The 72,089-nt window shown below is 41.9% G+C and overlaps 2 pseudogenes; one reads left to right on the top strand and one right to left on the bottom strand.

Annotated features, from left to right (window-relative positions):
* Positions 1–20,846: 20,846 nt before the first annotated feature.
* On the top strand, positions 20,847–21,774 carry LOC142436736 (kelch-like protein 7 pseudogene; annotated as a pseudogene).
* Positions 21,775–42,425: 20,651 nt separating this feature from the next.
* On the bottom strand, positions 42,426–43,555 carry LOC142436735 (cytochrome c oxidase assembly protein COX11, mitochondrial-like; annotated as a pseudogene).
* Between the last annotated feature and the right edge of the window lie 28,534 nt (positions 43,556–72,089).

The raw sequence follows: 72,089 nt of genomic DNA, 5'->3' as shown, positions 1-72,089 counted from the left end.
CATATGAGGGCTGGAGAAACAGGGAATTCAGGGTGGATGATACCTTCAGGACCAAGGGTGTGAGGGGCGATGCTGGGAGAGTGGAGGGTGAGTGGGTTGGAAAGGGCGAACTGATTACAAGGATCCACATGTGACCTCTTCCCTGGGAGAGGGACAGCAGAGAAGGGGGGAGGGGAGACTCTGGATAGGGCAAGATATGATAAAATAACGATGTATAAATTACCAAGGGCACATGAGGGATGGGGTAGAGGGGAGGGAGGGGGAAAAGAGGACCTGATGCAAAGGGCTTAAGTGGAGAGCAAATGCTTTGAGAATGATTGGGGCAGGGAATGTATGGATGTGCTTTATACAATTGATGTATGTATATGTATGGATTGTGATAAGAGTTGTATGAGTCCCAAATAAAATGTAAAAAAAGAAAAGAATTATTTCAATAAAAAAACAAAAACAGAAAAACATTTACAATGTACTTTAAAAATTTACAGAATTATGAGGTATGACCAATGCTTTCAGTGCTACTATCGGTGTACCTTTCTACCAACAATTTCTTCCCCTTAACATTTCATTTTAGTAATCCCTTTTCCTGATTATCGGACTAACACCCACATCTCACCCATAGTTTTGGACTTCTAGGGAGAGATAGAAAGCTAGTATCTTGGAATGCACTTGTGAAACTTGCTCCACCAGGAGCATGGAAGGGTAGGATCACAAAACGAATGTGACGGGAAGAGGCTGTGAGAAAGTAGGGAGACATTAGCCTGAAGTGGCTAGTTGGATATGCTGGTTTGATGTCCTTGACATTGCGCTTTTCAACCCCTAGTGAGTTTCTTAGTCAGGAAGTTGTGAAGTGGCAGTTATTTGACAGGGGTGTATGTTTGTGCCCCTATAAAACTAGTATGTAAGTCAAGCTAGTAGAAAAATACACTATTTATTTTTGACTCTGTCATGCCCATTCACCATAAACATCTGGAATATAGGACTCGCCATTCCCCTAGGTCTTAAGTCCATGTTTCAATCGCAGAGCTCTGAAGCAGGCTGGTTAAAGAATAAAGTTGGACCTACTTGATCAACATTCTTTCTTTTTTAAAAAAATCACTTTATTAGGGGCTCTTTCAACTCTTATCACAATCCGTACATCCATCCATTGTGTAAAGCACATTTGTACATCCATTGCCCTCATCATTCTCAAAAAATTTGCTCTCCACCAAAGCCCCTGACATCAGGTCCTCATTTTCCCCTCCCTCACCACTACCCACTCCCTCATAAACCATTGATAATTTATAAATTATTATTTTGTCATATCTTCCTCTGTCCCACGTCTCCCTTCATACCCTTTTCTGTTGTCTGTCCCCGAGGTAGGAAGTCACATGTAGATACTTGAAATTGCTTCCCCCTTTCCAACTCACCCTCCCCGTGCCCTCCCAATATTGCCAATCACACCATTGGCCATGAGAGGATCATCCACCCTGGATTACCTGTGTTTCCAGTTCCCACCTCTACCAGTGTACATCCCCTGGTCTAGCTAGACCTGCAAGCCTTTTTGTAGGCCACTGGACATCCCCTTACAAAAGGGTCTTGGGGAGGAGACGAACCAGTCAGGGTCCGATGTAGCAACGATGAAAAAAACAATGTTCCTCTCGTTCCTAAATGCTTCCTCCTCCCGACCCCAGTCATTATCTGAATCCTTCCTTGATCAACATTCTTAATCTAAGCTTGAGTAATTTTAACTCCTTCCAGAAAAGGTTAGTTTATGAACACTGCCCCCCCCCCAAAAAAAAAGAAAACCACTCTGAATGGTGATAGTAACAGTCAAGAGATCAACAGCTGCATTGCATTGGATGTATCAGGGGATCAACACCTTTTTACAGTGCTGGAAAGATATTACCTTGAGGAAGAAAGCTAATGGTACCTTGTTATCAAAAGATATAGCATCTGGGGTCTTAAAAGCTTGAAGATAAACAAGTGGCCATCTAGCTGAGATGTATCAGCCCACATGGAAGAAGTACACTAGCCAGTCTGAATAAGAGTTGCAGAAGAGACCAGTTATCAGACATCAAAGAACTAAAAATCCTATCAGTGGGTTCACACCTTCCTGATATGATCAATGAAGACAAACGTGTGCATAAGCAAATGTGGTGAAGAAAGCTGATCTTGCCCGGCTATCAAAAGATATAGCATCTGGGGTCTTAAAGGCTCGAAGATAGACAAGTGGCCATCTAGTTCAGAAGCAACAAAGCCCACATGGAAGAAACATATCAGCCTGTGTGACCAGGAGCTGTCGAAGGGATCAGGTATCACGCATCAAGAAACAAAAAATCATATCATTGTTAATGTGGGTGAGTGCAGAGGGGACGCTCAAAGCCCATCGGTAGCCAACTGGACACCCTCTTACTGAAGGATTGTGGGGAGGAGATGAGCCAGTCAGGGTGCAGGGTAGCAACGATGAAACATATAACTTTCCTCTAGTTCTTAAATGCTTCTCCCCCCTCACTATCATGATCTACCTTACAAATCTGGAGAGGCCAATTCTACCTTACAAATCTGGCTAGACCAAAGGATGTACATTGATACAAATAGCAACTGGAAACACAGGAAATCCAGGACAAATGACTCCTTCAGGACCAGTGGTGAGAGTAGCAATGCCTGGAGGGTGGAGGGAATGTGAGGTAGAAAGGGGCAACTGATTACAAGAATCTACGTATAGCCTCCTCCCTGGGTGATAGACAGCAAAGAAGAGGGCAGTGGGATACATCAGACAGTCCCTGTGAATGCTTGGCCAACACATGCCACTTATCCCTGTGGGAGTTTTTCTGACACCTCCTTCTAAAAAGTCAAAAGGTCAGAAGAATCATGAGGCTCCACTTTTATGGTCTGTATTCATACTGAAAATCAAGATCAAGCTAGCTTTTTCCCTGACTCTCCACAAGAGTTTCTATCCCCCCTGAGCTCACCTTAGGACACCTGCGTTAACTTTTCCAGGTGTACCGTCCCAGTCAAACAACCCAGCTGACCCCGCTAAGTCCCTGCCCCATGGAGGGGCCCCAAAAGGATGCAGCTATGGCTCAGTGGAAGCACAGCAAGAAATGTCAGCGGAGGAAGGAGGCCTACTCTGTGTATGCGAACAAGGTGCTCAAGGAAGTCCACGTGGACTCCAGCACCAAGGGTCATGGGCATTGTGAACTTGTTGAACAATGACACCTTCGTGTACATCACCCACATCATCTAAACTCCATATTCCATACTACTCGACCACCACCGCCTGGGACATTCAGACGGCTGTGCACCTGCAACTACTGGAACAGCTGGACAAGCGCGCCATGGCCGAGGGCACCAAGGCCATTGCCCACTACACTAGCTCCAAGTAAATTGTCCTTCAGCCTCACAACGTTCAAAACCCAAGGGCCCGTTTCAGGGTCACTTCCGTTTGCATCTCAGAGAAAGAAGTCAAACACATTGGCACTACCTAGTGTTTGGTTTGCATGTTTTGCTTTGGTTTTTGACTCATGCATAGTTTATTTAGTTCGTTAGTTTTCATGATGGAGACCTTCTTTTTTTTTAATACCTTTTGGGGCACTTACTGCACATATCCCACAATTCAAACATCTCAAGAAGAATTGTACAATTCGAACAACAATCCATTGAACATTGTCTTTTTCCCCATGACGATTAAATCACCTTTAAATGACTTCTGTTGTCACCATTAGTTCTAGTGCTCAGTTCCCTCCTTCCTTCATTGTTTGCTCCCCAAATCGCCTCCCCTTCCCCAACTCAGACACCACCCACCCCCACCCCAACTGGACATCCCCTACAAACCCTCCTATCATTTCTTATCTGTAGTCATCCACTCCTGTGTTTCATAAACTGAGAAACCATAACAAACTGAAACAAATTTTAGTGGAAAGGAAAAAAACAGTAAAATATAGATAAAAATATAAACATGGAATAAGAAAAAAGGCCACTATCAATATTTTAAAGCCAGCGAAGACGTTTCTGTCACAGACCAGCAAGAGATCTTGCCCGTAGAACAGACTCTGGTCGGATCCAGAGGGAGGTCAGCAGAACAAGACCCCGGGGCTCACCTTTGAGCTGAGGAGGAGCAAGGAGTCTAGGGGAGGAGGCGTCCCTGTGTGGAAAGAAACAAGGGAGGGGTTCTTAGGAGACCCACAAAGAGAGAATCAGGGAACCCTGAAGCCCAAAACCCCAGGTGGGATCCCTTTTCTCCAACAGGGACTCCCACCATTGACCACAACCAACCTGAAAGCGGGGAAATAGGACCGGTCTCAGGGACACCGGCCCACCTCTCACCAAGAGAAGTGCTGGCAGGGTTCCTAGGGGGAGAGAAAGGGCGCTTGCACCCTAGTCAGCTGGACTAAAATGGCCACTGCCCACATACATTTCCCGGAGCCCAGTGCCTCCCACCTGGGAGGGTCACTAAAGGGGTGCTCAGGCTATGGGCCCTTCTCTGGCACAGCGAGCAGAGAACGGACAGCGGCTTTCTTGCTCTGAGATATAGTTCCAGCTAAGACACCTCCACTTCTGACCCTTTCTGAGTGTGACCTGGGGTGGGAGGAGCTGACGGGGACAGGGAGGAGTAGGATCTCTGCCATCACTTCCTCTCAAGGAAACTCTTCCCTGCCCATTTCTGCTGAGGCAGCAACACAGGTGCCTGGTGATGGGGTGGGTGTGGCCTGGCTGGCCTGGGATGGGGCTGAGGGAGGGGCCAAGGAGAGGTGGTCCTCACCAGAGTGCCCACAGCTGTGGCTGAGACTGCAGCTGCAAAGACTCATATAACAAAGGCCAAGGCAGCAGTACTTTCCCTCATAGCAGACACAGTGCATGGGTGACGTGGGTGAAATAAAATCATGTACGTTGGGTGTGTAAGCCTGTGATCAGATTCCCTGGATGTGCATCCTCCTAACTACATGGAAACAACCAACAATCCAATCCTGAAAGGTGTTAATGGGGGTGAAGCAATAACTAAGGCCCTTGCTAAACCTTGTGGTAACGAATTATTCTGCGACCTAAAGCACTGTAGTGTGTGACTGATTTTTAGGAAAAGAGAAGTACCTAGCATGCACATCTAGGTAAGTTATATGTCAGTTTAACAAAATTTAAAAAATAAAAATTAAGCAGGAGCACTGAAAAGGGTATGGAAGAACATAGAATAGAGAATGGTTGTTAAACTTGCCTGTCCTTAGAGTTGGAATTTGTACTATCTCCTTGTTTGATTTCATCATGAAGCTTTGGGGACAGTTAAACATGAGAGTTATGTTCTTCTATGGTGCTTATTATGATTCATGCACTCCGCTAATTTAATTTAAAATCCCTTGTGTTTCAATCGGTCCAAGAGGTCAAGTCTATGGACCGTGGGGAAGGCTTTTCCAAGTTGAGTTATTTTAAATTTAAATTTGTTTCCTGCAAGGAACTCTTGGCTGCCAGGACTCTCAGAACAAGTGTTTATGGGAAAGATCAAAGTGAAGTATTTCCCGACTAACTTGTATCCATAAGGATTGTGCTTCTTTTATGCCTGATATACTGGAATTTCTTTATGAAAGTTCAAGTCATATTCCAGAGTTGCTGGCTGAAAATGGAGATAGGAGAATTGTAACACTGTGTTACATTTCCCAATATGGTCAGATAGTTCCACAGAATGTACAGAAAACTGTCACCTGACTTTATCAGGAATCCACAAACGTCACTTATCAGCCAATATTTTCTGAATAAAACTGATTTATGTTTCAAGTTCTGATGGAGACATCTTATCAATAGATCTTGGGAAGCAGTCTAGATTTTCCAACTAAAGGGCGACTTCTCTGGAAATACCTGTTGTGTTAGACTGGGTTGACTAGAGAAACAAATCCAGGGTCATTCAAATATGTGTAAGAAAGAGATTTACAGCAATGACTAATAGGTAACAAGAAAACGTTACACCACAATCCAGATCAACCATATAAGTCTGATATTAGCCCTTATGTCTGATACTGGTCCATAATTTCCTCTTCGGATTCACACAGCACATGCAATGATGAGGAATGCAGGAGGACCATAGGCCTGTGAGTGAAAAATCTTGTGTATCAAATTGTGGTAGAAGCATTTAGGGCTGGTGTGGGTTTCCATGTGGCTCTTCCAGCTCTCCAAGTTACTCAATAGCAAGAAGGTGAAGCAGAAAGAGAGGGTAGCCCAGCTCCAGGGAAAAAGAGTGGAAGTTTGCAGATTCTACATGAGAAGGTTATGCCCCCAGGAGGCATCATCAGGTTGTGACCTTACTAACAGGCTAACCTCCACCCCTAGACTTATTTACCAAGTTGAAATGAAACTATGTAGCTACCACACCTGCTTTCATGTGAGTTTTCTGTTTCCATGGATAAATCTTTAATTTCCCTTTCCCCTACCCCCGCCATAAAAACCTTATTGTCATTGAGTTAATGCAGACTCAGATAGATACTATAGGACAGGGTAGAACTTCCCTGGTGAGTTTCCAAGAATGAAAATCTTTGCTGGAGTAGAACGCTCATTCGTTCTCCTGGGGTGTTATAGGTGATTCCTAAGTGCTAGTCTTAAGTTAGCAGACCAACTTATACCCTCTTCTCAAACAGGGGTTTGTTCATTCATTGTAGATCCACCCCACCCACTATAGCATGCAATGAGAATCCAAAACTTTCCATCGGTTATACAAGCTACTTCCCATTGGGTTGCTCACCTAAAGTTAGTGATTGATCAGCAGAAGGAGATGTGCCCAGCTACCGCTACCAAGTGCTCCAAAAGGATGCCATTAGAAAGTCCTGGAGAGAGTGCGAAAAAAATATGGACCCAAACTCAGACTCACAAAAGAGACCCTCAAGGAAATGGCCTTTGGTCACTCTCATGTCCGGAACTGAACTCACCCCCTACTAGGCTAACCCATCATGTAAGTAAGATCAAGGACAGGATTTAGCAGACAGGGAAGAAGGGAATCACGAAAGTATTGAACAAATATTGTCTGACTCGGTTTCTAATATTTACAAAAAATTTTTTTTCATGTAGCTCCATTATCAATATCGGTCTACAGTTTTTGGAAGTATCATTATCTGATACTAGTATCAGATTATTACTGGTCTCATAGAATGTGTTATTAAGTCTTCTCTCTCAACCATTGTTATGTTTTTACCCAATTAACTTGAGTTTAAATAAAATTGCAGTAAAATTGGCACGTTGTTAGAACAAAGTGTTCTTGTGTAGTTGAAATCCAAAGTCCATCCACTTCCTCAATGTATGGCCATACAAATATATGTACATAATCCAATACCTCTATTTTGTGAATTAATATATTCACACATGCACACCGATATGTTTATACCTCTATCCATAGCTTTGCTTCCTAGATCTTTTCTGTATTTCTTTTTTCATTCCCCCTGTCCTACCATCACACTCAACCCTTTTCTGTCTCTTAGTAATGCCTCTCAGCTAAATTGCTATTGCTCTAACATCCCCAGGATGTCTAAGTCCTCCTCATTATTCATTTAATTCCATAGTAGTTCCCCTATCTATGGAATTGTTTGATCACCGCTACCTCTCTCCACTCCCTTCTCCCCCAAGGCCCTCCAGAACAATTGGTCCAGTTACTTCCCATGCCTCTATGGGTAGGCAAAACAACAAAAGCGTAGACAAAACAAAAAAGAAAATATTGATTTAAAAAGGGGTGGGGGGAAGCTAGGCAAAAAAACCCCTCAAACATGAAAGCATATATAATCCTAGGTTTGACCGCTGACCTTTATGACTATCTCCCCACCAGTCCTGGGGGTTTCCGGAAACTGCTCCTTCTAGTCTGAAGTCTATTTTTGCAGCTACTCAGGGGCATTATGGCTCAGCTTGGCTCCCATTGCAGACATGCTCTGTTCCCTTATTGGTTCACACCACTGTGGAGGGAGGTGAGGGTCAGACCAGGCTCATTACACACCATGTATCACCTGTATGGTTCTCTGGCAATGTACTCTCCAGCTAGGGGACATCATGTCTCAAGCTGATGTTGGCCTTAGTCTTCTCTGTGTTTCTGAGCAGAGTTTTGCAAACAATGGTGATAAAAAATTTTACCATTCATTGTTAATCCCATTTATTTTAACATCTCCAAATAAGATACATATAATTAAAAAGACATATTTGAGCTAAAAATTCTTTTAAATTAATTAATTTGCTTTCATTGACAATTATGCCTTGCGACGATGGTGTAGTGCCCTCTTGGCATTCATAAATTAAAAATGTGAAAAAATTTAAGCAGTCCACACAGAAAGGAGAAAGAAAGAGAGTGAAAAAGAGAGACAGAGAGAGAGATAATATATAAAATTTAAGGGGTGGTTCTGGGTGAACAATGCACAATGAAGTTTGACGAGAGTTAATTTACTGATGAATAAACCTTGTTTGATAAATGAGATTAAGAGAAAAAAGTGTCATCAAATATTACATTTTATAAGGCAACAAACACACAAATCATGATGCTAAGCTCTGGGTTTTGGGTGAGCCCTTATTTTATATTAAATGTTATTCATGGTCTCTTAATTCACTTGGCTTTTGGATTCTCTGCGTACATTTGACGTTCTTATTTGCTAATATTTTCATGTGTGTGCCTGTGTGTCTATGTTTGAAAGGTGTTCCTATAGCTCCAAGTGTTCCCTAAGAACATCTCCTACAGCAACTTCACCCAATCCACCCCGGGTTTATTCTGCCTTCATCTGGAACAGTGGTTCTCAACCTGTGGGTCACAAACCCTTTAGGAGTCGAACGACCCTTTCACAGGGTTCACCTGATTGATAACAGTCGCAGAATGACAGTTATGAAGTAACAATGAAAATAATTTTATGTTTGGACTACAACACGATGAACTGTATGAAAGGGTTGTGGCCTTAGGAAGGTTGAGAACCCCTGATTTTCTGCACTCACCAAAGGATGGATATTCCAATGAGAAAGGCTCCTGGAGTATAAATTTCACTGATTTAATAATGATGTTGGTGTAATTAAAGGTGATTACCCTTTAATCAGTCTCTCACGTTGCCTCCTTAATTTCCAGCTCCTGCTAAGGATCCAGGTGAGGCTGGATGCAGATAATTGAAGGTGCTGAAATTCAGGCGGATTTGGATTTCAGATCAGGCTGTGCTGTGTTGATCATCCTTGCTTGGATATTTTGTGCTTCCTGGAAGATAAGAGTACCTGGAACCTAGGCTTGGGGACCTATTACATGCCAGGTACCCTCAGCTAGTAGGTATGTAAGACAGGCTCAGGGAGGAACATAGCCTTTTGCCTCCGGAAGCCCCTGGGTTGAGCTCAAAGATATTCAGCCTGTGCTAACACGCTGACTCTGAAACCTCCACTAATGACTTCTTAGTTGCTGGTTTGTCCACATCCGGGTCTCACTTTCATTCCAGGGTATATTTAGATATCCACACACTCGGGGTGCCTGGTCAGGATTTAACCGATTAAGTCAGCGCGGGGTTGGCCACTGTTGTTATCACGAGTGACTCTTGTAGGACTTATTTCTCCAAGAGTAGAGAGCCCAGTGTGCGCTGAGAGGTCGTTCCTGGCACTGGACCCATAGGATGTCCATGGGAATAACATCTTTACACTTAAGGGTGAAGCTGCAGCTCCTACTTGAAGTATGTCTTGTGAGGTTAAGTGGTTGGTTTTCTGGAAACTCAAGTAGTTACAAACCCAAATATTTTAGGGTTAGAAGGGTGTGTTACATGTTCCTCAAAGCCGTTAATTCTGAGGGAAAAGTCCAATGTTGTGAAAAATGGAGATCACGGTTTCAAAAAATGGAGATCATGGCACTTTTAATTTGATACCACGTTCATCTCTTTTGACATGAGGGTCCCTGGGAAAGAGGGAATGGAGGGAGTCAAAGGTAGAATATCCATTATTTTATTTGTTTCATTAAACATGGATTCACTACATCTTTGAGGGAGAAACCAGGATACATTGTGACCTACCAATTAGTGAGCAAGTACAATTTCGCTCTTGGTCACCTTGGTTATTGGGTACCACATCCCTGCATATGTCTAATAGCAGAGAAGACTCCTTGAGTGTAGGACACAGTAGAGCAGAGGACCACAAATGTTTTGGGCTAGCTCTTGGTCATATGCTTTTTGTCATATTTAAACATTTATATATTCCTTCATTTTGCCAAATTTCATGAACCATTTGTAAACGTTAACTGAAAACAGAGGATGTGTTGGTGTCTCCTAATTTTGCATGTCTACCTCTCGCAGTCTCTTACATATAGGTAAAATCTGGGAGAGGAGACAGGTCCACACACATAATTAGCAGCGTGAGTTATTTCGGTGTGTTAGGTTTGGTGCCTAGCTTAGGGTTTTAGTGTGCTAAAGACTGAGTCTGTACTTAACGATTGCAAGCCAGGTCCTGAGATTAATCAATGTTCCTGCTTCAAGAACAAGAATCAAGGGATAGAATTAGGAGTTAATTGTGATGATTTGAGTTTCAGGTGTTGGTGGACAGATTAAAGGTCATTATACTTAGAAAGTTTCTGCCTAACAGATTATCTTTTGAGTTGATTAGGAGCATATATGTTAAGTGATAATGATGTAGAAATAATGTTTAAGCATTGGAGTTTTCGGGGGTAGTTTCTGCACTTGAGATGTAGGGTCATAAGGTTAGGGTTAAGTTGATAGACTATAGTCCAGGTTGTGACTCTCATTCAAAGAAGTGGAATAACTGCTTTAGGTTAGATTTAGTGTGTATGGTCATTGGATTTGTTAAGCACATGTTAACTTTGCTGCGACATCAGGTAATGCGCAGGGTGTTTGTAGTTCTGGAGGATGCGTGACTTTTCAGCTAGTTATCAGTGTTCTGTAAGGATACTCAGCAGGTTAACGTATAAGGGTTAATGGTTTGGGAGATGGTGATTAGCAGTGAATGAGTAAGGATTGATGTACAAAGTTAATATGTGCTGAAATGTAGCCGAAAACATTTTTGAGTTTATCAACTATAGTACTTATGATATATTTAGAATCATTTATGCATAAAATCATCATTTTTCTAATTAGTTCATGGATCGTTTCTTGGCCTTTCGGAGTGTTTTCCAGTCCAGTCTGTTGGGGCACCACACAATGACTTCAAAGTCCAGCTTCAGCATTCCCTGGGGACCTTGCCACTCCATTCCCTTGCTGCCCGCTTCAAGCCCTCAGTGCTTTGCCTTGGTGTGGTGGGTTCAGATCGGGCGCAATTCCCACACTGTGTCTCTGGTGCTGACCCCATGGGCCATGTGGCCCTCTCTGTGGACTGACTGCTCTAATTGGGGTCATCGTCCTCAGGGCCTGGTGGGCCAGGATATGCTCCACTCTCTCCCACTCCCCCTTCATCTGGCCCTGTGTGCGCCTACAAGATATGTCCCTCTCCCAGAGCTGCAGACTCAATGCTGTTGCTTGACATAAATTCTTCTGGGTGGAGGGGCAGGCATCCATCCAGTATTTGGTACCGGGACCAGCCCCCCAGACCTCTCCACTGTCTCGCCACTCCATAACACAGTGTCACACCCACACTTTGGGGCACTGGGTCGAATCAGGTCCCTCTCTCCCTGTGGACACACAAACAATACCCTCCTCTTGGACGGGTCAACGCCCCATACCCCTCCACCATCTCTTCCTTATTTTCATCCTTTATTTTTTCCTTTTCCCAATTCTTCCCCTGTTGTCTACCATGTGCATCCCCGGATTTCATCTGGTCCCTGCCATATTACACAGTCCTCAACCCAAGAAGGTTTGTATACAATAGCTTTCTCACTATGCCCCTTTTTCGTTTTTCTATTTAATGCTTACCTCAGTGGGCTCATGTTGTATTTGTCCTTTTGTGCCTGACTTACTTCACTTAGCATGCTTTCCTCCACTTCTTCCCATGCCGTTATGTGCTTCATACGTTAATCACTGCTTTTTAGCAATGTGTAGTTCTCCATTACATGTATATACCACAGATTTTTTATCCAATCATCAGTTGATGGAAATTTGGGTTGCTTCCAAGTCCTTGCAATTGTGAACTGTGCCACAATGAACGTTGGAGGACAGATGTCTGGCCTTGGTCTGTTCCTTGCCTCTTCTGTGTATATGTCCAGAAGGGGGATTGCTAGGTCGTATGGTAACTCTATTTCCATCTGTTCTCCATATCACCAGATCAATTTCCATAGTGGTTGTACATACTTAAAAGTCCACCAGCAGTGGATGAGAGTTCCTGTCTTGTGCATGGAGTGAGATAAGTGTCTTGCTTCATTTTTTGCAGGTAAATATCCATATTTTTCCAGCAACACTTTTTTTTCTTTTAATTAATAAATATTTTGATTGGGGATCATACATCTCTTATCACAATCCATACATACATCAATTGAGCAAAGCACCCTTATACATTTGTTGCCCTCATCATTCTTTTTTTTTTTTTACATTTTATTATGGACTCACACAACTCTTATCACAATCCATACATATACACACATCAATTGTATAAAGCACATCCATACATTCCCCGGCCCAATCATTCTCAAAGCATTCACTCTCCACTTAAGCCCTTTGCATCAGGTCCTCTTTTTTTTTTTGTTTCCCCCGCCCTCCCCGCTCCCCCCTCCCAATGTGCCCTTGGTAATTTATACATCGTTATTTTGTTATATCTTGCCCTATCCGGAGTCTCCCTCCCCCCACTTCTCTTCCATTCCTTTCCCAGTGATGAGGTCACACGTGGACCCCTGTAATCAGTTCCCCCTTTCCAACCCACTCGCCCTCCGCTCTGCCAGCATCGCCCCTCACACCCCTGGTCCTGAAGGTATCATACACCCTGGATTCCCTGTGCCTCCAGCCCCCATATGCACCAGTGTACAACCTCTGCCCTATCCAGCCCTGCAAGGTAGAATTCGGATCATGGTAGTTGGGGGGAGGAAGCATCCAGGACCCGGGGGAAAGCTGTGTTCTTCATCGGTACTACCTCGCACCCTCATTGACCCATCTCCTCTCCTGAACCCCTCTGTGAGGGGATCTCCATTGGCCGAACTTGGGCCTTGGGTCTCCACTCTGCACTTCCCCCTTCATTCAATATGGTGTATATATATATATATATATATATACACACACACATATATACATATACACACATATATCTTTTTTTTTTGCATGATGCCTTATACCTGGTCCCTTTGGCACCTCATGATCACACTGGCCGGTGTGCTTCTTCCATGTGGGCTTTTTTGCTTCTGAGCTAGATGCCCGCTTGTTCACCTTCAAGCCTTTAAGACCCTAGTCACTATCTCTTTTGATACCCGGGCACCATCAGCTTTCTTCACCACATTTGCTTATGCACCCATTTGTCTTCAGCGATCCTATCATGGAGGCGTGCAGCCAATGATAGGATTTTTTTGTTCTTTGATGCCTGATAACTGATCCCTTTGGGACCACTCGATCACACAGGCTGGTGTGTTCTTCCATGTGGACTTTGTTGCTTCTGAGCTAGATGGCCGCTTGTTTATCTTCAAGCCTTTAAGACCCCAGTCACTATCTCTTTTGATAGTCGGGCACCATCAGCTTTCTTTACCACATTTCCTTGTTCACCCACTTTGGCTCCAGCAGTTGTGTCGGGAGAGTGAGCATCATAGAGTTCCAATTTAATTAAAGAAAGTATTCATGCATTGAGGGAGTGTTTGAGTAGAGGCCCAAGGTCCTTCCGCCACCTTAATACTTAACCTATAAATATAGACACATCGATCTACTTTCCCATCCTCCTATATATATTTGCATGTACATGTCTTTGTCTAGACCTTCATAAATGCCCTTTGACTCCTAGCTCTTTCTTCCATCTCCCTTGACTTTCCTCCTGCCCTACTACCATGCTTCGTCGCCACCTGGGCTAGAGTATACCTCTTCTCTAAGCAACCTTACCCTTGATCATTCACCACCAGACCTGCCACTCCCCTTTCTCTACCATTTGGGGTCCCATGTTGTTCCCTTGTCCCTGTGTTTGTGAACACCACTTCCTTACCCACCCTACCCACCACCTCAAGTCCTCCCAGAACTGTTGGTCCCATTGTTTTTCCTCCAGATAGTTCATCCAGCCTGTCCTATTCAGACAGACCTGTGGAGACACTAACATGCACGAAAACAAGACTGAGGAAAACAAAGCAACAGTATACAACCTGACAACAAAACAACAACAAACCACTGACAAAGAACAAAACAAAACACTTCCCAAGAGCAAAGCTTGTAGTTAGTTCAGGGATCATTTGCTGGCCCTTAGGAGCGTTTTCCAGTCTAGACTGTTAGGGCACCACGCCCTGGCCCCAAAGTCCACTTTCAGCATTCCCTGTGGACCTTGACACTCCATTCCCTTGCTGTTCTGCTGCACTCCCCCAGTGCTTTGCCTCAGTGTGGTGGGATCAGGTCAGGTGCAATTCCCACACTGTGTCTCCGGTACAGTCCCCTGTATAGCCCTTAGCCAATGAGGGGCATCATTTCTCATAGTGGGGCCAGCCATGTTGTTCTCTCTATGGACTGGCTGCTCTACTCAGGAACATCATCCTCACGGCCTTGTGGGCCAGGCTGTGTTGCACTCTCTCCTCCTGCCCCTTCATCTACTCCCGTGTGCTCTGATAAGATATGTTCATCTCCCGGAGCTGCAGAGTCAATGTCATCCTTTGGAACAAATTATTTTGGGGGGAGGGGCAGGAATCCACTTAATTTATGGTGCTGGGGCCAGCCTCCCAGACCTCTCCACTGGTTCCCTACACCACGCCGGATATTGCATTCACACCTTGCGGCACTGGGTTGAAGTCTGGTCCCACTTTCCCTGTGGAGATATAAACAATACCCTCCCTTGGGTGGATTAGTGCCCCATGCCCCCACTACTCTTTTCTTCCTTTTGTTTTCCTTTCCCCCCCTCCTCCACCATTGTCTACCATGTGCATCCCTGGTTTTGGTCTGGTCTCTGCCATACTACACAGTCTTCACCCCACAAATGTTTGTATACAGTAGCTTTTCCCCCTATGCCACTTTGGTTTTTAAAAAAATTTTTAAATTCTTACCTCAGCGGGCTCATGTTGTACTTGTCCTTTTGTGCCTGACTTACTTCGCTTAGCATGATTTCCTCCAGTTCTTCCCATGCCGCTATGTGCCTCATACGTTCATCACTGCTTTTTAGCGATACGTAGTACTCCATTGTATGTATATACCACAGTTTTTTTAATCCACTCGTCAGTTGATGGAAATTTGGGTTGCTTCCAAGTCCTTGCAATTGTGAACTGTGCCGCAATGAACATTGGAGCACAGATGTCTGGTCTTGGTTTGTTTCTTGCCTCTTCTGGGTATATGCCCAGTAGGGGGATTGCTGGGTCATATGGTAACTCTATTTCCATCTGTTTTAGGTATCGCCAGATTAATTTCCATAGTGGCTGTACGTACTTACAAGTGCAACAGCAGTGGATGAGAGTTCCTGTCTCCCCACAGCCCCTCCAACACTTGTTGCTTTCTGGTTTTTTGAATTGGGCTACCATTGAGGGTGTCAGGTAGTACCTCATTGTTATTTTAATTTGCATTTCTCTTATGGCTAAAGATCGGGAACTTTTTCTCATATGTTTGTTGGCCATTCGAATTTCTGTCCCTGTAAAATTTCTGTTCAAGTCCTTTGCCCATCTTTCAAGTGGGCTATTGGTTTTTTTTCTTTTTGGAATCTAGCAGCGTATTGTAAATTTTAGTAATAAGACCTTTGTCTGATGTGTCATTGCTAACGATGTTTTCCCAGTCTGTGGACTCTCTTATCACTCTCTTGGTGAATTCTTTAGATGTACACAAGTGTTTTATTTTCAGTATATCCCATTTTTCAATTTGTGCCTCCTCTGCCAGCACCACTTTTTAAAGAGGGAATCTGCTTCCCATTTGATATGTGTGTGACCCTTATCAAAGATCAGTTGCCTGTATGCTGATGATTTTATTTCTGGGTTTTCAGTTCTTTTCCATTGGTCTGAGTATCTGTCATTGTACCTATACCATGTGGTTTTGACAACTGTGGCTGTATAGTATATGCTGAAGTCAGGTAAATCAAGCCCTTTTTTTGAGGAGTTCTCTGCTAATTCTAGGTTTCTTCCCTCTCCATATGAAGTTCATCATTAGTTTTCCACTTCTGTGAGGAAAGATGAGGGTAATTGTATCGGGATTGCATTAAACTTATATAGTGCCATTGGCAGAACTGGTATCTTGACTATATTGAGTCTTCTAATTCATGAGCATGGCATACACTTCCATTTGTTGAGGTCACTATTGTTTTCTTGCAATAGTGTTCTGTAGTTTTCCCCATATAGATCTTTTGTTTTTTAAGTCAGGTATATCCCTAGATATTTCAATTTGTATTTGGCTATTGTGAAAGGTAACACCTTTTTTTATCTCCCCTTCTGTGGCCTTATCTGATGTGATGGACTTTTGTTGATCTTGTATCCTGCCACTTTGCCAAACTCCTCTATTGCTTCTAGTACTCCCCTTGTGGAACTTTTGGGATTTTCCATATATAAAATCATATCATCTGCAAATAACGATAGTTTCACCTCTTCCTTCCCCAGACGAATATCTTTGATGTCTCTTCTTTGCCTTATGCTGTTAGCTAATACCTCCAGCACAATATTAAATAAGAGTGGGGACAAGGACATTCTTGCCTGGTCCCCCTTTTCAGTGGGAATGTGTTAGTCTTCTCCATTGACTACCAGGTTGTCTGTTGGTTTTTCATATATAGCTTGTATTGTCTTCAGGAACTTTCCTTCCATTTCTATCTTCGCTAGTGTCTTAAACAGGAATTGGTGTTGGATGTTGTCGAATGCTTTTTCTGCATCTATGGATATTATCATGTGATTCTTATAATTTTTCATGTCAATGTGATGAATAATACTAATGGTCTTTCGTATGTTGAACCATCCCTGCATCCCTGAAAATGAATCCAACTTCGTCATGGTGAAATGTTTGTTTTATATTCTTTTGTAGTCTGTTGCCTAGTATTTTGTTAAGGATTTTTGCATCAATGTTCATTAGGGATATTGATCTGTAGTTCTCGATTCTTGTGGGATTCTTGCCCGGTTTTGGTATCAGACTTATACTAGCTTCATAGGAGGAATTTGGGAGTTTGCCATCTTTTTATATGCTCTGGAAGATTTTGTGTAGGATTGGGGTTCGTTTTTTCTATAGTTTATTTTGTATAGTTTTCTTATTTTCCCTCTCCTGAATCTCAGCCCTGATTTTTATAATTTCTTTTCTTTTTCTATTAGTAGGATTGTCCTGCTGACTCTGCTCTAGTCGTAAATTTTGTGCCAGCATATCAGTCCTGAGTCTCTCTTCCTTTCTCAGATGTGCATGTATTGCTATGAAACTTCCTCTGATGACTGCCTTTGCTGTGTCCCATAACTTTTGGAACTTAATGTGCTCATTCTCGTTGGTTTCTTGAAATTTCCCAATTTCATCTCAAATTTGCGCCAGTACACACTCCATTTGCAGTAGAGAGTTATTCATCCTCCAATTGTTTGCTCTTGTTTCTTTGTCTTCCTTTTGTTGATTTCCAGCCTTATGACACAGTGGTCAGAGCGAGAGATATGTATTATTTCAATGTGCTTAAATTTATGTAGATTTGCCTTATGCCCCAGCATGTGGTTTATCTTCGAATATGTGCCATAAGAACTTGAAAATAACATGAATTTTTTTGTTTTGTTTTTGGATGAAAAGCTCTGTAAATATCTATCAGGTCAAATTTTCTAGTTGTGGAGTTTAGCTCTCTAGCTTCCTTGTTGAGTTTCTTTCTCTGTGATCTATCTTTCTCAGGGAGTGGTGTGGTGAAGTCACCCACTATAATCGTCAAGTCTGTAATTTCATTTTTAATTTTTCGTAGTGTTTGGTTGACGTATTCAGCGGGTCTCTCATTCGGGGAATATATGTTTACAATGCTTAGTGGTTCTTTGCCTACCATTCCCTTGAGCATTATATAGTGTCCCTCCTTATCTCTTTTTTGGTTGGCACTTGGAGGTCAATTTCATCCGAGATTAGAATTGCAACCCTGCTTTTTCTGTATTGCTGATTGCTTTGTAGGACTTCTCCAGCCTTTGATTCTCAGGCGATTTTTGTCTGTAGCTTTGAGATGTGTCTCCTGTGGGCAGCAGATAGATGGGTTGTGTTTTCGAAACCATTCTGGTAGTCTCAGTCTTTTAATGCCTGAGTTCAGTCCATTGATATTCAGGTTTATTATCTCCATCTGCGGATTCTGTGATGTCATCTTATACCTTTTGTGTTGGGAGTTTTCACACGTTCCTTTCTCATTAGTGTGTTGTGCATGTGTGTGAGTATCATTCTTGACTTCTTTCCATCCTTAAGCCAATGTTATCTTGAAGTCTGTTTTCTCTTTGTTGCCCTCTGGGTGAGGTTGTTCTAGGTGTTGGTCTCTTATATATGCTTTTTCAGTGTTGCTCTTTTGCCCATACTGCGTCGGCAAGGATCTTTTGTAGGGCTGGGTTTCTTCTAACGTATTCTTTGAGTTTTTCCTTGTGTGGGAAGACTCTAACTTCTCCATCTATCTTGATCGATAATTTGGCTGGGTAGAGTATTCTTGGGTTTGCATTATTTTCCTTCAATTTTTGGAATATCTTACTCCACTCACTCCTTTTCTTCATAGTTTCTGCTGATAGGTCTGAGCATATTCTTATTTGAGAACATTTATATGTGATTGCTTCTTTTTCCCTAGCTGCTCCCCTTTCTGATTTTCTCCTTTTCCTCAAAGTTGGATAATTTACCTGTTATGTGCCTTGGTGACTTCTTTTTTGGGATCTAGTCTAGCTGGTGCTATTTCCGCCTCCAGAGTGGTTGCCTGGTTTTCACTCATTATGCTGGGGAAGCTTTCCTCCAAGAATTATCTCACTATTGTTTCAGATGACTTCTTTGTTGTGTCTTCCTCTGGTAACACAATAATTCTAATATTGTTCCGCTTCATAGCATCAGACATAACTCTTAAGTTTTCTTCATCTTCTCTGATGATCTTATTAGATTTTTGTCTGTGTTTGTTAAAGTCTTCTTGGCTGTCCTCCAAGTCATTGATGCGGATCTCTGATTCCTCCATCGCTTCTCAAAGTCCAAGAGGCTGCTACTGGTTTCTGTTGTCTCCTCCCTAAACTCCTGTATTTCCCTTTGGTTTATGACTTTTACCTCTTCCATCATTTTATCCATTTTCTGTATTGTTTCCCTCATATCCTATATGACTCCAAGTAGCATTCTGAAAATTTCTTTCTGTGGCAGCGCCATGTCTGCTTCTTCTATGCATGTCATTATGTTTAGGACATCTTCTGCCATTTTCCTTTGTTTCTCACATTTTTATGTTGAGGTCTTTGGGGCTGATGGCTGTTTGCATTGTGTTGTTTTAGAGGAGCCAGATACCATTTTCCAGGGAGTCGGAGGGCACTGGCTCTCTTTGGGAGACTTGTAGGAGTGTTTCTTCGAACTGCCTATAGCTTATTTCACTATGGAATTAACCTACCACTTTATCCTCCTGTCATTTCCCTATCATGAGAGAGTCCCAGAAGGCTGGTGGGTTGCCTTCTTTGGTGAGCAGAGGTTCTTGCAACAGCTTGGAATGTTAATGAGTGTTGGATGAGCTGCCTTATGCCCCCAGGTACACAGGCCACAGGCAGGAATTCCCCAGTGATAAGTTGGGCAGTTTCCCATGGAAGGAAAGAGGACCTTTCCCTAGCCTCGGGCAAGCTACACAGGTTGGAGCTCACCTAGCTGGGTGTGGTACAGTCTTAAATGCCCTAGGCCAAAGGGAGTGTTCTGGAGGTCAGCAGTGGAGTGTGAGAGAACAAGAAAGAGACAAAGAGGAGGGAAAAAAATTAAAAGTAAGACTGTTTCGACTGTGCAGGGAATATAAGGAAGAGAGGGAAACAAAAGCAACTATGCAGCTGAGTCCCACTCCCCACCCATGGAGCTGCAAGGCTTTAGTCCCTCTGCAGCCCTCAAAGACCATGGGGGACAGAGACAGAGATATAAACAAAAGCAACAATGTAGCTGAACCCTGATCCCTGCCAGTGGAGCTGCCAGGGTATGGGTTTAGTCCCTGCCCAGACGCAGAAGTGGCAAGCTGTGGCTGTGCTGTGAAAAAGCCCCTGAACAGCCTTCTAGGGCTGTGGAGGAACAGAGAGCAGAGATGTAAGCAGAAGCAACAGTGTAGCTGAACCCTGATCCCTACAGGTGGAGCTGCACGGGTCCTGTCCAAGCCCTGAGGCAGGTGAAAGCATACTGTGGCTGTGTTGAGACCAATCCCCACTACAGGCTCCAGATGGTCCCTGCTCCAGCAGATAGAGTGGCGGGGCCAAGGTCACGCCCCAGCAGGCTTCCACTGAGCTGTGCCAAAAGCCCTCAAAACCCCATGGGTCTGTGGCTACTTACCTTTGTGATGTTCCTCCTATGTTCCAGCAGTGGTGAATTTCCCTCTAAGCAACTCTCCTTGACTGGGTTCTACGGAGTCCCTCTGGTATGTGTCCAAGTCATCTTTTTTTTATGGATAGAAGAATTTTTATTTTTCTCTCTTTGTTAGCCTTTTTTTCTTCCCTACCAAAAAATGTCTTGTTTTCGGAATCCTAGGCTCATCCACCACCTTGCTACAGCTCTGTCCCTGACGCAGCCTAGCTTGCCCTGGAGCTGCTGCCGGAACCACACAGCCCAGCCTGGTGTTTCCGCAGAGGGTGAGCCGCCGCCGCCTCCATAGTCAGCCTGCCCTCAGCATTCGGCCCACACAGAAGGGACCCCTGCCGGAACGCAGTCTGCAGTCCACAATCTGCACCAAGCCCGGAGAACCTCAGACAAGAGTCGAGCTCAGGGAGGATGTCAGGCTCCAGGGTGTCACAGAGCAGCAAGAGAAAGACCAAGAAGAAACCTGACACTTGGGAAGAAGCGAAATTTCTGGTGGGCTCCATGGCAGTCATGAATGGCATGCGAAAGCAGAGAACTTTTTGCGATGTGATTCTCGTGGTCCAGGAAAGAGAGATCCCTGCTCATCGTGTGGTCTTGGCTGCAGCCAGCCCAGTTTTTAATGTCATGTTCACAACTGGCATGCTCGAATCAAAATCCTCTGAAGTAGAACTCAAAGACGCAGACCCTGACGTTATTGAACACCTGGTGGAATTTTCTTACACTGCAAGGGTTTCTGTGAATACCAACAATGTGCAGTCTCTGTTGGATGCCGCAAACCAGTACCAGATGGAACCTGTGAAGAACATGTGTGTTGATTTTTTGAAAGAGCAAGTGGATGCTTCAAACTGTCTCGGTCTAACCATTCTAGCAGAGCGTCTAGACTGTCCTGAGTTGAAAGCCACTGCAGATGCCTTTATTGACCATAATTTCCCTGACGTTTCCAAAACTGAGGAGTTTCTCCACCTTGATGCTGAGCTAGTAACAAGTCTGCTCAACCAGGACTCCCTGACCGTGAGCGCAGAGGAGGAGGTTTATGATGCTACCGTCAGGTGGCTGAGATATGATGCGCCGAATCGCCAGCCTTTTATGGTGGATGTCCTTGCTAACATCAGATTTCCTCTTATCTCAAAAAAATTTCTTATGTAAAACCATCCCATTTGAATCCCTCATTCAAGACAATCCTGAGTGCCTTAAGATGGTGATGAATGGAATGCGGTATCATCTACTGTCTCCTGAGGATCAGAAAGAACTGGCAGATGGAGCAAGGCCTCGAAGACCACAGTCTTGTAGATATTTTAAGCCAAAGTTGGAAAAAGGTGCATATGGCACACGATCCTGAAGTGAGAATGTAACTTCAGAATTTCATTTGATGCATGTTTTGCTCTTTAAAATTACCTGTGTTGATAACTATTTTGTATATCCAACCACATGTTTTTAGTCTTCAAGTAGAACAGTTTAAGTAACTGAAGAATTGACCCCAAATTTTCAAAAAAAGTCTCATTCAATAAAGTATGTTATTCTCAAAAGCCAGCATTATTAGAATTCCATCACAATATGTTCAGTATTTATATTAAATGTGCCCACCCTCCCTTATTTTTGTTATAAAACTTTGCCTTGGAAATATTTTGCCACTTACTAGGACCTATTTATATTTTTTCATATTAATTATTTCTAATATAATAATTGCAGAGGCAGCTTTTGTTAGAAATTATTTACCTTGCCTCATGCAAAGTGAACAGTAGTTTATACTCTGATATAAGTAGGCTACTTATTAAATAGGATTGCTTGGTAATTATTTTTAAATTCTTATACTTGGCATTGTTCAGAAATCTGGAATGATATTAGCTGTCATTCATTGAGACCCTCCCATAGCTGCCCTATACCTGCCAGGAATGGTGGCTTTTCCTTATTATTAAATTGATTTCCGTCAGAGAACATTTTCAGTGGTAGCATATAATTTTCCAGAATTAAGTCAATATATTTTTGGAGCTAATAAACTTATACACTATTATCTCTATATATTCCTTGGATTTAAATGATGACAGGAGGAATTACTGTATTAATTACTGGCTGAAAAATGATAGAAAAGGAAATCTTAATCTTTTTTCAAATATTGTCAAGAAATGACTTCTTGGCACTCTATTTTAAAGGTGAATCATACCATTCTGAGGATGCCAGGGAAGAGAGAAGAACTTTCAATCTATGAAAAGAGGATAATTGGATTTCAAATAGTTCACTGAGAAATTTAATTAAAAATAACCAGATTTCTTTTTTTTTTCACAACTTTTGGAAGATTGCTTTATGATCCTGAGGGAAAGAGAAGGGTGAGTATGTTGGGCAGAAATATATTAACCATTGTGCATTTCAAGGAAGGTTCACCATTGCCATTTCGGTGTTCTAATTGGAAAATTCTCCTTTAGAGATGACAGACTATTTCTTGTGCTCCTCATTTTAAGTGGGGGCTCCTCTTTTGGCTTGATATCTCTGCATAATTTAGGCGATGGGTTCCGTGGCCTTTTGTGTCCACTGTAGTTTGACAAAATGGCAGGCCATTCTTAGGCCTGGTACACTCTTGATAGATTCTTATATAGAAAACCTAGATTTTTATTTTATTTTCCCTCTTACCATACCTATCGATGTTTGGGATATATTTCTCCTATTGATAATGGTGAGTTGGGTATTTCTCAAACTACTGACGTTCAGATGTGAGACAACTTCCAATTCTGCTTAAGACCGATGCCTCTATCCTTTTCTGGGAATTTTATTACATACCCTGAAGTCATTCAAGGCTCTTGTCTACATTTTCTATTGATTATGTATTTTATAATGAATGTTGGATTGTGAGTGTGAACATGGCAAAGGTAGGTAATTTCTTTTTTGTCTTCAAACTAGGACCAACAACTCTTTTTTAAATAGATTGTGAACACATGTTCTCTTAATAAGCACTTTCATAAATAATAGTATAATAGAGAAAAACATTTTCATCTGTTGAAATCTACTATGTGGTTCATTTTGCATAAGCATGAATAGGAATGTAAGACAGGTGTAACAGTACTAAATAAAAAGAGGAATGAAAATAATGAAGTCATCTTTATGAACGTCACAGAAAGCATGTTCTCCCTTTATTCCGGCTCGTAGCTCAGAAACTGTTGATAGAGGTTACTGTTCTCAGCCCAGATTAGGTGGAGGATAGGATTGAGATGGAAAAACCCTTGCTTACAGTTAAATATTATACATGTCAATTAATAGTTGTTGTAAACTGTGTTTCTCTACATATTTGTAAGTGATGATGTAGCAATCCCTGGTGCCACAAAGTTCACGATCGTGGATGCTATTTGAAAGGTGAGCAGGTACCACCCACCAGCTGGCCCCTTGCACAATTAAACTCACAATCTGTGTCCAAAAAGATTACAGTTTAGAGATCCCTATGGGGGCAGTTCCAGTCTCTACAAAGGGTGACCTGTAGTCAAAATGGACGATACATATACAAAACAACATATCAGTGATGCAGTCTGGACTCTCCCTAACAGATATTAAACACATGTTTCCTCCTGGTGCTCCTAATCTGAGTTCTAGTCTAGTCAACTGTTTTGGATAATGGCAAGTTTGCTCTTTATGATACTACTTAGTGGAATCATAAATAATTTTCATTTTGCCTTTTAAACTTGGAAGATTTTCCTGAACCTTATGGCTTCATATACTACTTTCATTATATTTTGAAATTAATTAATTGTCATTTCTGTTTTCTGTATTCATTGCTACACTTCACTTACTCTCTATTAGAATGTGATCATCTCTTAAGTGTCCTCACTATTTGAAGAAAACAAAACATTTTGAAGGCTCTTATAGTTCTTGTACCCACTCATCAATTGTATCAAGATAATTTGTACGTATGTCATCATCACTATTTCCTAGACATTTCTTTTCTTCTTTTTAAAAAAATCAATTTATTGGGGGCTCGTACAACTCTTATCACAATCCATGCATCCATCATGGTCGTCTCCTCACTCTTAGTTTGCAGATTTCAATGTGCTCTGCAGATAATTTTGTCCCACGGTCTCCTCTCCTAGGAAGAAGGACTCTGTTTCAAACAGCACTCCATTTCCAGACCCGTGTGTCCTGCGCACTTCTACTGGACAAGCTACAGCGATTTAACAAAGAATATTAATAGGTTCAGAGATTGAAAAAATACTCAGTTCAGTTTTCAACATAAAATAAAATTTGAAAACCTTCAATACGAATAATGAGTTAAATTTGAGATATGGCAACACAGAAAATCAGTCTACAAATGAGATGGATGTACTCAGATAAATGACAATTTATCTTAGTGTTTCCTCGAGGTACGAACATTTTTCACCCTGTTCTCAGAACTACGTTTTATGGGGATTCATGATAACCTGGAAGAGTTAGACCATAGAAGTGTTTGCTATATGTCATTTGCTTTGTTTTGTTGTTTTTTTTTCTCCTCAGGGGAGCAGATTCTTCCCATTCTAAATTGTAATGCAGGATTGTTATGCTGGGAATCTACATGGTGATGAAGTGGGAGAACAGGGAGTTTCTGTGTGTTCTTCTGATTGAGTCTGAACCTTTTATATCAGCTGGGCAGTAAGGCTCTGACCTTCATGCCTGTGGTGTAGTTTATAGTTTGGCCTGTCCATGCGCCTTTCCTTCATTGCAAAATCTCCTGTATGTTTGAACTTTTAATATCTGTTCACGATACCTTCGCACGTAGGTCTCATGGGTAGGATAAGGGGTGTCTGGTTGATAGGGGAAATATTTTACCTCCAGCTATGAAAAGTCAATGGATTTGACCTTTCTCTGGTGAGAAATCTTTTGAGTTGATAAAAGTCTCTCCCTCCAGTGTCTGAAACACAGGGCTTATTTTGAATGTTCACTTGAAAATCTGGAGGGGTTTTATACTCAAAGCTCACAAAGTTCGGGGCTCCACTAATGACTGGCCCCAGAACTTTCTCACTGTCTCAGTAAACAGTACTCTCTCTAGCAATTTATAAAATTTTAATTTATGTTTTTGTTTTATCAAAAACATGTGTTTAGTAGCTTCTGATTCAGGTAAGCAGAACACAGTTGTTCCCATCTGAATAGACCTCCTCTAGATTTCGGATGGCATTTGATATGCCAATTCACTTCAGTTCTCTGATGGTGCATGCACGGACTCCTAGCATCTGTGCACCCACGGTTCATGTTGCAAAATAAGAAGCAGGTGCCTGACTCAGAGAGGAGGAGACAGTCCAAGAGAGACAGAGCAGGGGTCCAGAGTAGAAATGGAGTGGCAGGTATCCAGAGAAGGCCTAGAGTTTGTACGTGGGCAGAAAGTTGTGGTCATCTCCACGTGACTACACATTATAGAGGGATGAATGGACTGATAGTATAGGATGTTTCATCACCCAGAACTGGGAAACTGATCTACATTTGATCAACCCTATTCTCAGTCCCTAGGTTCTTCAAGCTGAAACCTGAGAAACCAGTTCCCTGGCCTTGAAATGAAGTGTATCCAATGGTTACTAAGTTTCCTCGAGCCCTGAGCACTTGAATTGTTTTAGGACTATTCAGCAAGGAAGGATTCCCACACCCTCCGCCCCAGAAAATAGGTACTGTATACTACAAAAATATCTGAGTTTGGAGAGATATGTCCTAATCTTATGGGCTCTCACTAATCTTTTTCACAACACTGATATCATTTTTACATTAAAATTTACAACTTATGTTAATCTTGTTAATCTGTCTTTAATACATCTTGCAAAATTATTAAATTTATTTGGGGAGTTCTATCAGACTTATCATGATAAAATAATATTTCATCATATTTTAAAGAATGTATTGCTTGGTTTTGTATGTTTTCTGAATACTTTACATATTTTATATTATTTAATTGATTGCTTTTCAATTTTTCTTATAAAATATTTTGTAGGCTGATTTTTATGTGAGGAGAGGAAATAAGAAAATTTTATGCCTATTAAAATAACATTTTGGTATACATTATTTTAAATGAGTAAAAAAATAGAAGTTCATGGAAGATATAGCTGACTATTTATGAAAACACACTCATTACATGTATAGTAATATTGAGGATGATACAGTAAAATGAGTAAGACTTACCCCACACCCACCACAGTGAATCAGTGAAAAATCGCTATACCTCATCACAGACACAGAGGAATGGCCCCCTTGAATGATCTGTATTATTCCATGAGAAGCTGATTGTGTCAGATCTCATCTATGAAGTGAGAGAAATTATAGGGGTCGTGTATAAATGGATACATCTGTACCCGTCATGACCAGCTGTCAACCCACATCATGAGATACACCCACCACTAGCCATCAGGATTCCAGACCACATTTGAGATGAGCAGCGGAGCTATCCTGGTGTGTGGCTCTGTCAAGTTCTCGAGGTTATCTCTTATTTATACCTGATGTAGACCAGAACTGCATTCATGAATGTGAATTATGAGCATGTATAAGTGCCCTATAGAGTTGAAAGCTGAAACCATCCCCCCGATACAGCAATAAGCAAGGACATTGCCCTATAGGGTGCTCTTGAACCACTGATACCGAAGTGCACTCATCAAGGAGTGACTATGGAGCTTTATTTTCCTATTGGCAGTCATCCTGGGTAAGATAAGACAGAGATGAGGCTGGAGAAAACACTGTGGCAGCTCCAGAGCCCTCACCTTCTGGTTTACCTCCTCACAGGTGTTATGCCCAGATGCAGTTCGTGCAATCTGAGGCAGAGGTGCAGAAGCCACGAGAGTAGGTGAAGGTGTCCTACAGGACTTCCGGATACACCTTCTCCAGCTATGGTACGAATTGGGTGTGACAAGTACCAGGAAAAGGCCTTTAGTGGAAGGACTGGATCAGTACCCACGCTGGGAAGTCAACATATGCCCCGGGCTTCACACAAGGCAGGAAGACATCTCCTGGGATGCGTCATTCAGCACAGTTTATCTACAGACTGGCAGCCTGAACTCGAGGACACTGCCACCTCTTCCTGTGTGAGACACACGCTGTAGAAATCCACATCCCGAGAGCGTCAGGACACCTGAGGGCAGGGCAGCTGTACTCGCTGAGGCAGTGACTCAGAATATTTAGTTGAATCTTCTCTTTATTTACCTCCTATGAACTTAGAGATGAGAAACAAAGACAATTACTTTCTGTGAAATTATCATTATAATACCGTGAAATTAAATCAGCCCCTCAAGGGGGGAGGTTAAAAATACCTTGGTATGTAGCCTTTCCTTATCTCTCTGTGTAAACACTTACATCTCGGTACTGACAACTATGCCGACTCCATGAAGGTTCGAATTACCACCTCCAGACACAATGAAAAAAACACAGTTTATTGGCAGAGAGAAGGTGAGAAAATGGAAGCCAAGACCATCTAGTACCCTGTGAGAAAAGAGGAAGAGGGAGTCAGTGTGATCCCAGACACAAACTTCCTGCTGGGAGAGACCTGGGCTGCAGGGGGGATTCAGAACCCACATATCGCAGGTCATACCCCAGGGGCAGGTGCCCATGCATGGTTTCAGGGCTGGTTTCTTCTTGTGATCTGGGGATGCTTCTCCATCGCACTGTTTCCCCCAAGGAATTTATCTATTTTTTTATGACAAAGGAATGCAAGATTATTGTATAAGAAATATTTAAAATCAGACTATTGCAGGTAGGATGTATAATAATGGAATTGAAATCTCAACGGCAGAAAGTGGGAAGGAGCAGATAAAATATAATTTTTATTTCTTAGTGTTATACCTCACTTATTTGTATATTAGTGTTTACAGCAAATGCATGTTTCAAGTACTGTTTGATAATAGTTGAATTGGTTGGATTTCCTTGAAGGCGGACATGATCTTATCACAAACAGTACTGTATTTCATGATGTGTTTAGCAAGATCCTTCCTGCCAATGAATGCCATCCCCTTCTCTTCATTGTGTTGTTCTTTGCGTAGTAAATCTTATGGTTTCCTGATCAACTTGCAATACCATTTAAGTCCTTTTAAGCTCACTAATGCCTAGAATACCAACTAACCTTCAAGTATCCCATTTCATCTTTTGCCCCTTCCAATCTTCCTAAATTTATAGTATGCAAATTATCAATTTTGATCATTAGAAGACTTTTGCGGCTCTTTCTCTTTACCTTGAGTCATGCCCCAGCAGCAAAGGAAGATCCTGACAGCTCCACTCCCAAAGCCTTTACCCAAATTACATCCTCATGGCTGAATCCCCTCCAAGAAACCAGCTCTACTTCAGTCACATTTTGAGTGCCCTCGAACATGAGGGGTCCATCCTCTAACAGTAGTTTCAACAATTTCCTAATTCCTTTTCTTATGCTGTCAGTATTTAACAATGCTTCAAAAGTATGCATAAGATTTTCAAAGCTTCTTCCACTGAAGAAGGTAGTGGGGTCCTTCTGCATTGTCTAGTCTTAGTCTGGAAGCTTTGATGAAATCTGTTCATTTTGGGTGATCCTGCTGGCATTTGATATAACAGTGACATATCTTCCAGCATCACAGCAACACACAAGCCACCACAGTATGATGAACTAACAGACAGGTGGTGAGAATATAACATTATTCCTTCAAAATACACCATACAAATTCTGGCTAATATTTTAATTACAACAAATAAATAATTGCTGAACTCCACCAAATAGTGGAGTAATTCAATTCAATATTTTCAATTTTGGTCTTAACATTTAAATAAAAAGCCATGAGGACATCAAGAATTTAAGTCATGAGAACAACAAGAATTTAATAAGTAAACAAACAAATAAATGGGTCTAGAAAACTAGAATCAATGACCAATATATAGCATACTCAACCCAAAACAAAACATATTGCTCCCGTTAGGCTGGAATATATTTCAGAAATAAAGTGAAGCATGAAACGAATAGAAACACATAGATATTTAATAGAAATACAGATAGATGAGAGATACAAGATATGGACAGGCTATATAGAGAAAATTGACAGCTAAATCAATAGTTCAGCAGATTGATGGACCAATTAATAGATTTATGATAGATAGATAAATAGATAGAAAGATAGCAGAGATAGGAATATGTATAGATGGATGACAGAGAGAAAGAGAAACTCGTTCAACAGACACCAGTGTCATTGTGCATTCAGGTTCAGGGGTTTGGGCTGAGTCCAGACAGATGGTGTTCACAGAACACTCTTGTCTATACTGAGATAAATTGAAGACTAAATGCACAAACTACTACATGCAGTGTGTCATAAGGAGGAAGGATGTTATAAAACAATGACTCACTCTTCAAGAGATTGTCTCAAGTACCTGGGTCCCCACAACAGGAACATATCAGTTATTTGATGTGTGTGGTGATGCAGATAAAAGTAGGTCAGGGAAGCTATGTGAGACCAGAGTGTAAGCACCACGAAGGGAAGGTTGGGATGTATTGCATAGGGTCTCGGGACAAACAGCACATGACCCAGTTCAAGACTCAGTGCATGGGGAGCAAGATACAGGTTTCCTTCCTGAATTTGGGGCCTCCCTATTCAATTTTCCCCTGTGTTATGGTTTTTATTCCTCTTCCTGTCTCTGAGAACCAAGATTTAGATGTTTTTAGCATAACCGTCAACTCCAGAGAACAGAGGGAGGAGAATGAAGCATGGAATTAGGACATCTTCTCTGGGTCCTTGCTCTTTTCTTGGGAGACCCCGAGTGCACAAACCTGAGGTGCTTTCTCCCCATCAGAGGAGAACTGAAGGGAAACGTTTTAATATTATTTTTTATTTTTATCTTTACACTTGCTTGTGGATTGTGGGAAGATTTACCAAGATTAATGCTCATTCAACTATTCATACACTCTTGTTTCATTTCATTGACTGTAATACACACAAACTCCTGTTACAATTACCTTTGCTTTCCAAATATTCTGAATGTTCCCCTGGATAAATGTTGCCCTTTTAATCACAGAACTTAGATTATTTTAAGGTAATTGTATCTACCCAGGATTATTGCTCCCAGGTAGGCTTGTCAATTATTTGACTGGAAGTTTTTCCAAGGGGTGAGTTCAGTCCCACACCTGAAGCGATGCTGGAAGCCATGGTCTCAGGACTTCCACAAATCGACCCAACAAGGAAGCCTAGTCTTTGTATTATTCTTTTGTGTGTGTGTATTGTTTCACTTTTTGTCCCACTCTACCCAAGACCTTCTAACGCTATCTTTTCCAAAGAAGTGGGTACTGATAGCAAGGCACCACCTATTTCTTCTGGTCATAGAGATCAGGAGACTCCTATCCATGATTCATTACAACATTGGACGAATGGTTTCGTTGTGTCTTCAAGGATCATCACTCTGGAAAGGGTGAAAGAATTAGCTGCACCTAGTGTGGTTTAAAGTCCCCAGTCACTACTCTCAAAGCCCAGATGTAGGACATTGTCTTTGTGCGCTGTTATCTCAGCGGGTCTTGTGTCCCTGAGCCCCAAGGCCTCCTCCTGAGAGAGAGAAAAGTTAACAAACTGATGGTTTTCTTTAGTTTAGATCACAGTAGGTCAGAGAAATGTTTAGACAGATTATGAAATTTATGAGATTGTGAAACTGATGAAGGTGAGATATTCTCCATGTTGGATTTTTAACTTCTCTAACAAACAGCTACCCTGTCAGAGAGACGGTGACAAGGGCCAGGTTGACCATGAGTATTCAGAGTGACACACTCATCTTTGACTTTAATCTGCACAGATTTGTCTGACACTCCGAGTAAAGCTGACATTCCCTGAGATTTGTTTCCTCTTCTCAGGCAGCAGGAAGTACAGGAGAGACCTGGGCGCTAGGACACACCTGAGAGTCTATTGAGAGTCTATTTAGAAGGGGTCATTCAGTTGATGAGATTCTTCAAAGTCTTCACTAAGGAGACAGAGGTACCTTCCATCATGGACATCATTCCCCACAGACAGTAAGGAGAGACCCAGGCTCCTTGGGCTGCAGATTCACACTGGGTTTGAAACCACTCTCGCCTGAGTGTGAATGAGAGATGCACTAAGTGGAGTCACAGTTCAAAGCTCTCTGTGTGTGAGGTTCTAGTGCTAGTGCCAGTCTTGTCTCCCCGCCCTCTCTCTCTCTCTCTCTCTCTCTCTCTCTCTCTCTCTCTCTCTCTCTCTCTCTCTCTCTCTCTGCATGTGTGTGTTGCAGGATGTTACTAGGATTAAGTGCTGTCCCTCCCAGGAGTCCCAAGACCTGGGTATCCAGGGTTATAGGGCTGGAGGAGTCTGACACGTAGGGCAGGGCAGAAATATGCAAAGTGGAAGACATCCATTTTAGACCCACAGGCCACCTCCACAGGGGAAGGTTTCTCATCACCCAGCTGGTGAACTCAGTGTGATTCCTTTGCATCCTCCTTGCAAGATGGGGTCTGCCACCCTAGATCTCCTCATTGCTCTTCTCCCAGGTCAGGATCACCACAGGTTTGAGATGAATGGAGGATGTGTGTGCAGAGGGAGTCTCTCATCTCTCAATCCTATCTCCACAAGTGTCTGTGCTCAGGTGCAGCTGGTGCAGTCTGGGGCAGAGGTGAAGAGACCTGGGGAGTCTTTGAGGATCTCCTGTAAGACATCTGGGTACAGCTTTAATAGAAACTGGATTGGCTGGATTAAGCAGACACCTGGAAAGGGCTTGGAATGGATAGGGATAATTTATCCTAGTGATGCTGATACCAGGTACAACCCATCCTTCCAAGGAAAAGTCACCATCTCCACAGAAAACTGCATCAGCACCATGTACCTGCAGTGGAGCAGCCTGAAGGACTCAGACACGGCCATGTATTACTGTGCAAGAGACACAGTGAGAGAAACTCCTTCCTGAGAGGGGCAGAAACCCTCAGCCTGATGCAGCTGCAGAGCAGGAGTCTCAGAGCATCTCTCAACTCAGCACCAGAGAACAGAGTGTCTGCTGTCTCCCAGTTCGTGAAACCAATAACACAGGCCACTGGCACGACAGGGCGACATCTCCCCACATGGGAGCACTGATGTATCATACCAGTAAGAGTTTCTCTGGAGTGGCCCACTGTGTAACTTCTGATCAACCGCAGCACTATACAGCATATGACGTAAGGTTTCTTCATGAAATTCTCAGAGTTCAGCCCTTGATGCTCTTGAAGATTGAGCAGGTGCGTTGTCATATAGGAAAAAAAAAATCAGCTCAAATGTCCTGGCCTTTTCCTCATTAAGGCCATTCCCAATGTTACTAGAATTTCTTCCTAAGAAGTAGCCATGATCTTTGCTTGCTTTCTAACTTGATTCAGTTGCCTGCATTCAACTTGATTCAAGAAACAGCTTTATAGAAACTTCCTGGGGGAGCAGTGGTGCTGTGGCATTAACAAACTGCTCATGGATCTCAGACCTGATACCAGTTAGTTACTGGTATGAAGAAGAATATGGCATCAGGCCTGGAAAAAGGCTTATGACTTATGGCTTATGAACAACCTGTGATATGAAGATAACACAATCTTGCTTGCTGAAAGTGAGGACTTGAAACACTTGCTGATGATGATCAAGGATTGCAGAGGTCATTATGTATTAGGATTCAATGTAAAGAAGACCAAACGATGCTGGCCAGATTCCAATTTTGTTGTTGTTTATGATTACTGTTTATTTTGAACTGACTTTGAAAAGTCAGCATACTTCATGAAGACTCCAGACACCCGCCTTCCTTCCAGCTCCTCTCACAACAAGCTGCCAGGAAGAGAATTCACTCTCTCTCCCAATAGCTCAAGTCAAAGCAAAACAAAAAAAGTGTTACATGACTCAGTCTTTATAAGTGGCCTTGATATTGCCTTGTCTGTTTGAACCAAGTGAAATAAAGCTCAAAGGATTGAAATTTTCTTTTATGTTGCAGGATCCTTCTGCATTTAAACTCTGAAAATTGTCTTTCATTGTGGGACTTTGTGATTCTTTACAATTATTATTGTCCATTCCTAGATTGTTTTCTTCCTTCAATAAAGTCTTTGATATTTACTGAAAGCTCTTGCTTATCTTTGAAAGGAAGAATAGAAAAGTAAATGTAATATGTACATTTCATGACCATCGATGTCTACCAATCACTATCAAGTTCCTAAAAAGAAATAAAACAAATAATAAATATTAATAAACTTACTATTTATTTGAGCAAAATATAGTACACACCAAGGGATTGAAAAAGTTATCTTCGATAACTAATTTTTGTTCCAAGATTATATTTGTTGTGATTATAATAACTAAGGAGAATCTTACTACAGTGTAAGAACAATTAAGAACATTGGACATTCTGTTTGAGGCCATACCCCAACATGCTTAACTTTGTGTGGCAATGTAAACTCCACAGCTTGACCAAGGAACCTCCCCTTAGGATATGAGATGGTGCCACAGCATGTTGGAACACCCCAGTTACTTGTTTGTTTCCTTGGCTAAATCTGTAAACCACTCCCACCTTTTTTCCCCCAGGAGCTTTCCTTCAGGAATGTTCTGGTTTAGTTCTTGCCTGATTCAAGTAAAGCAGACCCTTTCACTTTCATGCTGCTCCTGTCTTTTTTCTCAGCTAGAGTGGTGTCGCTAACTTGTTTCACACTTCGTTTGGCTGAGTGTGTTTTTCAATGTGAAAATATACTCTGTCTTATAGAGTCACTGTGATTCGAAATCACCTTAATGACAGTGAGGTTGGGATTGGTGTTATCACAAAGAAGATGATGGGGGTCAGACTTTCTCTTCTCAGTTTCTGAGAAGAATTGGATTGTCTCTACTTCATTCTTGGGGCTTCCAAAATGCAGAACATCTCATCAATTTCCAGGTAAAATCTCAAACCTAGTGGAAAACATTACATCATGGACAGGGTCCTCTAGGATCCACAAACCTTGTCCGTAGTCATGAATTACCTGTGGAGATTCTTCTGCCAAGTGGTTACTTCTTTCTGATAGTTTCCAGATTCCCAAAATGGGTTGACATAATAAGGTTTCCATTACTTGTCATCAGTAATTATTTTCCCTCTTCCTAGTTGTCCAAGATTTGGGCCTAGGATTGATGAATCCCTCAGATTCTCAACGTAAACTTTGCTATCTCTGGTGACTGCTGAATGCCAGAGCTGGAGCTGCCAAAACCTGCAGAAGAGGTTGGAGTAGTTGTGAGCAATATATTCTAGTAGCAGAAAACAGCCTCCCATCCCTATGGAACTGGTACTCGAACTCCAGAAGAATACCCACAAATCAGTTATCTTGCATCTGAGCTCAATCACACTGAGGGCACAGCTGTCCACTCATGTGGGAGAGAATCAGAGAGAGAACTCAGGTTAGCAGGGCAGGCGTAGGTGGGTAGAAACTAATAAATATTAAAAACTCACCTAACAACACAGAAGGCGCACAGCAAATAACCCAATTAAACAAAAACAGAGAAGACGAATTAAAGTGATAAATACCCAGTTTTAATGCTCATGATAAAAGAAAGGCGGCTGGAATCTCCCAGATCAGAAATCAGAGAAGAGACACCATTCCACAGATTTTATGGACAGTGAAAGGCGAAAAAGAATCTAATAATGTCCCCACATAAGAAACGGATCATAGAGCTGCTCACTGTCATCATGCCTATCCAGCGGTTGAGGGGAACGAGAGGGGATGCACTGTGACCTCTCAGATGGCAAAGGCTGTTGTGTCTGCCATATAAAGCTTATAACTTGAAAGTTACATTCTTAAAAAATATAATAATGTGCAACAAAGAAATACTTGGTACAGAACCTGTTTAAGAGCTCTATTTTCCTGAGAATGCTTGTGTTTCTCTGAGTCTGAGGGAGAAGAGTTGCCCATAATCTCTACACAATCGCTTCTAAATATCAGGGAAGATGCAAATGCAGCTCTCTGCCTGCTGATAAACCAGCCACAGCCCCTGATGTTTGAGATCTCAGAGGACATTCCAGTTTCCGGGTCTCTGCTGTTACCATTTCGTGACAGGAGCTTGTCCAGAGGACACATCATGAATTTTGCAGCAACACTGGCTTTCATTTTGGCTATTTCACATGGTAATTGTGGTGTACCGTACTGTGTGTGTGTGTGTGTGTGTGTGTGTGTGTGTGTGTGATGGTGAGTGATTTAGTTTGTATGTGGGTCTGTTTGCAGGTGGTCAGTGTGAGGTGCAGCTGGTGGAGTCTGGGGGCGATATGAGAAAGCCTGGGAGGTCTCTGAAAATCTCCTGTGTAACCTCTGGATTCAACATCAAAAAGGATGGCATGAATTGGGTCCGCCAGGCTCAAGGAAAGGGCCTGCAGTGGGTCTCGGGTATTAATAGTGGTGGAAGGGTCAATGCACCATCTCCAGAGACAACTCCAAGAACACACTCTATCTTCAAATGGACAGCCTGAATGCTGAGGACACGTCCATGTATTACTGTGCAAGAGACACCCAATGGGCGCAAATCAGTGAGAGGCCATACACAAATTTTCCCTGCACAGAGGACAGTGGTCTCCAGGGGGCGCTCAGGACCCACAGAGCACAGGGCTCAGACCCAGGAGCAGGTGCAGCTGGAGCTTCAAGGCTGGTTTCCTGTGGGGATCTGCGGATTCTGCTAAATCTGTTTCCCTAGGGAATCTCTCTCTAATTTAAGAATATTAGTTCTGTGCCTACTTCTGGTATCTGTGAATTTAAATAGTATATTGTAATGGGAGAATATAGTCTGTCTTACAGCAACAAACAGTCTGTCCCTTAAGGGCAGGAAATGACTCTGTCAGGTGTCCCTGCATCAGAGTTCTCATGACGCTCAGATAAATACTTTCCAATCAGACTCAGGGGAAATAGGAGACTGGGAAAAGGTCACTATTAAGTGCCAACATTATTGACTGAAAATTTCACAGTATATTCTTCCATCACTTTGTAAGGTTTCATGACAATCACTTATTCAAATTATAGAAACGTTGATACATGCACACAATAGAATGCTATACATGCCAAAAAAGTACCAGAGAGACCACAAAGCACATTAGGACATAGACATGAGTGTAACTAGACAATTACACACGCACACAAAACAATGAAGCAAAAACAAAACAAAAAACACCTACAAAGGAGGCTCCACTCAAATTTGGGCATGTTGTCATATAGCAGGAATTGGGAAATGGCAAGGGCTTCTGACATTCAGCAGTGTCCCAGCGTTACTTCAGTTTCATAGAGTCTCCTGTGATGGTGTTCTCAAAGGAACCAAACTACTGTGTTGAACTTAAAGCTTAAAATCTCCAACGTGGGAGGCACAGCTGATTGCTATTCTAAATTCATGAGTTTCAAGGTATGATCACATGATTTCAAATGGTAAAACCAAGATCAGAGGAGGGAATGGAATTAGAGGTTCAATTCAGGACTATCATTGTTGAGGTTCTCTACTTTCTGGACGCCAAGGTCTTCCAGCCTCTACTGATGTGCTGTTGATTTTCTTTCTCTCTTGGCATTGGTCTGACAAGGGAGAAAACAACTCTGCACTTACCTTTTTAGCACCCTCAGGTGGATTCCAGCACTCTTGTGTTTGATGAGTGTAAGTTTTGTCTGGAGCTCCGCTAAAGCTAGAGGTAATTAACTGAAGTTCTGTCATTCTTAGGGAAACATTGTGAACCTAGGTCTGAGGTGTGGCCTTACAAACATCCACGTTTCTCCCTCAGGGGCAATATGGGTCCAGGAGAAATTTCTGCTCTCTTTCCAGGATCGACCTTCTTCTGTTTTTACCTCATCTGTTTCCCCCACAGTTGCTATAGTTTACCACATGAGACCATAACTTCCTGTTTTGGAGTCTTTAACTTCTACATCTTGGTATTTGTATATTATAGATGAGAGGGCCTATATTCTGGGGGGTGGGGGGGAATCATATGGTGTCCTCTGTTTCTATTGGTTTCTTGTGTGACTTAACACTACAGTTAAATGTGATAATAATAAATCATATTTTCCCACAGATTTAGTTGCCAGCTACTTCCTCCAGGACACTATTTCTGCCGTCAGCTACTTTCATAGTAAATTACACACAAAATGACACGTTATTCTGCTGATGAAAACCAGACTAGCAAAGGTATTCAACTCTAGGAGAGAGGACACACCCCATAGGATGTCCAGTTCTCCCCATTTACTGGAAAGCTAAGATTATACATAAGTCACAGTGGAATTTTTGCTGACCTAAGATGCCCTTGTGGCAATATTAAAAGTGAACAGAAAAGGTGTTGAACAAGAGAGTGAAACCATGTGTGATGGTTTTCCTGATCAGGATGTCTTTGTGTTTGCATGGTCCAATGCAGCTGGTGGCTCTGGGAGACTTGAGGCAGACTAGGGCCCTTCTGAGATTCTGCAGTCCAACCTGTGGACCCCTCCCCAGCAGTGATGGCATGGATGTCATCAGCCAATTCCATGAAGGGCCTGAAGTAATAGTTATTCCATAGCCTACCTACACACTGTGAATTCCTGATTGACAGTCACCAGAGAAAAGCCAAGAACATTTTTTATTTTCAAATGGACAGCCTCAATCTAGTTCAGTAATGGAGACACGGAAAAGGGAATGTGTAAGAATCTGTACACAAACCTCCCTAAAGGGAGGTATGGACTTCAGGGATTGCTCAGGACTCTGATTCACAGGACTCAGTCTGGCAGACAGTGTGGAGGGGAGTTAAGAACTGGCTTCCTCTCCATCTTACAGCTTCCATTGGAGATTTTCACGATGTCAGGGTTTGTATCAACTGCTCAATTATAAATTTTGCATTGTAAGGTGAGGAAACGGGCTCCCATTTCTAAAGTGCAGAAGGACACAAATGGAGTCAGATACACACAGAGGGGACAAGGCAAAGATGAGGGATCTCTCAGCTATGATGCAAATCTGTGTCCAGTAAGGGTTTTGAGAGGAAAGGGTGGCTGGGATTTCCATAAAGTCAGCACAGTCCAGCATGAACTAGCAATCACATCACAGTGTCCTCAAGCCATAGTTGTGCATCGGAGCTGTCCTGTGTATCTCAAAACCTGGCTTGTCTTAATGCCCTGGACATCCTCAGACACTGGCTGGGAATCAGGACTAAACAAGTGATGGTTTTCGGAGGACACATTTGAGGGCCTGGAGCATTGTGCTACCTTGTGCAGAGTAAGGAGAGGTGCTTCACTTGAGCAAACATCTTGTCCACTGTTTGCCTTGCGTTTTGATTGCAAATTGTCCCCACCCCTCACAAACATTTAAAAATCCACGTGTCAGAATTTTATAGGTGCATATTAAATAGTTTTATTTAATTGTAATACAAGCATCTTTAGCCTACAGTTGTACTTTCCCAAGGGACCCACAGCCCTGTCAGAAGAGAACTGATAGCCTTCAGTGCCCAAGGCTGGGATTTTAACCTACTGCCTGAAGAATGATTTGCATAGGAGGAAGCCCTGTGCTTATAAATAGAGTCTCCTTTGTTTCTTCTGAGGCCATCATAGGGCAATTCTTCTTTTGAACTCATCTCTGTGTTAGTTTTGAATGAGAGAGCACGTTTTCTAGGAGGTGTCTGTGAATGGTCAAAGGACAGCCCAGCATTTCTGAGCCAAGTATTCTTCCCCTCCAGCCCTTCATTGCTCCTGCCCTGACTGAGGCTCCCATATATCCTGTGCATCAGAGGTTGGGCAGTATAGAGTTCTTTGAAACCATCAGGTTCACCCCACAGTGTCCTCATTACCCCACACTCTCCAAACACATTACTTTTTTATACACTGACGCCATTTAATCAACCTTCTCAATGTCCTTGGTCATTTTCATATGTGGTAAATAAATGTTTTAGAAGAATTAATACTAGATCTGTCCCAAGGAGTTGGGGATTGGTTATCCCACAAATATCCACCTCTTCCATGATGCCATCCAGTGCCTTTTTCCACCCACTCCTCCCTTGAGTAGATTTCCTCATGTTTCTGGGCTCTGTGAATTGTTGCAATGTCCAACAGATACTAAGGACAGGCAGCGGTAAGCTCGACCAGAGACTGCCCTTCACTCTTGTCCCTGTATTTCATTAATGTACATATGCCCTGAGGCCTCTGGCAGGATGTCTGCAGTTGGCATTGACTCCCTACTAATGTTCATCAGCCAGGTCTTTCCCCACCTTGGCCAAGATCATCACAAACCCCACCGCTCTTACAAGCAACACCATCACTTCATCCAGTGCCTGATTGCTAAGGAAAACCTCAGGGTAAGTCAAGTGAGTCAAGTGCCACCGTGTTTCAGGGAAGAAGTTGCCAACTAGAAAAGTTGGTCCCCAGACAAGACAAGGTTTTAACTCTGCGAGAAATGCAAGATTCTGAAGAGAGACTCTGTTTGACAGAGAACGTTCAGAAGAGTGCAGACCAGTCAGGTGTCATGACTTCACGTGTAGAGACACAGCAGAGCAAGGAGGGGGGAAGAGTTGTTTAATAGACAGGGCTTTACCTATAAATATAGACACATCGATCTATTTCCCCATCCTCCTATATATATTTGCATGTACATGTCTTTGTCTAGACCTCCATAAATGCCCTTTGACTCCTAGCTCTTTCCTCCATCTCCCTTGACTTTCCTCCTGCCCTACTACCATGCCTCGTTGCCACCTGGGCTAGAGTATACCTCTTGTCTACACAACCTTACCCTTGATCATTCCCCACCAGGCCTGCCATTCCCCCCTCTCTACCATTTGGGGTCCCATGTTGTTCCCTTCTCCCTGTGTTTGTTAACACTACTTCCTTACCCCCCTATCCCCCCACCCAAAGTCCCCCCAGAACTGTCGGTCCAGTTTTTTTCCCTACAGATAGTTCATCCAGCCTGTCCTATTCAGACAGACCTGTGGAGACACTAACATGCACGAAAACAAGACAGAGGAAAACAAAGCAACAGTATGCAACCAGACAACAAAACAACAAAAATAAACCACTGAAAATCTGATTATATGTGTTTTTGTATTCTTTCCAGGATGAGGCTTAAAAATGAAGTCCTATTTCCAATATTTTATATTTTCCTAATTATACATTCTCTTCTTGTTCCCAGTTTAGGTCAGCACCTTCAGAGTTGATTCTTCTCTCTGTGCCTGAGATAACAGATCACAGGGAAAAACTGACAAGAGCTTCCACCCTGTGTACCACGTGGTCTAGAACAGATTCAGTAAGAGATTGGCAGTATAACTAGGGGATTTACTGGGGTGGGCATCTGGAGGATCCTTGAGCAAAAGCCGGGAATGGCAGGGTTCAGACTCCATGCCGCTGTCTCTCAGCATCAATGAGGATTCACCTATGGAAGTGGACAGAGACATCATTCCTGAGCAGACGGCCCCCAAGCACTCCTCTCAGACACCACACCCAGGACTCTGCCCAGCAGGACAGTGGGGTTTGGCATTTCTGGGCCCCTGCTGCTTCACAGAAGTCTGGGAGCTGCCACTACCCTTTCAGTGGGCCACTTCCCAGTGTGTGTCTGATGGCACAGAGCGTTTTGGAGAGTGCAGTTGGATTTTTATCCATGCCTGACCCCAGAAATTCAATAAACACAAATCACAATTATAAAAGAAAAGCTAAATAGTTATCAGTAAGCAGAAAAATGTGGAACCAATAAATAATAAAGGCTTTATACAAATAAAATCATCACAATTCATCTGATACAATTAAAGCTTACTTTAGTGATTTTAAATGAGATGAGAACAGCTTTTAACAATAATACACACCAGCTTTCAATATATTAAGAAAATAAATGATAATATATCTAGGGAAAGTGAGGTAAAATAAAATTGTCACACTTCATGGTATATCATTAAAATTTAGTGATTTTGAATGAGACCTGAGCAGCTTTTAGCGTGAATACAAGTCAAGTTTCCAAGTGTTAAGGAAATACATTAATATATCTGAGGAATGAGCAATAAACCCCTCATTATCTTGATGGGATATCATTGTGTTCACAGAATAAAGAAAGGATAAAGTAGAAATAGCATTGTCCCTTTCTAGGGTCACCAGATTCAAAGGAAATAGATGATAACACTATTCTAAACTTTAGAAAGAATGGAAGATACATGTTTAAAGGCAAGATACATTTATGAGATCTACCGAGGCAATAAACCTCAGGTGATTACCCTCTGTCCATAATAGAGGGATGGGAATCACCTGGTTACTAATCAGATTGCATTGGAGAGATGATTATAGTAGAACAAAATGATAAACCTGGCTTGAATGGTTAAAACTTTTTCAGTTAACCCCCCTACTGATACATGTTGGGTCTGATCTGGTTTTTTTTCTTAACTATTAAAATAATTTAATGTGTCTTTAGAGTTTGTTTACAGGTAGACTTTCGATATCAGTATATGTATACAACCCCACACATATTTTAACATTGAAGGACTTGTAACTATCATAGTTAATCATATATATAGAGAGATTTCATGGTACCACAATTGCAACCTAATTATTTACATGGTACAATCAATATAAAGCAGTCCTAGATCTTAAAAGTAAAACAAATAAGAATTTGAAGAAAACATGCAATCTTTGAGCAAGTAACACACCTCTTTCATGTTAAGGACTAACAATAATGACTATTCACACTGAAGGCAGGTAACACCACTGGTTTGAGAGATTTAATAATCAACCTGTTCAGAGTCTGGTGCACAGCCAAAAATAAACATCAAGTGTTCAAATGATACAAGTATGAAGGGCCAAAATTTGGAAGCAATCTAATGAATTAAGCCGTACCATTAAGTCTCTCTCTCTCTTTATATATATTTATATTTATATTTAAAGCTAAACAGTTACTTACTACTATCAAGCTCTTAAGAGTTTGGTGGCAGTCACTCTTAAGTAGGCACTCTTTAAGTGGATTCCTTATGGTAAAAGCTAAACCTGTTTTCTCGATTTTAAATGTGGTTAAGATGTCCAGGCATGGAAGGAAGCAAGCTGAACCATCACCAGTACACAATAATTAAATACAACATAGTAGAAATATTTCATCTCTGAGAAGTCAGACACATGATTTCTCAAAAATCACAAATGGGACGCAGATTTAGTTGCTGACTTCAATGATAGCCTGGAACTGGCAATTTATGGCCATCTTTAGCTCCAACAAAAAGTATAAGAAAGAGTGATGAGATCAATATTCACCATTCTTGGATCTTCAGCAAATTCAGGATCAATGTAGAAAAACCCTGGCATGTCTACTTCCTCTTGTGGATTAAGCCTTTGTTCTTCAAAACAGAAGCACTGTATTCTATTGAAATACTGTCCAGCTTCAAATGGTACAAGATTGTATGTAGAAATCCCGATGACTGGCTTGTCAGTCGGGTTCTTAGCTTTGTAAAATGCCAGTGCCGTCTCTCCTGGCATTACATATATTTCCGTTTGCTGAGGTCTAAAGTTCCACTGGAGACTTGCATGCACATCCGCATTAAAGGTTACTTTAGAGGGAGGGGGGAACGGGGAGGGAGCGGGGGAAAAAAAGAGGACCTGATGCAAAGGGCTTAAGTGGAGAGCAAATGCTTTGAGAATGATTGGGGCAGGGAATGTGCAGATGTGCTTTATACAATTGATGTATGTATATGTATGGATTGTGACAAAGTTGTATGAGCCCCTAATAAAATGTAAAAAAAGAAAAGAGGAGAAAAAAAAGAAAATGATTAGGGAAAAGAATGTACAGATGTGCTTTATACAACTGATGTATGTATATGTATGGATTGTGATAAGAGTTGTATGAGCCCCTAATAAAATGTTTAAAAAAGAAAAAAAAGGTTACTTTAATAATGCGATCCTTAACAGGCACCATGTTTTCAATCTGGTTAGATCCATGACCAGCTACAGCTGACCCTCCAAGTCCAGTAGTCTGGCAATAGAGCCGATAAAGGGGCACCGCTGCGTAGGACGCCCCCAGCATGGCCATGGCGACCGAGGTCACGTATGTGAGGACAGTCTTGTTGCGGCGCCGCCAGGCCTCCTCCTGCGCGCGCATGAACGGGTTCGTGCTCTTTGGCCCCTGAGGCGGCTGCAAAAGCAGGCCCAGTGCCTGGCTCCGGAGCCCCGACGTCCCTAGCCGCCTCAGTCCCCTGTCAGGAGCTTGGGTGCCACTCCGCCATGGGCAGAGGAGGGGCTCTAGCCTCTGGTCAGCAACGCAGCGTGACCCCAGCGCCCGGCACACAGCTCCAAGTTCCTCCATGCCATGAGCCAGACCTGATCTGGTTTTCAACATTCTCTCTCTCTCCCTCTGTTTCATATTGGGTATACTCTACTCAGATGTATTTTGTCATTGGTGGTAACCCTACTGAATTTATATTATTATCTTTTCTGTTTTTCTCAGAATATGAAACCTGGGATTGATGCACCTATAGACACAGCAAGTAAAATAGGATATGGTGGGGTGGGGCTATGGGAGACAGACAGAGTAAGATGGGGTTGATATTAAAGAGTTTAGGAAGTAAGAAAATATTTTGAAACTGACTGTGGTAGCAAATGTACAATATGTCTTGATGTGATTGAGCTATGGAATTATACGATATCTGCATTATCACACCCAAAAATGGTTTTTGGAAAATAAAAAGCAAGATTATGTGCTTCATAAAATGAAAGGTATAAGAGATTATACAATATAAATATTTAAAACCCCATATAAAATTTAAAATATTATTGTAGTAAATGAAATATAACAGAAATAAATGGAGGAGCATGTCACGGTATTTATTGTAAAACTCAGTGACTCTAAATCTTGCCATTTCTAAACTGAATGATAAATCCAATGTGATAACATTCAACATCTATGTAAGGATAAGGTCACTAGAAGAACAAAACCAGAGCTGCATAGAGAGATAAAGAGAACTGCTCATGCAGTTGTAGAAGTGGGCACCTCCATTCTGACTCTAAGTCCTCGAGTCTTAGTTAGGCTTCTCCTGACTTATGTAGCTTCAGGGGCTGATAAATCTACAATAGGCTGGAGCACAACTTGATGATAGTTTCAAAGGCAGGTAAATAAAAACAAGTCATACTTGTTATTGAAGATGTATATTACTTCAAGGTCAGATCACATGTCAGATACCAGGCCACTGTGGACTCTCAGGATTGGCGGGGGTTATTTCAAGCTTTCGGTCAAATTCAAAACCTAGAGCTTGAAGAGCCCAGATGCAGGATCCAAACCCAGAAGGAAACGAACAAGTTTCCCTACCAATCTGTTTATAAAGGAAGTAGATCACATTCACACAGAATATTTGTTTTCCAGTTGCTTCAGAGCTTTGTCCTGAGTAAGGGAGGTACACTCTACCCTAATCATACAACTGCTTGGCTACGCACAGCAGACCCCATTATGGAATTGATTGAATTGTGTTCTTTCACATGATGAGGAATTACTAGGTGCCAACTACCAAACCACTAAGCACACTACCCCGCCAAGTTGACACAAGCCTAACTATAATAGTCCTCAACAGATACTTTGAAAATCATCAAACTCTTTTACCACTTATTTAAGACCACAGTGCATTAAAACACAAAACCAAAATTAAAACAGCTGACCAGATTTTAGAGAACTTTATGATTTTGTGTCTTTTATACAACTATCAAAACAATAAACAACATAAGGCATCATTAGTTTGCCCTTTATGTTTGCTTGATTCATTCATTTAAACAATATGGTATGTCACTGTTATACTTTACAATTCCCTAATGGCAAAGACATTGAACATGCCATCATATTCTCACCAATATAGCTATAGTCTTTGGTGTCTGGTTCGAGTTTGGGATTTCTGATGCTTGTGTGGGAGGAAGTGATAGGTTGTTTTTCTTTTTAAGTTTTCCTATTTAATTTGTATTGTCAAGTATATGTGCAGCAATATTATCTTATGGCTAATATCCCTCTGCAAATTCTGGGCCAAAGAATTTCAGGTGACCATAATCTTATGCTCAGATTTTCACAGTGTTGAAATATATATTTATGTAGAAATTTAAAGATATTCTAACTGACCAGAAAATTAATATGGCCAACCCTAATCTGGGGGAAATAATCTATGATATGAGGGAGAGAAATGAGGAAGGAATCTGAATGGGGAATGGCTTTGTAAACTGCATGTCTAGAGACAATCCCACAGATTCCATAGGCATTAAGGTGAATAATTTTCCTTGAGTCTAGGAAATAAACACAAGCTTTAGATCTCTGAGTAGTTTTCAGAGGGCTGTGCCCAGCGTGCAAATGAAGAGGATGATTTTGGTTGGAAATGCTCACATTTCATATAGAACAGAATCCCCTGGGAAAGGGGCATTTAAAACAGTATGTATGGTTGTCCCCTAAATTTTGAGGACTAGTTGCCTGAATAGACCTTATTTTAATCCAGGGTGCCTGTTGAGTCTCAAGCAGGTGTCTTTTTTTCAAAACCTGAAATATCATTATTCTTTTTCTGCCCCCCTGATAACTTGAATTTCCACTCACTTCTCTGCTGTATCTTTACACTTGAACTCCTGACAGGTTTTGCCCTAATTTTGGATGTGCTCTGGAAAACCAAGTGACTGACATCTCACAGTCTTGCATCAATTAGAAGTTATAGAGTTGAAACTTTTCTTTTCTGGGATCCACATTCTCCAGTTGGAAACCTCCTCCCTGAGACCCTATGACACTGGCATCTCTTTATTTACACTGAGATTGGCCTTAGTTATCAAAACCTGAGACGTGTTGTTGGTAGGAGTGCTGGAGTTGGTGATGGCAGTGGTTCAAAGAAAACCCCAGAAGACTTTGAGGAGGTTGATAAGGAAGTGTTAGTTTGGAAAGAAAAGGTGTTTGGAGAGCGTGGGTGATGAAGACACCCTGGTGTCCACCTGATGTTTTCAACAAATGATAGCCTGTCCACTCTCTGGGGCACAGGACATACAGGAGCCCAAGGCAGGGCAGAGACTTTGAGGGGCTGGAGGGAGAGAATATTGAGCTCAGAAATATTTGGTTTTCCTTTTATCTTTAATACACACTGCTTAGGTCAAGTGCTCTCTCATTATAGACTAACATGCATACGAGTTCAAACACAGTTACCCTAGCATGGGCTCAGGAGGTAGAGGGTTGTCTGGTCTCTATCACTTTCTGTTTATAAAGACAGTGCTCGCTCACATGCAAATCATTCTTCGGGCACTAGGATAAATTTCCCTTGGGCAGGAAAGCTATCAGTTCTCTTCAGACAGGCCTTCAGGTCTCTTGGGAATGCAGAGCTGTGGTCTAAAGATGCTATTGCTGTGTGTTCTCCTGTGCCTCCTGACAGTTCCCCAAGGTGGGAGATTCAGATATCTGACCGGGGTCTGTGGGGATGGTTGTGAACTCAAGTGAATAATGGGGACCATCTGTTTTTGTTTGCAGGTGTCCTGTCCCAGGTGCAGCTTCAGGAGTCGGGTCCAGGACTGGTGAAGCCCTCCCAGAAGCTGTCCCTCATCTGCACTGTCTCTGGTTTCTCCATCACAAGCAGTGGTTACTGCTGGCACTGGATCCGCCAGCCCTCAGGGAAAGGGCTGCAGTGGATGGCATGGATATGCTCTAGTGGCGGTACAAATTATAACCCATCATTCCAAAGCAGACTCTCCATCACTAGAGACACATCGAATAATCAGTTCTCCCTGCAGCTGAGCTCCGTGACTGCTGAGGATTCGGCCATGTATTACTGTGCAAGGGAAACACAGTGAGGGGAAGTCAGTGTGAGCCCAGACACAAACCTCCCCTGCAGGGAAGACACTGGGCAGCAGGGGGCACGCAGAACTCACTGAGTGCGCACATCCAGCCCTAGACAGGCACAGATAGATGATGGAGCATTTCCTTTTGGAATCAGGGTTCCTTCCGTCTTTCATCTCTCAGCATGTCGACGGACATTTTTTTCTTTTTCTTACTCTCTAAATTTTTTCCTCACTGCCGACCTGAAGGAGAAATTAGCATTCTCTGTGTGCAATACAAATAGTAAAGTGACTCTAAGAGTTCATTTTCATCCTATAGAACCCAGTTTCCTTCTTGAAAAATAGGTTATCATGATAATTCTCACCCTATCTGTTACTCAAAACCTATTGACAATAAAATACAGGCATGTCCAGATTCATGCGTGCAATGAATGATTTCAAATGTACTGAACTCAGTGACCTCCTACAGTCCAGGGTCAGGTCTATGAAGATTTCCTTCTGCATTGTTCTCTGTGCACTGTTGGCAGTGAATGACTAATGATCTCTATGTCTGAGAAAACAATGGTGGTGACTTCTGGGGCTAAATTTCTGACACGTCCTTAGTGATGCTTGCTACCCATTGTCTCCCTGTATGCAGAAACAAAGGTTCCAGGCACAGAGAGACCCCTGCCACTGGGAACAGGTGAACTGAATGACCTGTCTGTTGGGTTGAGTCATTCGAAAGATCATTCATTGGAGTCACAACGAAGGAAGCACTCATTGGAAGACATCTTTGATTCCAAAGGATAATAAATGTGTCACAAGAGGAGCAAATTGCAAACTGATTTCTCAAAATGTTCTTTAGGCCATGTTTTCAGCAGATGCCAGGGAATGTAGTCAGTGATGCTTTCCTCTCAGAAGCTGTGGTTTCCCCAACTTGTCAGTACCTCTCTAGGGACACCGTGCACAGTGGCTCTTGGGAAACTTCCTGCATTGGAATCTGCCTTCTCTTCATTGGAATGGGCTTTGTCTGTCTGTCACCATTGATCCAAAGGCAGACTTCAGAATAATAGGTATTGATGAGATCTGTTTTCACTCCAGGATACTAACTAGGCCATTTGTTGTCAAAGTTAGAAATAGTTAATGCAAAAAGAAAATATTCTCATGCTGAGTGGAAATTTTCTTCACACCCTCTGATGTATCTTGAAAGTTTTCATCCTAATGAATACTCAAAACTAGATATTTATTCAAAAAATTTCCCTTAGAATGATCCAGAAAAGATTTTCTATGCAATATTATTGTTTGGAATCATATAATTATTAACAAGATTCTCAAGTAAAATGGAAAGAATGAAGAAGAAAAAATAAAGCTAATCCAAAAGAAAAACAGCAAGAGCAAAGCATGAAGCCTTACAAAATAATAACCAAAAAAAGACAAAAATTAAGAGAAAACATAAGAAAATGAACTCAGGGCAAGAAAATTGAGGAAAAAACACAATAATTCCACAAAGGGGCGGGGGAACCATAAAGACAACCCAATGCATAATGACAGCAATAAATGCATACACATCAATAATGAAATGGAATGTTAATGGATACAATGTACCTCTCAAGAGGCAGTGAGAAGCACAATGGGTAAGGAAACTTGATCCATAAATCTATGCTTAAAACAAACACGATTGAGACATAAAGAGAAATAGAATCTAAAAATCAAAGGTCGAAGAAAATACATCAAGAAAATGGCAATAAAAAACAAGGATAGCAATATTAACCAATGACAATTTTGAAGTCTGTTACTGGCTATACAAATTAATAGTGAAATATACTTCAAGACCAAATCTTTAATGGGAGACCCATAAGGGCATCATATGATAAAAGGAACAAAAGAGCAAGAAGAAAAAAATATTAATGAATATATATGCATTCAATGGCAGACCCTCAAGATATATTAATCAAACTCTTATAGACTTAAAGAGAGAAATACATAATTTTACAGGAATAGAGTTAAATACACCTCACTCGGTTTTACAGAACAACTCAAAAGATCAACTAGATAATAAATCAATACAGTAACAGAAGAACTAAATACTATAATTACTGACCTCTTAGACATATAGGGTGCATGCTATCCGGGAAAACCTCAATGTATCTTCTTCTCATGTTCATATGTACCATTCTTCAGAATAGTCCACATGTTAGGCTACAATGAAGGCTTAATAATTTTTAATTTGTGATATTATAAATAAAAATTTTTACTTCACAACATTATGAAATTAGATATAAACTATAGGAAGATAAAAGAATAAAAAGGTAACATGGAAAATGAGAAATTGTGTGCATTAAATTGCTTGGAAATGGTAGGATTAAGGGATTAAGGTTTTAAATTCCTTACAAAAATGAAAATAAGCATACCACAAGCTTTGGTACACAGCAGAAGCAGTACTAAGAACACTTGTTGTGAACAATGTATGAAGATATCAAAAAAGAGAGCAAAGTCAGTATGGTAACACAACACCTTCAACAATTAGAACAAAAAGAGCTATGTAAAATATCAGTCATAAGAAGGCAATAAATATTAAAGAATGGAGCAGAAATAAATGAAAAGGAACAGGGAAATAATCCATAAGACAAGTTAATTCTTTAAAAATATTAACAAATTTTGACAAACTACTGGTAAACTAATTAAAGTAAAAGTAATAGGAAAAGCAAATATAAAGAATAAGAAACAAAAAATCCAATATCACAACAGAACCAAAACTATGAAGATCACAACAGTGAATTTGAAAATTTAGAATAAGTGGACATATTTCTAGAAAAACACTACCTATCTTTATTTTAAAAATCATTTGGGGGGGGGGGGGCTCATACAACATTATCACAATCTATCCATCCATCCATTGTGTCAAGCACATTTGTACATTTGTTGCCAACATCATTCTCAAAACATTTGCTTTCTACTTGAGCCCTTAGCATCATCTCCTCATTTTCCCCTCCCTCCCACTCCTGCCTCACTCATGAACCCTTGTAAATTATTACTATTTTGTCATATCTCACAATGTCTGACATCTCTCTTCACCCACTTTTCTGTTGCTCATCCCCTAGGGAGGAGGTTATATATAGATCCTTGTAATCGGTTCCCCTTTAAATTTCCACCATCCCTCAACACTCCCAGTATCACCCCTCTCTCCCATTGTCCCTGAAGGGATCATCTGACCTGGATCCCACGTGTTTCCAGTTCCTGTCTGTACCAGTGTACAGCTGGATTTGTAAGGTAGAATTGGGATCATGATAAGATGGGGGGAGGAAGCATTTAAGAACTAGAGGTGGGGGGAGGAATCATTTAAGAACTAGAGGAAAATTGTATGTTCCATCTTTGCTACATTGCACCCTGCACTCTTCTCCTCCCCAAGACCCTTCTGTAGGGGGATGTCCAGTTGCCTACAGATGGGCTTTGGCTCCCAAATCTGCACTCCGCCTCATTCACAATGATATGAATTTTTGTTCTTTGATGCCTAGTCCCTGATCCCTTTGACACCTCGTGATCGCACAGTCTGGTGGGCTTCTTCCATGTGGGCTTTGTTGCTTCTCAGCTAGATGGCTGCTTGTTTACTTTCAAGCCTTTAAGACATCACACACTATATCTTTTGATAACTGGGCACCATCAGCTTTCTTCACCACATTTAATTAAGCACCCATTTGTCTTCAGTGATAGTGTTGGAAGGTGAGCATCATGGATTGCTAGTTTAATAGAACAAAGTATTCTTGCATTGAGGGAGTACTTGAGTGGAGGTCCAATGTCAATTGGCTACCTTAATATGAAACTAATAAATATATGCACATAGATTTATTTCCCCATCATCGCATATAAATATATATATACATATATGCATGCCTGCATTGAGATCTCTATAGTTATCCTTTGCCTCCTAGCTCTGTCCTCTATTTCCTTTTACTTTCCTCTTGCCCCACTATCATGCTCAGCCTCCATTTTGGTTTTAGTAATTCCTCTCAGTTACATTGTCATTGATCAATCCCTACCAAGCATCTTAAATCCTCCTTGCCACTGATTTTGGATTCCTTGTTGTTCCCTTGTCCCTGGGTTTGTTAACACCACTTCCTTTCTTAAACATATATGAGTTCACTAGGTTTATTTCTCTAGTCACCCTGGCCTAACATACACATAGACTGAGTGAAACAGTTTTTTAAGACAGACATAAATCTTGGAATGAAAGCTACAAACTATGAAAATAATTTTGTTTTAAGTAAGCTCTTTTTTCAGAGCTTCCATTTCTAAAGCCCTAAATATCAGTGAGAAAGGCCGGGTATATAGGCGCCAGTTAATGCCAAGGAGAGAGAGAACTTTATGCACTGAGATAAGTCTTTGGCTTAGCTAGTACCCATGATAACTTGCTCCTGCACACAGTCATGGGAGAATCAGTGAGACAAGGTGGAGGGGGTTAACTTGGGGTTGGAGTTATGGAGCATTTCTTGCTAAGTTACAGGTGAACAAAGTATAACATTCTCCTAACTAATTTATATTTCTACCAAAACAACAGTAGATTGATTCTTCAAGATCCTCTCTCTCGAGTTCATGATACTTTCAACATTCTAGGTCAGAAAAAAAAAAAGCCTCAAATGGGGCTTTCAGTGAAGTTAACACTCAGCTAAGACCCAGAACAAAATTATACCCAATGAGAATGGGGGTGGGGGGCATGGAGTGGAGACCCAATGCCCATCTGTAGACAATTGGACATCCCCTCACATAGGGGTCACAGGGAAGAGATGAGCTAGTCAGGATGCAGTATAGCACCGATGAAGCACACAACTTTCCTCTAGCTCTTTGGTGTTTCTTTCACCCCACTATCATGACCTCAGTACTACCTTAGAAATTGGATTAGATCAGAGCATGCACCTGGCTCCAGATAAGAGCCTGGAAAAACACATGGAATCCAGGATAGATAAACCCCTCAGGGCCAAAAATGAGATTAGAGATACTGGGAGGATTAGGGGAGGAGAAAGGGGGAATTGATCACAAGGATCAATCTAGAAACCTCTATGAGGAGTATAAACAATGGAAAAGTGGGTGAGGGGAGATGGAGGATAATGTAAGATATGAAAATAAAAATCCATAATTTATCAAGGGTTTGTGAGGGAGGATGTACAGGGGAGGGAGGAGGAAGAAATGGGGAGCTGATATCAGGGGCTCAAGGGGGAAGACAATGCTTTGAAAATGATGATGGCAGCATATATGCAAAGGTTCTTGACACAATGGATGAATGTATGGATTGTAATAAGTGATGTAAGAGCCCCCAATGAAAGTATTTAAAATAAATACTCAGCTAAACTCAGATTCTATCTTCACATACACTCAGCCTCTACTGAGTTATTTCTGATCTCTGACTTGCAATGTAAAGCAATGTAAGGAGTGTCAGATGGAGCGAGGTTGCTGAGAGTCCCCTGGCCAACACAGGGTGAGACAATCTTTCATTTAAGAATGTACTGGACATCAGAGGGTTCTGACCCAATTTTGTAAGCTTTTCCAATTGTCAGTCTTGTGCCTCTCCCAATCAGGCCCCTTTCCTTTCCCTGCTCCTGTAGTCCCACATTTGATTGTGTTTAATTGATCTACCTATCATTATTGCTTTCTTTTGAATTCTGTAAAGGAGTTTAAAAGAACTACATGTTCGGTGTAAGGAGAGGCTTTCTGCCAAAGAAAAAGACCTGACTTCAGTTTTTGTTGTTGATGATATTTAGTGTGTTTTTTTAACAGACCTTTGAAACTAATCATAGTTCAAGAAGTCTTTAAGAAAAGTATTTCTTTCCTCTCACAACACACTACCAGGAACGATATCCATTATATATATATAATATATATACATACATATATATATATATATATAATTATATATTATATGTATATAATTGTGCAATTACTCAAATTTTATAAATAGCTAAGCAATCAGAATGTTCTTGTGAGTTCCTGGATCCTCTGTATTTATACTCTCTGAAAATTTATTTTCATGTCAGTACTTTGTGAATCCTTGGAGGTACTACTGCCAACCCCTGGATTGTTTTGTTACTCAAATAAGCTCTTTAATTTTTAACAGAAACCCCAGTATGCTCTTTGACAGGAATGATGGAAGATGAAATGGTATGAACATTTTTTCTCATGGCTGTCTATCAATCGCTGCTACATCCTGAAGGAAAGAAAGAAAGAGGAGGGGAGAAGGATGAAGGAAGGGAGGGAGAGAGAGTAATATAGAAGCAACAATACATGGAAATAGAGTTGCCATCTTAAGGAAATTTTATTTTTATTAATCTAGTAGCTAATCTTTGGTGACAAGGATGTATTTACTACCAATAAATTAGCCAAGAGGAATCAGATTTCAGAATAAGAACAATAAAGTCATTGGCCATTCTGTGTGAGACCACTGCCCAACCAGCTTAACCCTGTGTAACACTGTAAATTTCACACTTACCCAAGAAACCTCCCCTGGGATATGACGTATTGATACACGATGATGAAATACATATACCTCATGTAGTGCCAACAATTATTCTGTATTTTCCTTCCTGATACTCTTTGGATGCATTTCTTTCTAGAAAAGTATACCATTCCATCAACCTACTATCAGTTATGTCTAAATATGCTGGGCAAACATGCAGAGAAAGGACATTCCCAACTTCAGGTCACCATGGAACAGAAGGACTTTGGTCAAGGATCCAGAATGTGCTAGAAAGACATCGCCACATCAAACCAGAAGACATTTAGAAGGAAGAATTATGAAAAACTCATTTCTTGTCAAAAGTCACAACCCCACCCTGATGCACACTCAGGACTGTTGCTGTGAAATTGATGCATATCTGTTATTGCCTACATTTCCTTCGTCGTGTCCGTGCCTAAAACTCTAAACTCCCCTCCTCCACTGTGCTTTTCCTTCAGGAGCTGGCCTTGGAGAGTCTTCTGGCTCACTACATGCTTGTTCCAAGTAGAGCTCCCCCATCTCATTTGTATATAGCCCCCTGCCTTTGTTTCTCAGCAGGAGTTTGATTGGTAACTTGGGACACACTTCCTCTTGCTGTGTTTATTCAATATGACATTACATATTCATCTCCGCCTGCCCCTACCGTGTCCTCCCAGAACAGTTATTCTACTAGGTCCTGTGAGGAGTACTGTTTTATGTTTCTACATATTTTTACTTATTTAGTTATCTTTGAGTGTGTTCCAGTTTATACCAACCCTGTGTCCAACAGAACAGGACACAGTCTGATGCTGTGCCATCATCACACTGGTTATGCTTGATCTCACTGCTACATCTGTTGTATCAATTCATGCCACCGAGGAGCTTCCTCTTTTTCACTGACTGTCAACTTTACTAAGCATGGTGTCTTTTCCAGGTACTGCTCTCTCCTCATAGCATGACCAATGTGTGTAAAGTGAAGTATCACCATCCTTGCTTCTAAGAAATTCTCTGGTTGCACTTCAGTTCCAACGATGCTGAGCTTTTCATCAAGTTTAACCTGCTCCAATCCACTTGTCTTCTGGGTATTCTTTAGAATATCTACTGTATGTGAAGAAATGCCTATGGTTAGGTAGCCCATTTATGAACAGTAGAGTGTGATAACTACAGAAACATGCTATAGAGGTGGACAATGAGACAGAGGAAGACCAATAGGAAATCTGAGATGTACCTTGGCCAAGACAGAGATAGCCTGAACAAGAAAACAAGCCAGGAGAAACCTTATTTGCTCCTCTCTTAAGCTCTTGGGTTTATGGTTGTCCATTTTTAAAGCCTTTGTGAAAGACTGCAGCCTACAGTAAAGGAATGGTAATGGGTAGGTAGATGGGTGATGCCATGGGCCAAGGTGATGGCAGAAGCTTAAAAATACAAGATGCATCCAGGAAAGAGATGACTTATCAACATGTTTGTGCCTAGATTCTGGACCCCAAGCTTTCTAGGTAATGCTGACAGATGGCAAACAACACAAACTGTAGGAGAGTGGTTATTGGTTTGGGTTCAAGCATAGCCAATCCATAGTCTTGGTCTGCAAGGGAGAAGGGGAAAACTGAGTGCCTAGGCTTAATCATGTAAAACATGTTCCTCCAGGAACATAGTTTGGCAAGAAAACAAAATGAAAGTGCTGGGAAGAGGCTATGCTGTGATAAAATAGGGAGGCAGTAGCCTGAATGGGTAGTTGGACATCATTGGCACTGCCCTTTTGCAATCCCTAGGATGTCTCTGAAGGCAGGGATGTGTGAGGTTGCAGTTATAGGATAAAGGGTGTAGACTAGTGCTCCTCTGAAATTAATCAGCAAGTCAGGCTACTAGAGAAAAACACAATTTGTTTAATGCCCCGTCATCAAGCATACCTTAAATATAAGGCTCACCATACCACCAAGTCTTAAGAACAGGTTTCAACTCAGGGATCTTATTTTGGTCGGTTGCAGAGAACAGTTGCCTTCCAGACCCCTCCGTGAGCAACATTCTTAATCTAAGCTTGACTAAGTTCTAACTCCTTCCAGAAAACTGTTAGCCTATGTAAAAAATACAAAACAACAGAATGGTGATAGTCATTCTATCACCAGTCAAGAGATCAATAGATACATTGTATTGGATGAATAAACCTTATTTGGCTGTTTAGATTGTTGAAGAGCAGGGATCTTACTTTAAAGAGTAGGTTCCCCTCACCCAAACTACCGTATTATGAATGGCCTCACATGTGGAAGTTGATCACTGAATAAGGAAGACTGAAGAAGAACAGATTTGACTGAATTGTAGTGATGGCCAAGAATAGTGAAATAACATTGTTCTCCAAAAGCACAAATAAGTCTGTCTTCGAATAAATGAGCTCAGAATGTTAGTTAGAGGAGAGAGTAGGGAGGCCATATTACATACTTTGGACAATGTTGTCAGAAGGGAGGAGTCCCTTGAGAAGGACAATATGTCCGGTAAAGTAGGGGGGAAGTGAAAAATAGGAATCCCTCAACAAAATGGATTGACAGTGACGGCAGTAATGGGTTCAACCTAAATTGCGAGTCTGTTAAAGGAGAACGCAGTGTTTCTGTTGTGTATTGGGTCCCTACAATGTGGAATCAACTCAATGGCACCTAACATTGACAACCTCAGAAACCACTAATCAATACACAAGAGAGGTGCAAAATACTTGTGTGATAGTTATATTTATAAAAGTTATTTCCATGATAACAGATGCCAAACCTTTCATGTGAAGTTTTCTGCAACATAAACTCTCTTATTAAAAAGAAAGAATGGCTTGCCTTTGCTATAAAAAAATAAACAAGGTGATGATAAAATCACTGAGGAATTCCTGTCCCTCATTGATGTACACCATTCTCCTGGAGGTGAACTGAAGGAAATTCTCTATGATCCACGCAGCATGTCTTATGGCAGAGTATTTCTCATCTTGGGCTCAAGTGTGAGGGTAGCACACAGTCACTCTGGTGTGAGTGGCTATTTGTCCATCAAGGATACTGTAAATCATTTATCCCTCTATGCAAGTAGTTCTCAACCTGTTGGTCACAACCCCTTTGGGGGTTGAATGACCCTTTCACAGGGGACGCCTGAGACCATCGGAAAACACATATTTTTGATGGTCATAGGAACTGAGACCTTATCCATCTCCAGGTAGGTCTGCCAACATGCAGATACACCCACATGAGTCCCTGACGTGAAGACTGTTACCCATGCTACACCAGGCTTCAAGACAAATTTTCATTTATTTATAATTAGAAAGAAATATTTCACAATATATAATTATATGTTGTTTTTGTTATTAATCACTATGCTTTATTTATCCTCAATTTGTAACAATAGAAATATATACTGCATATGAGATATTTACATTAGGATTCATAACAGTAGCAAAATTACTGTTATGAAGTAGCAACAAAAATAATTTTATGGTTGGGGAGTCACCACAACATGAGGAACTGTATTAAAGTGTCATAGTATTAGGAATTTTGAGAAACACTGCTCTACACTGGGAGGTCAGTTGCAAGACCTGAGGATCCCTCCAGAACAAGTGATCTATGAGGTGAGTGGGTTTCAAGAAGCTCAGAGGGTCCAGAATCAACTGAATCACAATTAAATTCCATGAGAAACTTCAAGGCTAAATCTAAAGTAGATTAAAGACCAGAGGATTCACACAGTATGAATAAACACTTTTTCCCTTAAGTTCAAGTTATTGGGTGAAAACATAACAATAGTTGTGAGAGTACACTTACTAACATTTTCTTTTTTTAAAATCTATATATATTTTTTTACAAAACAATCTTATCACCTTCAAAGTACTCTCCATTACACTTAATAGAGTTGTCAAACCTGTGATTACATTTTTGCAAACATTTTTCAAACTCATCTGTTTGGATGGCTGACAGCACCACCCATGTTTTTTTTTTCCTTCACCTCTTCTTTTTTTTCCTCTTTTTTTAAACAATTTATTAGGGGCTCATACAACTCTTATCACAGTTCATAAGTTCATACATATACATACATCAATTGTATAAAGCACATCTGTACATTCTTTGCCCTAATCATTTTTTTCTCCTCTTTTCTTTTTTTACATTTTATTAGGGACTCATACAACTCTTATCACAATCCATACATATACATACATCAATTGTATAAAGCACATCCATACATTCCCTGCCCCAATCATTCTCAAAGCATTTGCTCTCCACTCAAGCCCCCTGCATCAGGCCCTCTTTTTTCTTCTTTTCTTTTTTTTGTCACTTACTAGCATTTTCTATGAGACCAGTAATAAACTGTTAACAAGGCTAGATGATGATACTTCAAGAAAACTGTAGACCAATATTTATAATGGATCTACATGAAAAAGTGCTTGAAAATATTGGGAACTGAGTCAGACAACACACTGAAATAATTATATACCATGACTAATTGGAATCTCCTCCAGAGTTGATTTAACATAAGAAAATAAGCTCTGTAATATAGCAATTAATGCAAAAAAGGATTAACTATCTAAATAGACACATGAAACATACTAAACAAAGTCAGAGGCTTTTCATGTTAAAAAAAACACCTCTGAAAATCTAACATGAAACAATATAGTTCAATATGTGAATATGATAATACACATTCCTATTTAAAAAAAATGAAAATGTCATACTTAGAGGAAAGAGAAAAACATCACCCCACCTCAGAAAAAGGACAAACATAAATGTGCACTTTCACTGCTGATATTAAAAATTGACTATGTTCTAACTAGAGCAATCAAAATATGATTTTTTTTTAAAAAGAAAAGAGGCTTCCCAAATGAAATAAAATTGCCTCTAATCATAAATTAATGTTCATATCCATAAAATATGCAAAATATGCCATAAATAGCTAATAAATATATAAACGTTGTAGGCTACATTTCAACACGCAAAAATAACTTTTGAAAGTTAACCCAATAACTATTAATTGTTAATCAACAACTCCCAAACCATTAACCCTTACACCTTAAGACGCTGAGCATCCTTACAGCACACTGATAATATCCTAAAACATTGAACCCCTAACCACCTGAAAAGCTCTTTACATCCACGATGTCTATTAGCATCCTGAGCATTCCCTGATAGCCACAGCTAAGTGGAAAAAATATAGGATTTCCTTAAGAAATCCTAACACCATACACCAGGAATCCTCAAACCAGGCCCGTGGGCCACATGCGGCCTGCCGAGGATATTTATCAGGCCCACCAGTAGTTTTTGTTGCTGCTGCCAGTCCTGCTTAGCAGCAGACCTGTCCAGTGTGCATATAAATTTGTTCATAGTTTCTTTAAAAAAAAACTATAGTCTGGACCTCCAACCGCCTGAGGGACAGTGAACTGGCCCCCTGCATAAAAAGTTTGAAGACCCCTGCCATACACGCTCAAACTAACCTAATTCAATTATCCCAATTGTTTGAGTCAGGAACACAACTTTGAATATATTCTCCAACCTTAATCTTAACTTTATGACACAATGTCTCAATATCAGAAACCACCTTCCAAAACTATACTGTTTAAACCATAACTCTCTATCTTTATGCCATAACACATAAGCCCCTAAGTAACGCCAAACATAAGCTGGTAGGCACGACACATTCTAAACATAGAGCCCTTTAATCCATCCACCAACATCTGACTCTCCACTCATGACACTGAAATTCTAGTTCTATCCATTGACTCTTGTTCTTGAACCGGGAGCATTAATCCCAGGGCCTAGATTCCAATCTCAAATACAGACTCTGACTCTAGCACTCTACAACCCTACGCAGAACCCAAATCTAACCCATCAAGAAACTCACATTGCTAATTATGTATGTGGAACTGTCTGCTCTCTCAGACTTTACCTAAATGTACAGAACTAAGGTAGGCAGACAGGCAAAACCAGGAACCACAAGCACATTTTCAGTAAACTTTTAAGGCATTTGCATCTGATTCATGGAAGGTGGCAAAATAAAGTGGTTTATACATGTTTTATATGAATATTCTATATATGAAATGAAAAGCTCATTAGCAATAAGTATGCATGGAAATTCCCACACTGGCAAAATAAATGGATCATAAAGAAACACTAGCAAAAAAGTAAAACAAAAGAGGCAATAGTTAGAAGAAATGCAAATGAGGACTCTCAGGTTTATGACCAATATGTGAAGAGCCCAAAGTCACCATTCCAATCCCCAAGAAAAAAGGTGACCAATTAAACTCAGAATACAGAGGTCACAGGTCATGGTTTCGTTTGGTTGTCCATTAAAAAAAATGAACTCTCATTGGGTCAATTCTGACTTATAAAGTCTCTACAGGGCAGAGTACAAAAGGCCCTGTGTGTTTCTGAAACGGCAACTCTTTAAGGGACTAGAAAACATCACCAGTTAATGGTTTTGAATTGCTGAATGTGTGGTTAGCAATCCAACACATAACCCACTACATCCCCATGGGTACATCATGTTCTTATAAACTGGAGAAAACTAGATTGCAGCTAACAATAAGAAAGGTATTCTTTTCAATGTCTCTAATTAATTAATCTAGTTAGGACCCAGACCAAACATCAGTCCTCAAAACAGGGGGTAGGTACACATAGGTAGGTACGCTCTCAGTTGATTTCTACTGTGAAATCATTCTATGTCCCTGCCTATGGGACCATTTTGTTTAGTGGTGGTTTCACCCTATGCCCTTAATAATCTAATTAATTGAATTCATTGAAAACTGTGATTTGAAGAATGTGATGGGATTACCTAAGAGCGACCAAAATAATTTGTTCCAGGAGAAAATACCTTCGGGAGTTATCCATTAAAAATCATACAGAGACTTCCGGGAAGATGGTGACAGAGTAACACATACCAGAGGGACTCCGCAGAATCCAGCCCAGGAGAGTTCCTCAGAGGGAAATTCAACGCCACTGGATCGCAGGAGGCACAACATAAAGATAAGTAGGCTCAGATCCACGGGGTTTTGAGGGGCTGGGGGCTTTTGGCTTACTATAGTGGAAGCCGGATGGGGCTCGACCCTAGCCTAGCCGCTGTGTCTGCCCAAGCCGGGACCATTTGGAGCCTGTAGCAGGGCTTGGCCTCCGCACATCCACAGTTTTCCCCTGCCTGCCTCAGGGCAGGGACAGGGCCCTTGAGGCTCCACCGGCAGGGATTGGTGTTCAGCTGCATTGTTGATTCTGTTTGCATCTCTGCACTATATTCCCACGCAGGCTTGGAGGGCTGCTCCGGGGCTTTTTCAGGGCACAGCCACAGCTTGCAGCGCCCCATGGGCTGAGCAGGGACTGAACCCAAACCCCCACAGCTCCATAGGCAGGGATAAAGCTTCAGCTACACTGCGGTGCCAGTTAACATCTCTGCTCTTTGCACCCCCACTTCTCTGGGGGCTGCTCAGCAGCTTTCTTGTGACTCTTCTTGGGGCTCAGCTATGGACTGCCACTGGGGCTTGGGGCAGGGAGTGGTCCCTTGCAGGTCCACAGGCAGGGAGTGGGACTCAGCTGCATAGTTGCTTTTCCTTCCCTCGCTTCCCTGTACCCCGGCACAGTCCGGTCTCACTGTTTAATTTTGCTCCCCCTCTTGTTCCTGAACTGCTCTCTCACACTCCATTGCAGACTTACGGGACACTCCCATTGCCCTGGGGCATTTGCGCCTGGGCCACACCCAGCTAGGTGAGCTCCACCCTGCATAGATAGCCCAAGGCTAGGGAAAAGGCCTGCTTGCTCTCCAGGGGATACCCCTCTGACTCCTCACCAGGGAATTCCTGCCTGTGTACCTGGGGACATAAGGCAGCTCAGCCAACACTTATCAATATTCAAACCAATAGCAGGAACTTCAGCCCAGTCCCTGCAACACTGGGGCAGGCAGCCGACCTGCCATCTGGGGCACTCCCCTGATAGGGAAGCCACAGGAAGATAAAGTGGTAGGTTAATAACCTAGCAAAATCAGCTGTAGGCAGTTCAAAGAAGCATTCCTATAAGTCTTCCAGAGAGAGACTAGAAAATGGCACCTGGTCCCTCAAAAACAATTCAATGCAAACAGCCATCAGCCCCAACGACCTCAACAAAAAAACAGGAGAAACAAAAGACAAAGGCAGTAGATGTGCTGAACATAGCAACATACATAGAAGAAGCAGACATTGAGAAGCCATACAAAGAAACTCTCAGAATGCTGCTTGGAGTCATGCAGGATATGAAGGAAACAATTCAGAAAAAGGATGAAACGATAGAGGAGATAAAAGCCGTACACCAAAGGGAAATACAGGAGCTTAGGGAGGAAATAACGAAAAACAATAGCAAAATCATGTTCCTTGAGAATCGACTGGAGGAATCAGAAAACCGCATCAGTGTCTTGGAGGACAACCAAGCAGACTTTAATAAACGTGAACAAAAATCTAATAAGAGCATCAGAGAAGCCGAAGAAAACCTAAGAGCTATGTCTGATGCTATGAAGAGGTACAACATTAGAATTATTGGCCTACCGTAGGAAGACACAACAAAGAAGTCATCTGCAACAGTAGCGAGAGAATTCCTGGAGGAAAACTTCCCCAGCCTAATGAATGAAAACCAAGCAACCATCCAGGAGGCTGAAAGAACACCAGCACGACGGGACCCCAAGAAGAAATCACTAAGGCACATAATAGTTAAACTATCCAACTTTGAGGAAAAGGAGAAAATCATGAGAGCAGCTAGGGCAAAAAAAGCAATCACATATAAAGTCACCACATAAGGATATGTTCAGACCTATCAGCAGAAACTATGAAAAAAAGGAGAGAGTGGAGTAACATATTCCAAAAGTTGAAGGAAAACAACGCAAATCCAAGAATACTCTACCCAGTCAAATTATCGATTGAGAAGTAAAAGTCTTCCCAGACAAGGAAAAACTCGAAAAATACGTTACAAAAATCATACAGAGTATAGATTTACTCTGAAACTACAGTGGTCACCATACAAAATCAAATGGTGGGCCAAATGCTTGCTATTTATCAAATTATCATCTAATTTAAATACAAGGAGCTCATTGGTAGCTAATCTTTCATGCCATGAATGCTCAAGTGGGTTTCAAAAAGATCATGGAAAAATGGAATAAAGATGAATGGAATTTATACATGATCATTTTGAAGCCTCTGCATATCTGTCCCTAATAGATAATGCTAAACAGTGTAGTATCATTATGTTAAACAGAATAATGCAATAAATCTTTTATAATTCCTCAATTATACATCTTAAAAATCTTTAAGAAACCTGTTCATCTTCCATAAAAACTCAGAAAGAATATTAAGAAATTTACATAGAGTATCTTTCTTGAAGATCTATTAAAATTGGTATTAATTTATTCTCTAGCTATGGTAAAGAGACCAGTTAGGCTACAGTGTTTCTGTACAATTCATATAGAAACTTGTGAGAGCTGAAAAATAACAAAATGGTTTAATTTTTCTGGGTCCTGCAAATTTTGCATATTCCAAAAGGTGGTTTCTCATGTTATAGATAAAAATTTAACCTCATTGTACAGTTTTGAGTTTTCTTTCTTTGAAAGAATGCCAGGTTCCATAGGTTCTGGTATGTGTGTACATGCATGCATGTGTGCCTGGCTTAGTTTTTGATATGCTTCCGCACTATAATGGTTAACACGGATAGGTGTTCATGGAGAGATTGGAAGATTGTGTCTCCTCAGAGTCTCCAGGGAAGAAAGCCTGGGTGATGCACTTTGAGAAACCAGCCACTGAAACCCCTCTGCAACATCCCTGTGCTCTGACACACATGGAGTTTGCAGGAGTTGGTGTGGGTTTGATGGCATCTGTTTGGCCGGTTTCATTTCTAGGGGTGGGGGAGAATGCTGGTTTCATTTGCTACCCTCAAGGCTGTCAGTTCAACTCCACCAGCAGTTCTGTACAAGAAAAGCGAGCTGGTGGTTCCTGTGTAGATTTTGAATCTCAGACACCTACATAGGAACACTATGAGTGAGAATTGACGTTGTGGCAGTGAGTTTGCTTTTTGGGGTTAAGGACAATGAAGGTTTGTAGGTGGTCAAACAGCTTGAACTAGACAGTTCCAATGAGGGTTGACGGGTTAAATTCAGCCTGCCATACTGTGAAGACAGGACTGGAGATCTGTTTCCACAACTTATACTCCAGAAACGCTATGGAGCTGTTCTGTTCTATAACACATGAGGTTGCCATGAGATGGAATTAACATGACTTGGCACCTAACAAAAGGGAAAACTAAACATGATGAAAGCATGTTTATGTCTATGGACACATTGGTTTTATGCTGAAAACATGGCTAAATCAGAAACACAAAAACAATTTTCATTAAGAATCGCTGTGCCCATAGTGAAAAACATGTAAGCCTACTGAGAATTTGCATATCTAAATTACTTAGTGAAGAAGTCCTACTGCTACAGTAAATATATGGCAGCTCCACGAAATGTAAGCAGTTGTATCCCACGATGTGGCAATCTGGTCACATTAATTATAGCCTAGAAACCACAAGGAAGAGTTTAAGGTCCTATGGCATCACAGAGTGCACCAAAGTGCACCTGAGAACAATAAAGCAATGAATAAAACAAGTCTTTTATCAAGAATACTTGGATAAAAGTTTAGAGCAATTAAGTATTCCCATGCAGTGGGAGATAGAAAATGGTAACTTAATCTTAAATAAGATGACATCTTACTATATATAAGAATTATATATCTGAATGTTACCTTGTATTAGGAATAATTGTGACCCAATTTTTTTACAATGAGGAGCTAACCTTAGTAGGACACAGTTCCTACACAGTCAAAGCAAACAAATTGAAGAAGAAACAAATGAAATCAATCAAAAGGATTAAATGAGTTTACATAATTAGAATTGGGTTCTATGAAACATTGTCTGTATCCACTAGGATAACTGATAAGTGAAAGCTTTAAATACATGTCACTGTGAAAATAAATCAAAACAACCAAAAAAGTGCTTACCTTGAAGGCATGTGTCACTAAAAGATAATATTAATGCACAAAACCAAAACACACTGCCATCGAGTCAATTCTGACTCATAGTGACCTTATAGGGCAGTGTAGAACTTCCCTCTGGATTTTCAAAACTGAAACTCTTTACAGTTGAAGAAAAGCTATTCTTTCTCCAGATTAATACAAAAAAGGACCTGAAAATAAATAAAATATTTGCTGAATTCTGCACATCAAAAGGATGATAAAGGAAACAAAAGTTCCCTATTAATAAAAAGGGTGGACATTAAATTTGGGCCAGCAATGCTCTATGAGTCACGAGGGAAGATAAGGGGATGATGGCACGGGTGGAAGAGCATAGTGATAAAGAGGATGAGCCATTAACAGAACCAATCTCTGAGCTGAGGTGCTCTTCACACTGCAAGTGGAAAGGTACAGCATCAGCAGAGACAAAACCCAGGAGCTGTATTAGAGATTAAAGTTTTAGCACCCCAGTTAGTAAAGGGCTGTGGAAGGCAGTACATGCCTAAAGTCCATTTAAAGGGTATCCCCATAGATTAAATCCTCCTCCGCATTATTTCTGATCATTAATAAATGTTCTCCTTAAATTTTATTTGAGATTGGAGTCCCTCTTGCTGTATAAAACAGAGCACAAGCTAGTTTCTGGTGGGCAGAAATGATTAAGGAAGCACACGCAGTCAAGATGTTTTAGAGTAAAAAGGAGACCCCGTTTTAAATATAGTTTAAAGAGAATATTTGTTAAATCTTAAGAGACAACGACAAAGTAAAGACACAAACAAAGCATCTATCTGGATGAGGGAGGCCACCAACAGGAGGTGGAAATATCTTCCCAGGTTCACAATTGAGATGTGAATTAAAGAGGTTGTGGGGAAGGCACAGGGCAAAGGAAACTGCCACAAAAGCATGATTGGTTATCAATGAATACATCACAATGACAGATTCTTCCATCCTTTGATAGCAGGCTTACAAGATGGGTCAAGGGCCTCCTGACCAATGCAGTCAGGCCAAGGCTGATAGGACATGGTTCCTGTCTAGGAGACCCCTGTACTGTCTCCAGTTTGGTGACCTCCATCAAGGACACACATGCAGGCAATCCTCCAAGAGACACTGCCCCCCCCCCCCCCGGGCTGCGTGGAGAGGTTAAAGTAATCCACTCTCCAAAGCCCTCTGCCCGAGGGTCAGATTACCTACAGCCTTAGTTCCTGGGCAGAAAGCACTCAGTGGAGGTTTACTCTATGCGAGGAATTAAACTGTGCAGGGATTAGGGCTGTGACTGCTATGGCAACCTTTTGCAAAGCAAGGTGCTGGGAAGTTAAGCTCTAATACAAACCTCAGTCCTCATGGGGTGACCTGATGACTGCAAGGCTGGCCTCTTCTTTTGGTAAGGTCACTCTGGGGTCCCTTGCTCTCATGCCTGACACCTGACATGGAGGGAATGGACACCAGACAAGAACCTACCTCCAATCGGGCCTTTCTGGCTTGAGGGGTGAGGGTGCATGAGGGGTTCTGGGCAGGATAAAGGAGGCAGAGTATTCCCATGTGTGAATGCTCTGTGGCCTGTACCCAGCTCAGAAAGGATTTAAATGGAAACGTCCCAGGGGATCCTGGAACTGGGGCCAATAGGATGCGGGAATTGTAACAAGACACCACTGGGACGTCAGGAACCAAGACACCACTGGGACGTCACCCTGCAGGGGACTCCACGCATGGGATCCACATAGAAACACAGAGACTCACCTACCCTTATGGGAAGCTCACTCTGAAGCTTCTCAGTCAGAGGAAGTAGGTTCAGCAGGAAATTACATCACCTAGGTAGGGGGTGGGTGGAGTCTGTCCTAAGGGGTGTGACCTGGAAGAGATGAGGAGGGAGTGGCCGAAGGTGAGCTTCAGCACCTGGAGTGGCAACTGATTCTTTCTTAGTTGCACAGTCTGGAAGCCCTGCTGAAACCTGTTCATTTTGGGTGACCCTGTCTGCCTTTGAAACACAACAACACACAAGCCATGACAGGAAGACAAGCTGACAGAAAGTGGTGGGTGGAGAGCAGGCTTCCCAACTGTGAATATCCCCAAGAGACACTCCCATTGCATGGACTACAGAGACATACCTGACAGCACCTGATGCCATCTGCTCCAATTGACCATGCCTCTCCTGGCACCATGTGACTTTCTCATGAACTCCTCCAATCATGCAAGTCAGAGAAGAGGCCTAAGCCTTGTAGACTCAAGAGCCACAATGGAAAGACCCTTCACAAAACTTCATCCTCAGACACTGATTTCAGGCTCTGCTCCCTATGCTAGACCATCCAGACTCCAGCCTCCTTTTCCCTGGTGCATGCTCAGGTGAGCATATAAATTAGAGATTCCTGAAAATGCTGCAGTTGTCTTCTGCTCCTCCTCTACCCCTCCCCCTCTGTCTCAATCTCCTCATTGCTAAAGATGTATTCCCCCAATCTGTGGGTTCTGTATTACTCTTTTGATGCAATCTTGCTGTGTACATAAATGTCTTATTTCCAGGAAGTTCCAGTCATCTAACTGTCCTTCACCAACAGTGTTTCCTTTAATACATTTGTTGTGTTGATGTCTCTCCCTTCCATTTCTATATTATTGATTGTTTTTTATCAGGAATGGGTGTTGGATATTGCATTATATATTTTCTGCACCTATTAACATGATCAGAGGGTTCTAATTTTCTCCTGTTTATGTAGTCGGTTACATTAATATGTTTTCTAATGATGAAACATCCTAGCATCCCTGGTAATAATCCCACTCAGTCAAGGTGAAATATAAGCTCAAAGGCAGGGATAGGCGCTCTGTAACTCAATCCATCCCATTTCCACAAATCTGTACATAAACTGTTAGGGTGTGTGATGTAATCATTCTCAATTAATTAGAGTCATGAAATCATCAAATTTGTTACTGTGTTTTTAAAACACCAGTGTAATATATCCCGTTGTAGAGTGTATTTTTAAATGCTTTTACCCCACATTCTCTGCAGTTGTACAACTGTGTATTAAAGTTTCTCGTGCATGAAAATAAAAAAATAATGTTCTCATGCACATCTACAGTTGTTCAAGATTGTCCTTAACTCTTGATTCATCTTGAATTTATATATTTTAAAATCATGATTATATGTTTTCAACAACTGTTCTGAATGATTATTACGTTAATGCTTATTTAAAAAAATACTCTAACATTTTAGTACTTATTATACTCAGAGCCAGTGTACAATGCAAGTTGCAATTGTTTGGTGTCATTAAGTGAGTTCTGAATTATAGTTACCCTGTGTACCACAGGAAGAAACACTGACCTGTCCTATACCATCTTCATAATTGTTCATATATTTGAGCCCATGGTTTGAGCCTTTGTCACTCTAAAAAGTTATCTTCTTTTTGCTGCCCCTCTACTTTACCAAGCACCACTTTTAATACTATTGTATTTACCTTCAGTGTTCAAATACACAAACACACTAAGGTTTTATGTTTATGAATAAGAACATACATTTAAAAGAACAATAAAATCAGACCTGTCATATGAATTCTAGACTCATAGAACAATAGAGAGCAGAGTAAAAGCTCCTTAGGCTTTTGTTTTTTTCCCTTACATTTTATAGAACATACTGTTTCATCTTTACCATAGCAGGTAGTGTCCTTATAAACAACAGTCCAAAACTAGACCGGTGATGTAGTGGTTTATTTTCTCACTCTCAGACATGCATAAGCACCACATGGAAGTTAAAGTATACGCCAGGTGAGGGGTCGCGCGGTGACCTGTTTGGGGTGACCCTGGTGCACACAGCAGCCTGGCTGGGGTGCAAGCGTCCTTCTTCCCCCTCGCCCGCTCCGTCGGCGCCCCTCGTGTGGTGAGATGTGGGAGGATGACCCAGGGGCTGGTTCCATCCCCCAGTTTTGGGATTGGTTGGGGTTCCTGGGGAGAATTCCTGTTGGAGAAAGGAGGATCCCAGACTGGGGCTTTGGGCGTCGGTGTTTCTGATTCATTGCGGGAATTTTGCGTGTCTCCCCCCCCTCCATTGTTTCCTTTCACACAGTGGTGCCTCCTCCCTGAGACTCCTAGAATGTCTTCAGCTCACAGGTGAGCCGTGGGTCTGTTGCTTCTCTCACCACAATGTGAATGCTACTCAGGAAGCCAGTGGCTGCAGCTGGAGCACAAAACGTTTTAGGGCTTCCTCCTGAGGTTTGCCTAGTCTTGTCCCCTGTGCGGGGTGTCTTCTCCAGGAGTAGTGAAGGGGAGAGGGAGGGGTGAATCTGGTCTGGAAACTCCCTGGCTCATTCTTGACAGCCGGTAGGGCAGGGAGCGCGCTCACCCTTGAGGGTGTTAAAGTGATATTCCAGGCATTCCCAGGTTGTTGGGGGTAAGTCCAGGACTGAGACCTCAAGGGAGGTGACCCAGGTTGGTGGCTATCAGTCAACAGTATGGCAGGTGGCAAGTAAAAGGAGAAAGAAACAGGCCAAACTGTACAAAGATGGGGGTTCCGTGAGCAGGAACTCAAGCAAAGAGAGGGCCAGTCTTTCTTTGTGAAAGCATATAAGAAGGGCAAGACCCCTCAAGTACGGAAGATCCCCCAGTCCCACATACACTCTTCAAAAATTTTGCATGTTGCTTCTTTAATTTTTACAAAACCCTGTTTGTTTGTATTTAACAGTAGAAAGAAGCTGGAGGAAAGCTTCTTAGTGGAGGACAGACAGCTGGAGAGAAGGTTTCTTTAAGAGAACAGGAGAAAATTGCCATCAATAATGAATTGCTTTTCATGCAGAGAAAGTAGCCAGTAAAAGACATTCAGGCAATTGAACTGGATCCATATTTCTGCATATTTGTTAGTGTGGGGGAGTGTGAGAGCTGCTCCTGCTTGTTGCCCAGAGGGAAATTTATGTTTTCTGTTGCCTCTGAAGAAGTTTCTAGTAGCTTGCCCTATGTTTAGATTTATGCTGACTCCATTTTAACTGTGTATTCCCACCTGGAGTCATTTTATCCTTATTCTAATGATTTCCCTGCGTATGTTGCTTGGTTTGGGGGTTCTTTTTGTTTTGGTTTTGAATCAGCGATTTAGGAAAAGTTCCAGCTTTAAGGAAGCCATGGCCCAGATCCGGGACCTGAAGGAGGCCGTAGAGTTGCTCAAGGAGATCATCCAAGTGGGGTGTGGCTCTGCCAGTGAGAGACTGAGGGGCTGGCCTGGTGTTCCACACCATTCCTTGAAAACGTGCTGGCATGACAAGAGGCAGTACTCCCCTGAAAACTCACTGCCAGGGATTCTGACCCAGAGACCCTTTGCACAGGGTTGGGGTTTCCCACACTGTAACTCTTCAATGGAGTAGAAAGCCTCATCTTTTTCCAGCCAGTGGTTTCTAGCTGATGGCTTTGTGGTTAGAAGCCTAGCATGCAACCCACCAGACACCAGGACACCTGCTCTTTACTGTAGTCTTAATTCTCCACCTCCCAATCTAGCGGGTCGAGAAAAGCTCATCCCCACGCCACATGAGACTCCCTACAGCTCGCTGGCCAGGGGGATGTTCTGCTCCAGTCCCTGCCTGAGTGTGGAATGTGATTCATGTGCATAGACCTGCTCTTGTTGATTCCATGATGTTACACTGTACTTTCTAGATCCAGCTCCTGTGTAGAGACCAAAGCCCTCCAGCATGTCTGTGTAGGCTGATAGGCCCTACTGTCAAAATTGAGGTCAAATTCTAGTCTATTCATTAGCTAATTTCCTTAGGAAAGTCTTTGAGCCTCACTGAGCCTCTAGTGGTTCATTTCTAAAGTGGGCCGGATGTTTGCACTTGAGGGTTAAGTGACTCAGTGCAGGGTGTGGCATGCACTCGGTGGCTGCTGCTGTGATCTGTGCCGCCAAGAGGCATGCACACAGATCCTAATGAAGCTCGGCTGAGTGGAAATGAAGGGCATGGGACAATGACAGCTGAGGATGAAGGTCCAGGAACATTGCTGGGGCCTGTCCTCCCTTCCAAATGCCTCAGGGGCACAGGCATTTGAAAGGATGAGGAGAAGGAGCTGGCACAGGTCAGCCAGGACCTGATGCTAACCGGCCTCGCAGAACTCATCCTACTTCTTGATGAGGGCAGGGAACCTTTGGAGGGAGTTGAGCAGAGCAGTGACATGGCCATGGCAGCATGAGGTATATCACTGGGGCTTCAGTGTGGAGCCTGGTGCAGGTACTTGGAGAAAGGGGGCAGGTGTGGATACAGGGAGAGCAGTGGGGAGCTTGTTGGGATAGTTTAAGAAGGAGGTGTGGCCGTGGCATAGGGATTGTAGTGGGGGCTGACGGGAAATATCCGGAGCCATTTTGTGTTGGGGCAGATGATAGAGGGGGGTGGCTGGCAAGATTTGGTAGCATACAGGATCAAGAAATAAAGCTGACACTCAGCTTCGTGATGTATCTAAAGCTTGGGGACCTCCTGGGTGAGGATCAGGAGGCAGGATGTGGGCATCTTATGCAGGCATTTGCATTCCTTACCTGAGTCACGACCCCAGGAATAACTTGCTACATTGACTGGCAGTTAATGAACTTGCTGGGTCTTTTCCCTCTGTGTCGCAGCAAGGGCCAACCTGACTTAAGCTCTCCCGAGATGGCCAAGCAGCCAGTCTACAACCTGGAGAAAATTGACAACAAAGTAGAACCCACTGTAGACATGCTTCTCAATTACTTGCAAGGTGGGGCTGGTTGCAAGGGGGTGTGGGGTTTCGGGGCTGGGGAGTGGGTGGGGGTTCTGCTGGCTCCTGAACAACTACAGGTGTTGACAGCTGTGCCTTCAGTGAGTATGGGACCTGGGGGACACCACTCACCCCAGTGGACCATGTCATTCCAGTTTTCAAGAAGGCCCTGGACCTGGTCATGCAGGTGCAAAAGCGAACCAACAAAGAAACCAGAATAAGAAAAAGCCCCAGTGATGACTCCAAACAAATCTGAAAATAATGGAAGTTTCCCACAAACTTTTTGAAGGCCCCTTGTATCTCTCTCACAACTTTTGCCTGTTCAGTTATTTACAGGTTTAAGCCTTATTGACAGCAATTATAAAACTCTGGTGAAAGGTAACATTCCATGATCCTTGTAGTGTTTCCATCACCTCTACCTTTCACCCCCCACTTTCTGCATACTGACCCTATTAACCACCAATAAACTTTGATATCTCACTAGGGGGAAGTTCTGTTCCAGTCTCTGCCTGAGTGTGGAGGGTGATTCATGTGCAGAGACCTGCTCTTGTTCATTCCGTGAAGGTTCACACTGTACTTTCTAGATGCTAGCTCCTGTGTAGCAACAAAAGCCCTCAACATATCTGTGCAGGCTGATAGGCCCTACAGTCAGAATTGAGATCTAATTCTAGTGCTTCTATTCATTAGCTGATTTCCTTGGGAAAGTCCTTGAGCCTCACTGAGCTCCTAGTGGTTCGTCTCTAAAGTGGGCCAGATCTTTGTGGGTTAAGCGACTCAGTGCAGGTCTGGCAGGCAGTCAGTGGCTGCTGATGTGATCCGTGCTGCAGAGGCATGCACACACATCCTAATGATGCTGGACTGAGTGGAAATGAGGCCATGGGACACTTACAGCTGAGGATGAAAGTCAAGGAAAATTGTTGGGGCCTGTCCTCCCTTTCAAATGCCTCAGGG

This window comes from Tenrec ecaudatus, unplaced genomic scaffold, assembly GCF_050624435.1.
Source record: "Tenrec ecaudatus isolate mTenEca1 unplaced genomic scaffold, mTenEca1.hap1 Scaffold_554, whole genome shotgun sequence".
NCBI lineage: Eukaryota > Metazoa > Chordata > Mammalia > Afrosoricida > Tenrecidae > Tenrec > Tenrec ecaudatus.
The sequence above is the reverse complement of the archived record's forward strand: the minus strand, read 5'-3'. Positions and strand labels throughout refer to the sequence as shown.